The sequence below is a fragment of the Dromiciops gliroides genome, chromosome 5 (assembly GCF_019393635.1).
Source record: "Dromiciops gliroides isolate mDroGli1 chromosome 5, mDroGli1.pri, whole genome shotgun sequence".
Lineage (NCBI taxonomy): Eukaryota > Metazoa > Chordata > Mammalia > Microbiotheria > Microbiotheriidae > Dromiciops > Dromiciops gliroides.
This window is the reverse complement of record NC_057865.1, coordinates 124,581,487-124,653,575: the sequence shown is the minus strand read 5'-3', so window position 1 is coordinate 124,653,575 and position 72,089 is coordinate 124,581,487.

The following is a 72,089-nucleotide window of genomic DNA, read 5'->3' as shown; positions in this document are numbered from 1 at the left end:
CCCCTAGTTTCCATAGTCAATCCAGCTGGAGATGCTAAACAGCACAGTTTGAAATGTATCACTGAGCATCAACCCCCTGAAAGTCCCAGAGTCTCCTTGAAGGAGCAAAGAAGACAACACTGTCTCCTTCAGACTATGTTTCTTTTTTTTTGTATCATACAAATATTTTATTATTTTCTAGTTACATATAAAGATAGTTTTCAACATTTGTTTTCACTGGATTTTTAGTTGCAAATTTTTCTCCCTCCCTCCTTTCCCTCCTCCCTCCCCAAAACAGAAAGCAATCTGATAAAGCTTATATATGTACAATCACATTAAACATATTTCTGTATTAGTCATGTTGTGAAAAAAGAATCAGCACACAAGGGGGAAATCTCAAAAAAGAAAAAACCAACCACCAAAGAGTAGAAACAGTATAGTTTAATCTGCATTCAGAATCCACAGTTCTTTTTTTTCTGGATGTGGAGAACATTTTCCATCATGAGTTCTTTGGAATTGTCAGACTACATTTCTAAGGAACCCCTTCAGTCTCCAAACATTTCTCTCTCCCTGAAGAGGTCTACCTCAAGACCCACTATAGGGGTACTGTGACCCTCAAATGAGAAAAGGGGTGTAAAAAACTTAAATCACTATATAAATCCCAATCAAAACAATAATGATAATATATTATGTCATATTAATATAATAATTTTCATCATCATCGTTTTTTATTAGCCTCCTGTTACCAGATCTCCAATCTGGTAATAATTTCATGCCCTGAACCTTCTACTATACGTCTGCTGAGTTAAGGCAAGGTTTCTAGAGAAATACAAGGGTGTGCTGGTAAATGTTTAACCAAAAGGCTCTCCAGAAAAAAAAGTATGGACACAAACTTTTGAAGTTCAATTTACCTTATTAATATTATCTTAAGTGTAAACAATCAACAAAACAACAAATTAAGCTCTGATTTATGATGGTTGCTGCTATCTGAAGTGCAAATGTTCACACTGAAATTTTAACAATTGAATCTGCAAGGTTAAAGCTAGCACACCCTTGAGTCTGATCCTTTTGTATAGGACAGTGTGATTCAATAGGATAATCTCATACAGAATGCTCCCCTGTACAGTTTCTAGTCGTCTTCTCTTGGATAACTTCCTAGGGAATTAGAGGTGGGATTTCTCCTCAAAATACCCTGGCCCTTGGATCACCAAAGCTTTCTGTTCTCTAGTAATACCATTCTTCTACAATGTCCAATAATGATCCCAAAGAATCAGCATGGCTACATATCGTCATATTGTTCTTGTGGATAAGGTGATGAGAGGTGATGAGGTACAGTTATTAGGATTCGGAGTCTGGTTGAATGGCCAGACCCAAAGGTTAACAGTTAATAGTACAATGTCAAATTGTGAGGAATATTCTAATCACCTTTTCTTTCTAGACACTTCTCTAGTACTTCATAACACTGTTCTCTCCTGCTTCTCCAATGTGTCTGATCAATTTTTCTCAACCTGCTTTGCTGGATCTTCTTCCAGATCATTCCCTACACTAATCATGAGTGTCTCCCAAGTCCTGAGCTGCCTTTTCTCAGTGATTATATCAGTTTTCTTGATTTCAACGATCCTCTCTACGCAGATAATTCTCAGGTCTCTATATGCATTCTTATTTTCTATGCTAAGCTCTAGTCCCAAATCAACAAATGCCTTTTGGATATCTCTGAATAAATGTCTCATAGATATCACAAAATCATTATTTTCAAGCAGAGTTTACTGTAATTTCCCTAAATTCTGTCCATCTTCAAACTTTTCTATTACTGTTTTCTATTACTGAAGTGCTTTTCCAAAAGTCTAAGTAAAAACATGTTATTCCCCCTAATTAATAAAATCTGTTAGGTTCAGGATCAAATATAAACTCCTTTGTATGGCATTTAAAGCCCTTCACAACCTGACCCTTTATCCCCTTTTCAGTCTTCATAAATTTTACTCTTAAATTTAAATTTACTACTTAATTTTTACTCCATGTATTCTATAATCCAAGTACCCTGGCCAACTTGATGTTCTTCACACATAAAGCTCTATTGCCTGATTGCACTTTCATTGCCCATCTATACTATGCCTACAAAGTTCCCCCTCCCCATCTCTGCCTCTTGTCTTCCTCTAATATTCAGTTCAGATATACATCTGGGGGTATAGCCAAGATGGTGAAGTAGAGAAAGCACTGAGCTAAGCTCTCCCAAACAAAATTTAAAATAATACCTCAAATTTAATTCTAGAATGGCAGAGCCAACAAAAGTTCAGAGTGAGACATTAGTCCAATAAAAAAAAATACTTAGGAAGCTGGAAAGAGATATCTATTGACATAGGGTTGGAGGCTGGTATAGAGCCCATGTAAATTAAATGGCAGTGGTAGGAAGAGGTGGGAGCCACAGAAGCAATAGCAGCAGCTTTAGGAGCTTTCAAGCTGGAGATAGTAAAGGGATGTGATGTTTAAAATCTAAATGTGAGTCCTGACCTGGCCCCCAGTCTTTTGGGGGAAGTTGGCTAAAATCACTTATAAATTCAGCAAGAGTTTAGGCTTTTAAGGATTTATTAAAGTGTATTAGAATTTAGTGAAGAGAGAGTCAGTATAGCCAGAGAGAAACCCTTGCTTTTCCTAGCAGTCCATGTGAAGTCCCTCACCACGCCAAAATCCTGGACCCTCCTGTTCTCCATCTCCCACCACCAAGCAAGTTCCAGACAAAAAGAGAAAGCTCTAGTGAGCCAGCCTTAGCTTCCTACTTCCTCTCTCCCTTCCCAAAAGGGGAGGTCCTTCAAGCTGATTGGTTGAGGGTGGTCTCCTGTTGAAGTAGTAGTCCACAGCCTCTGAGAACAACACCCTACTCAGGGCCAGCCAGGCATGGCCTAGATTTAATCATTCTTAAGTAGATATTCAGAAAGTTTCTCAGCCTCTCCCAATTCAAACAATTCTAATCAATCTTCAAGTGGGGCCCCTGGGCGTTTGCCAAATCCCATCATTTTATCACAGGGTTCAGGCAACTGGTCATAGATTGCAGAATCCTTGTGCCAGCACTGGACACAGGACAAGACTTTAGCAATTCCATTCCCTAAACCTATTTCTGGGTCATAGTTCAAGGGCAGAGAGGAACATTTTCTGTCAAGAGGGAACTGAGGGGCAGTGAAGCTTTTGTTCACAAGGGATCAAGATCCTAAGGAAAAGTATTGCTTCTAGTCCAAGAGAACAGGGGCCCTGAGCAACATTATCAATTGCAATCCCAAGGGGTCTTCCTGGGTAAGAATCAGAATGCAAACTAGAAAGGAAATGAGCTCTGTCCAGAACACACCACCTTCAAGCATCAAATGTTTCCAAACCCACAGAACTAACTCTGAAATAGTTATGTGAAAAAGCCTGAAGCCTGAGACAGTGTCCCCAACCCCATCCCCAAACCAGGAACAGAGCCCAACTTTAACATAAAGTTCAAAATCAAGAAACAGGGTGGAAGAATGACTATAAAAAGCTACTATAGTACTAGGGAAGATCAAGACACAAACTCAGGTGAAAACAATGAAGTCAAAACAGTTATGAGCAAAAGCTCAAAGAAGAATGTGAATTGGATACAAGTCCAAAAATAATTTCTGAAAGAGCTAAACCATTTCTCTCCAAGATTAATAAAAATGGTAGAGGAAAAATAAGGTAAAGAAATGAGATCAAAGGAAGAAAATTATGAAAGACAAATAACAGCTTAGTAAAAGAGGTACAGGGGCAGCTAGATGGCGCAGTGGATAGAGCACTGGCCTTGGAGTCAGGAGTACCTGAGTTCAAATCCGGCCTCAGACACTTAACACTTACTAGCTGTGTAACCCTGGGCAAGTCACTTAACCCCAACTGCCTCACTAAAAAAAAAAAAAAAAGAGGTACAAAAATACTGAAGAAAATAGGTTAAAAAAGAATTGACAAAATGTTAAAAGAGGTACAACAATATACTGATGAAAATAACTCCTTAAAAAGAATTGGCCAAATGGAAAAAGAGATACAATTAAAAAATTGGAATTAGGCAAATGGAAGCTAATGACTCTGAGACATCAAGAAACAATAAAACAAAGTCAGAAGAATGTTAAAGGAACAGAAGGCTTAGAATATTGTATTCCAGAAGGCAAAAGAACTGAGTTTACAACTACTCAGGAAAAGTGAGCATCAAGGGGAAAATGGATATTTAATGAAATGGAGAACTTTCAAGCATTCCTAATGAAAAGATCAGAGTGGAATAGAAAAACTGACTTTTAAATACAATACTCAAGATAAACATAAAAAGGTAAACAGGAAAGAGAAATCATAAGCCTCAATATGGTTAAACTGTTTACCTTTCTGTATTAGATTATACATGTGGCATCTAAGAATTTTATCATTATTGGGGCAGTTGGAAGGATTCTACAGAGAGAGAAGAGAGAGAGAGAGAGAGAGAGAGAGAGAGAGAGAGAGAATGAATTAGTTGAGATTATGTAAACTAGGATAGGTGAGAAAGAGAGATGCCCTGGGAGAAGGGGCAAAGGAGATGAAGAATAGGGGAAATTATCTCACATAAGAAGAGAATGAATGAAATGGGAAAGAATTTCAAGATCTTGCCATATATGGATTATTTGAAGAAAGTGGTGGTGTTTAGCACAGGAAATAGAAAATATAGAGTAGATAATGAAAATGAAAACTGTCATGTATTTGAAAGGATACCATATAGAAGAATGATTAGACTTGTTTTGCTTATCTATTGATATATATGAGAGATGTTGTGAAGGTAGATGAGATATGTGGGATGAGTGTAAGTGAGTATTCAAAGGTTACATGAAGATTGTAATCCTATATGACCATGGTGCCCTCAAATAGCAGTGGGGAAGAACTAGGGTACGAGAAGACCAGTGATATTTTTTGAGGTAGCTTCCCTGATTTCCTTGAGAATTCTTCTCCCCATGCAACCAGATTGCTCCCAGCTTCCCTGATGCAGTTTTCTTGTCTGAGGGCATAAAAGGTGGAAACCACACATAATCACACCTCTCAAACTTAAAGGGTGCCTGAGGCCATATGAGTTGCCATATCTTAATGATTGATTAACCAGACACATTTCCAGATGGAGATGGGGTGGGGGAAAGGGGTCTCATCCAGAGAAGCTAATACTACAGTATCCTTGTTGATTATCCTTCCTATGTAAGAACAAAGTAAGCCTTCTTTTTTGTTAAATGCTCAGAGAATTGATAAGGCCTCATTTCCTCCCAACAAAGAACCGGAATTAAGTAGGTGTTGGCTTTAGAGTTAACAGTTGAAGGGAATTAGGGAGCTGACTCCAGACAATGATAATGAGTTGGGTCTTTTCTAAGAGAGTGCTGAATTACTTTCTATTTCCATACTTTCTATAGGATACCTAAGAAAAAAGTAAATAGCCTCATGGTAAAAGTAAAGACAAATAGTAATATAAGATCACCAAAATAAGGATGGGAAGAGAAGGTGATGATAAGGAATTCCAGAGTTTTGGAAAGGGCAACAGTGCAATTATTGACTATGATATCTTACATGGGGAGAGAACAGAACCATGACAATCCTACAGCATTGGAGGCCACTGTACCATTTGTGATTTTCTAGAACCCAATTGGATATTCTTACCCTTTATTCCCCATTATTTTCATTTTTGTTTCCTTCTGCATTTGACCCTAGATGGCAGTCTACTATAGCAAAGAAAGAATAATAGATTGAATGAATTAGAAGGTATTGCATTAGTGGAGATGCCAATGAAGATATCTTCATTGGATACAAGGTTTTGTGGGTATGGAAATTGAGGCAGGACTGGGATAGATGGTGTGGAGAATTTTCCACTCATAAATATTGTCTAGCTCAGGTCATTGTTGTTCCCAGTCAATTTGAAAAATGTTCTATTTTAGTGTATAACAACAGAAAGGGAAAGGAAGAACATCCTGTTCAGATCTCGTTTTTGAGAATATTCATTGCATTAAAGAGAAAGAGTAGCATATTGTTTATTATCATATTTCATAATCACAAAATTGTGATACTCAGCACTGATGGTTTTCTCAAGTGCTCCTTTTTCCTCATAACTTTCTTACATCTCTGATACTATTTGCTCAGTTGCCCTTGTCTTATGCATAGCTTTCATGAATGAATTAGTTATGATGGATTTGAAAGGGGAGAAGCTAGAAAGGATAACCTGATCTTTTTATCCAAAGAAATGCATGGAGAAATCATCTTTCCATGGAAAACATTCAAAAGAATATATGGTATGTACAAAATAAAACTGATTCATGAGGAGATCATAATGCAATATACTACTACTATTGCTACTACTAATAATAAAGTTGTGCACAAAGATAATAATACTGTCTTCACATCAGGAGGCCATAAATTTTCTATTTTATTTCTATTAATTAGCTATTTTCTTTTTTTTTCCAAGTAGAAATAGATTTGCATGGAGCCACCCACACTCTCTCATCAGGTCCTCCTCATGACCTAGGATACATATTTGCAGTAGCAGTACAATAAGAGAGAGCCTTTGGAACAATGCCAAAAAAAGTGGATTTTCCATAGTCTGAATCTATAACCTTTAGCTCATCAGCATGGTACTTTAAATTGTTAAACTAGGTAGACTTAAATATATGTAATTAGTGACTTCACAAGACATAAAATGAGTCAATGCCTGACGATCACAGATCGAATTTCCAGTCAATTTATTCTTTACCATTAGAGTTAGATGGTGCCATGAATAGAGCATTGCATCTGGGGTCAAGAAGATTTGAGTTCAAATACAAGCTGTATATATTCCTGGACAATTCATTACCTCTGTTTGCCTCAATGTCTTCAATTGTAAAATGGAGGTAATACTAGCACCTACCTCACAGGTTGCTGTGAGTCTAAAATGAGATAATAATTGTAAAGTGTTTAGAACATTGTATAGCATATAGTAAATAGGTGTTTAATAAATGCTTTCTTTCCTCCTTCTTCTTCTCCCTCTTTCCTTCCCTTCTCTCTTCCTTCCTTCCTCTCTCTCTTTCTCTTCCTCTCCTTTCTTTCCTTTTCTCTCTTCTCCCTTCTTCCCTTTCTCCCTTTTCCCCTTCCCTCCCTCCTTCCTTTCTTCCTGCCTGCCTTTTTCCCTTCCTCTCCTCCCTCCCTTCCCCCCTCATCTTTTTCCTGCCTTCCTGTCTTCTTTCCTCCCTTCCTCCTTTCTTTTTTCTTTCTTCCTTTCTTCCTTCCTTCCTTCCTTTCTTTCTTTCTTTCTTTCTTTCTTTCTTTCTTTCTTTCTTTCTTTCTTTCTTTCTTTCTTCCTTCCTTTTCTTTCTTTCCTTCCTTCCTTCCTTCCTTCCTTCCTTCCTTCCTTCCTTCCTTCCTTCCTTCCTTCCTTCCTTCCTTCCTTCCTTCCTTCCTTCCTTCCTTCCTTCCTTCCTTCCTTCCCGGCCTTCCTTCCTACTTTATTCCTGCCTTCCAACATTTTTCCTTCTTTGCAGCTATATTTACCTGTTGGGAAGATCCTAAAAATTGTATAGTGTGAGAAAGAATAAAAACCTTTACTATTTCCTAGAATAATCATTTCCCTGTGTCCTTATGTATAGGTTTTAAAATTTTTACCTGTGACTTCATTGATATATGGGGCTTCCACAGAAGAACCCTCTCTACAAATGCAGATGCATACCTTCTCTGTAACATCATTTAAGAGAATTACCTGGGGCATTGAGAGGTCACCAGTATATGTCAGAAGTGAGATTTGAACCCACATTCTCCTGATTCCCTTTATTTATTATGCCACACTAGCCAGGATAGATAGATAAAATACAGATAGACACTGTGCTACACACTAGGGAAATGAATACAAGTAAATAAGATATTTACAATCCTCATAGATATTATGTTTGAATGAGGAAAGACAACTCATAAATGGGAGCTAGAAAACAGGGGAGGGAAAGCTGAATAGAGCCAGAAATTAAGAAAGCACAGCCTCATCACTCATTAAATGTATAAGTGCAACCATAATTATTCCTGACAGAATGGTGGTTCAATCCTGAAATTTTCCCTTAGAACCAATTGACTGCTTTATGACTCAAACAATGTTAGACTTCTTATTTCTCAGCACCCACAATAAAATCATTGCTGGTAGCCCCCTGAACCAAAGGAGAAACTTGAGCTGATTAATCATACCAGAGATAACAGCTTGCAACTTGAAAAAGAAGAGAGGAAGATAAAAACTGACATGGTAATATTTCTCATTACCATTGTGTGGATATATAGTATATTCTGATACATGGAAAGATCTGGAATTTCTGTGTATGCGTGTGCGTGTGCATGTGTGTATGTGTGTGTGTATGTGTGCATATGTGTGTGCTCCCTTTGCCAGTCTAAACTGTTGTTTCTTCTTGGCTTCTCATCTTGGGCTATTCTTGTCCATATTTTCTTATAAACCTTCTCTTTAGGAAGAGTATCTTTTCAGCATGCTGGAGGGCTTCTTTTTTCTTTTAATAATTCAAAGATAATAACATACAACTTGAATTGTCTAGTTTTTTGAGTTCTCATTCTCACTATATGACTAAGCTAAATCATTTTCTGTTCACATCTTCAAATGAGAAAAAGTATGTAAAGCACTTTGCAAATGTCAGCCATTACCATCATCTTCGTTATTACTATTACACATCCCTAATAATATATTTTACACCACATACCCCAATGGTCACTTGAAACACATTGTGATGTGGTTATGTTCACCATGTTTCTTTCTGTTTTTTAAAATTATTTGTCACTTTAATTCTTCTTTGGATTGTCATTTTAATTCATCTGAAATTATGATGTTTAATGATTTACAGTCAGATAGCAGCACTTAGAGAATATTGTTGTTAAAAAATACATTAACTTTTACTGAGGCAACAGTTTCGAATTATTGAAGGTACTGTGCAATTTCTCCAATGTGATACAGTTCTATCTCTTCCTGTTACTCAGTTCCATTCTGAGTCCATTCATTATGCATCTAAGAAACTTAAATACACAGACACAAACATACATGTATATACATGCATTCATTCATTCATACATATAGAGATATCAGCAGATTGTAGGGAGAAGACCACTGAACTGGAAATCAAAAGCCCTGGATTCTAGCCCTTACTCAGGTCCTGTTCCTAATTGTCTTGGTGACAATGGGTTACTCACTTAACATCTCTATGCTTCAGGTTACATATCCATAAAATGAGAAGCCCTGGGCTCAGATGACCATTAAAGTGCCACCCAGATCTGACATGTTCTCAGAATATTGTTTAGATTCATTTGACTAATTGTGATTTTTTTTTTGCTGGGCAATGAGGGTTAAGTGACTTGCCCAGGGTCACACAGCTATTAAGTGTCAAGTATCTGAGGCCAGATTTAAATTCAGGTCCTCCTGAATCCAAGACCAGTGCTTTATCCACTGTGCCACCTAGCTGCCCCTGTGATATTTTTCCAGATGATGATTTAAGTAAGTACTAAGAGACCAAGAGGCAAAAGATGAAAATAGAAAAAAAATAAGAGAAATGACAATTTATGCTGCATACAGATTGCTAGCCAAAATATGTTATTGCTTTGACATAATCTCCATCAGACTAAAACATGTTTGAATTCTTTCATTTTATCTTTAGTGATCCAAACATTTGCAAGCAAACCAAATATTAGCAACTCAAAATTCAAGAATGTTATCTTCAAAGTATTATTTAAACCTTGACTCCTCTGTTAACTCATGAAAGAAAATTCAATTACTACTTGTCATGCAAATATTTTAATAGGCCCTAGTAGTCCTGTGGAAAGCTGAACCCTTCCTAGGGCTTGGGAAAAACAATGATTAACAGTTAGTGCTTTTTCTTGCTGCTGAATATGAATTTTTTGGTAAATGTTATTTTTAAAAATTCATTTATAAAATACTTTATTATACCAAGGCTGTTTCTATAGCTTTGGCAATTTAACAATCCAGATGACTATTAGATCGTACTTTGAATCAAACCAATGAGCATATCATATCCATACAGTAAAATGAGTAGAATGGTAAATATCCCCAAATCCCTGTTGATTATAAAGCAATGTGAAACATAATGAGTAGAAAGCTAGCCTCTCACATACTGGACTGCATGATACTAGAGAGATCATTTAATCTCTTAGTTCTTTAGGCAAATCTGAGATTATAAATTGTAGAACAGGTAACCTTCTATTTTGGTACAGGCAGTTTCCTGACAGGAAGTTACTTATGCCAATAAAATCACGGGTCCAATCCTAAATAAACAAAAGGTATTTTGACCCTTGATTGGTCAGTTTCACCAAAAGTGGGTCATAATGATTCCTTATATGTTCATTAACATTTTTAATAATACTTTGGTTTCCCAATTATGTATAAAAACAATTTTTAACATTAAAAAAACATTTTGAGTTTTAAATGTTTTCCTTTCCCTCTCCCTACCTTGATACAGCAAGCAATTTTAAAGGTTATACATGTGGGGCAGCTAGGTGGCACAGTAGATAGAGCACCGGCCCTGGAGTCAGGAGTACCTGAGTTCAAATCCAGCCTCAGATACTTAACACTTACTAGCTGTGTCACCCTGGGCAAGTCACTTAACCCCAACTGCCTCACTAAAAAAAAAAAAAAAGGTTATACATGTGCAAAATATATTTCCATATTAATTATGTTGTGAAAGAAAACACAGACAAAACACACATACACACACAAAGAAAATGAAAAAATAGTGTTTTGATTGGTATTCAGACTCCATCAGTTCTTTCTCTGAAGGTGGATAGATAGCATTTTTCATCAAGTCATTTGGAATTATCTTGGATCGTTGTATTGCTGAGAATAGCTAAGCCATTCACAGTTGATCGTTTTTACAATATTGTTACTATGTACAATGTGCTTTGGGTTCTGCTTACTTCACTTTGCAATATTTCGTATACATCTTTCCAGATTTTGCTGAAAGCATCCTGCTCTTTGTTTCTTATAGAACAATAGTATTCCATCAGAATCATATACCACAACTTGTTCAGCCATTCTCTAATTGATGGCCATCCCCTCAATTTCCAATTCTTTAACACCACCAAAAAAACAAAACAAACAAAAAAACTACTACAAATCTTTTTGTACGTGTAGGTACTTTTCATTTAAAAAATTGGGATATAAACCTAGAAGTGGTATTGCTGGGTCAAAGGGTATGCAAAGACTTATAGCCCTTTGGGCATAGTTCCATATTACTCTCCAGAATCACTTCACAATTTCACCAATAATGCATTAGTGTCCCAATTTTCCCACATCCTCTCTAACATTTATCATCTTCATTTTCTATCATATTAGTCAATCTAATAGGTGTGAGGTACTATCTCAGAGTTGTTTTAATTTGCATCTTTATATTGATAATGATTTAGGGCATTTTTCATACAACTACAGATAGCTTTAATTTTTTCATCTGAATATTGCCTAGTCATATCCTTTGACCATTTATCAATTGGGAAATAATTTATTTTTCCTTATAAAATGGACTCAATTCTCTATATATTTGAGAAATGAGGCCTTAACCAGAGAAACTTGCTGCAAAAAAATTCCCATCTTTACGTTTCCTTCTAATCTTGTTTGCATTGCTTTTGTTTGTTCAAAACCTTTTTAATTTAATACCATCAAAATTATCCATTTTACATCTCAGAATTCTTCCTATCTCTTGTTTGATAATAAATTCTTTCCTTATCCATAGATCTGACAGATAAACTATTCCATGTCCCCCCAGTTTGCTTATGGTATCACCCTTTATTTCTAAATAATGTATTCATTTTGACCTTACCTTGGTAAACTGTGTTGGTCTATACCTAGTTTCTCCCAAACTGCATTTGAATTTTCTTAACAGTTTTTGTCAAATAGTGAATTCCTGCCCCAAAACTAGGATTATCAAACATGAGATTACTATGGTCATCCACTACTATGTCTTGTGTACTTAATCTATTTTACTTCTCTAATACTCTATTTCTTAGCCAGTACCAGATTGTTTTGATGATTGCTACTTTATAATGGAGTTTAAGATCTGGTATGGCTGTTTGATTGGTTTCGCCCAGAACAAATAGATTAATTTAGGCAGATTTGACATTTTTATTATATTAGCTCAGTCTATCCATGAGCAATTGATATTTTTACAGTCAAATCTGACTTTATTTGTATGAAAGGTATTTTGTAATTGTGTTCCTATAGTTCCTGGGTTTTCATTGGCAGGTAGACTCCTTAGTATTTTATATTATCTAAAATTATTTTTAATGGAATTTCTATTTCTATGTCTTGCTGTTGGACTTTAGTGTATATGAATGCTGATGATTTATTATGTGAATTTATTTTATATTCTGCAACTTTGCTAAAGTTGTTGTTTCATGTAGTTTTTTAATTGATTCTCTAGGATTCTTTAAGTATACCATCATATCATCTGCAAAGAGTGATAGTTTTGTTTCCTCATTGCCTATTCTAATTCCCACAATTTCTTTTTTCTTTTATTGATATAGTTAGCATGTCTAGTACAATATTGAAGAATGGTGATAATAATGGGAATCCTTGATTCACCTCTGATTTTATTGTGAAGACTTCATTAAATATAATGTTTGCTCTTGGTTTTAGATGGATAGTAATTATAATATTAAGGACAGTTCCATTTATTCCTATGCATTCTACTGTTTTCAATAGGAATGGGTCTTGTATTTTGTCCAAAGCTTTTTCTGCATCTATTGAGATAATCATATTATTTCTGTTGATTTTGTTATTGATATAGTCAATTATACCGATAGTTTTCCTAATATTGAACTAGCCCTGCATTCCTGGTATAAATCCCACCTGTTCATGTGTAATCTTTGTGATATATTGCTGTAAACTCCTTGCAATTATTTTTAAAAAGATTTTGCATTAATATTCATTAGGGAAATAAGTTTCTAGTTTTCTTTCTCTGTTTTTGCTGCTCCTGATTTAGGTATAAAAGCCATATTTTGTTATAAAAGGAATTTAGAAGGATTCCTTTTTTGCCTATTTTTCCCAAATAGTTCAAAAAGTATAAGAATTAATTGCTACTTAAATACTTGGTAGAATTCACTTGTGAATCCATCTGGTACTGGGGCTTTTTTTCTTAGGGAGCTCCTTGATGGCTTCTTCAATTTCTTTTTCTAAGATAGGGTATCTTAAGTAGCCTACTTCCTCTTCCGTTAATATGGGCAGTTTATTTTTTATAAATGTTTATCCATTTTACTTATATTGTCAGTTTTACTTGCATATAATTAGGCAAAACAACTCCTAATAATTATTTTAATTTAATATTCATTGGTGGTTTTTCCACCCTTTTCATTTTTGATACTAGTAATTTGGTTTTTTTTTCTTTTAAAATCAAGTTAACCAGTGGAATATCTATTATATTTTTTTCATAAAACCAGCTCCTAGTTTTATTTATTAGTTCAAAACTTTTCTTCCTTTCAATTTTATTAATCTATACTTTGATTTTCAGGATTTCCAACTTGGTGGTTAATTAGGGATGTTTAATTTGTTCTTTTTCTAGGTTTTTTCTTAGTTACCTGCCCATTTCAGTGATCTCCTCTTTCTCTGTTTTATTCATGTAGGCATTTAAAGATATAAAATTTCCCCCTCAGAACTGCTTTGTCTATATCCCACACATTTTGCTATATTTTCTCATTGATGCCATTCTATTAATTAAATTATTGATTATTAATTTTTAATCTTTTTCTATAGACCTTCATTAAATATACATTTAATTTCATTATGATGTGAAAAGGATGCATTTATTATTTCTGCTTTTCTGAATTTGGTATTAAGGTTTTTTGCCCTGATTGATCATGTGATCAATTTTTATGTAGATGCCATGTACTTCTGAGAAAAAGTTATATTCCTTTCTATTCCCACTTAGTTTTCTCAAGAAGTTTATAATAGGGGCAGCTAGGTGGCGGAGTGGATAGAGCACCAGCCCTGGAGTCAGGAGGACCTGAGTTCAAATTCGCTGTAAGACACATAACACTTACTAGCTGTGTGACCCTGGGCAAGTCACTTAACCCCAATTCCCTCAAAAAAAAGAAGTTTATAATATCTAACCTTTTAAAAATTTCTATTTACCTCTTTAATCTAGTTCTGCAAGTGGCAAATTGAGGTTCTTACTAGTATGTTTTTACTGTCTATTTCCTCCTGTAATTCATTTAAATTTTTCTTTAAGAATTTGAATACTATGCCATTTGTGTGTACACACACACAAACACTTATGTTTAATATTGATATTACTTCATTGTATATGGTACCTTTTAGCAAGATGTTTCCCTACTTATCTCTTTTAATTAGATCAATTTTTCCTTTTGCTTTGTCTAAGATTGCTACCTGTGCCTTTTTTTTTTACTTCCATTGAAGCATGATAGTTTTTCCTATAGTACTTTACCATTATTCTGTGTGTATCTCTCTGCTTCAAGTATGTTTCTTGTAAACAATATATTGTAGGATTCTGGGTTTTAATTCACTTTACTATCTGCTTCCATTTTATGGGTGAATTCATCCCATTCATATTCACAGTTATGATTGCTAATTTTATTTCCTTCTAACCTGCTTTTCCCCACTGTCTATCATTCTCATTCTCTCACTTTTCACTATGTCCCTCCTTAAAGGTGCTTTGCTTTTTTTTTTTTTTTTTTTGGTGAGGCAATTGGGGTTAAGTGACTTGCCAGGAGTCACACAGCTAGTAAGTGTTAAGTGTCTGAGGCCAGCTTTGAACTCAGGTCCTCCTGAATCCAGGGCCAGTGCTCTATCCACTGCGCCACCCAGCTGCCCCAAAGGTGCTTTGCTTTTGACCAGCACTTCCCCCAATCTGCCCTCCCTGCTATCAGTACCCTTGTATTCTCTTATACCTCTATCTGCTTACTTGCCTGTAGGGTAATATAGCATTCTATAATCAACTTATGTGTATGTTATTCTTTATTTGAGCTAATTCTTATGATTGTTAGGTTCAAGTGTTGCCTGCCACCACCACCCATTTTCCCCTCCATTATAAAATCTCTCTTTCACCTTTTCCATGTGAGGTAATTTCCCTCATTTTGCCTCTCCTTTACCCCTTCTTTCAGTGCATCCCATTTTTTCAATCCTTATTTTAATTTTTTATATTATCCTATCATAGTCAACTTTTGCCCATGCCCTCTGTCTATGTATACTCTAACTGCCCTAATAAAGACAAAGTTCTTAGGTGTCACAAGTATTATCTTCCCATTATGTAAATAGCTTAACCTCATTGAATCTCTTTTGATTTATCTTTCCTATTTAACTTTTATGTTTCTCTTGATTATTGTGTTTGGACACCACATTTTCTATTCAGCTCTAGTCTTTCCATCAGGAATGCTTGGAATTACTCATTTTCATTAAATGTGCATTCTTTCCCTGAAGTATTATGCTCAGTTTTGCAGTACCAGTTCTGTTCCTTTTTAGAGGTTTAAAAATGCTATGTACATAGACTCAAATTTCTGTGTTTTGAAGATAATATGGTGATGTCTACTATTAGGAACACAATGGCCACACCAGAGTTGCTACTAAGGAAAGGGAAGATACCATCAGGGAAATATTTTTCACACAAAATTGAAAATCTCTGAAGCCCCACATTTCTGAATGTCTATTAAGAAAAGCTTAATTTAAGGAAAGCATTTCTTGAAGAGGTCACAAGTGTATAGAGGCTTGAACCAAGGCAAACTCAAAAACTGTTTTAAGCACTTGAGCATGATTTCTTATTTAATAAGAGGTCTCATTTAGCTGAACATAGGAGATCCCTCCAAAATTTAGAAACTCTTAGTTACTCACCTTTATTCCACTCTATGCTGACTGAGATGCAGACACAATAAACATAATCATTAAAGGTAAGGTCAATGTTATTAACACTTGAATCACAGCTCATTCAATAAATATTAAAATGTATATCTCAGAATATTAAACTTATGCAAATCATAACTGGAGGGTCAATTTCAGTAAATGGAAGTTAAAATTAAAAATCTAGAGAGAAAAAGTAGAAATCCTAAAAATACATCAAAGTAGTATCAAAGGTTTTATTTAAATGCAGAGTACATCATGTGAAATGCCAGTCTGCACAAATCAAAAGCTGGAATCAAGGTTACTGGAAGAAACATGAGCAATGTTAGCTATTCATATATCACTCTGATGGCAGAAAGTGAAGAAGAATTAAGAAGCCTCTTGATGAAGGTGAAAGAGTAGAGTAAAAAAGCTTGAAGCTTAACATTAAAAAAACCCAAACAAACACCTAAGATCATGGCATCTGATCCCATTGCTTCCTAGCAAATAGAAGGAGAAAAAATGGAAGCGGTGTAAGATTTTATATTCTTGCACTCAAAGATCACTGCAGACAATGACTGCAGCTAAACTTGCTCCTTAGAAGGGAAGCTATGGAAAATCTGGAAAGCATACTAAAAAACAGAGACACTACCTTGCCAACAAGGTCCTTATAGTCAAAGCTATGTTGTTTCAGTCATAATATATGGCTGTGAGAGTTGGACTATAAGGAAAGCTGAGTGCCACAGAATCAGTGCCTTTAAATTGAAGTACTATAGAAGACATTTAAGAATTTCTTGAACAGGAAGGAAATCAAATCAATCAATACTTAAAGAAATTAACTCTGACTATTCATAGAAGGTCATATACTAAAGCTTAAATACTTCAGCCACATAATACAAAAAAGACCCTGTTGTTGCAAAAGATTAAAGGCAAAAGGAAAAGGGGACAGCAGAAGATGAGATGGATAGATAGTGTCAAGGAAACAATGAACATGAGTTTGGGCAGACATTGAGAGATAGGGGAGGTTAGAGGGACCTGGCACCCATGAAGTCACAAAATGTCAGATACAGATGAATGAATGAGCAATAATAAAGTATCAATGTTGTAACTGAAAAAAATCTATTCAAATAGATTTTCAGAATCAACATTCTTTTGGAAAATAAAACAGAGCTAAAGTAACCTTATTCATTGAGAAAGACATATCAACAAATCAATCCAATTTCAGAAGCTTCTCCTACATAAGCTATGGAAACTGTTATATTTCTTTAAGAGTTAGTAGTAATGGTTTTCACTGTCATTCTAAGGGGTGCTTTTCCCAGTAGAATCAATAGAGAGTGTAAGTCTAAATTTGATTTATGAAGATCTATGAGGTGTTTGTGAGGAAATGGAGAGTTTGAATTGCTATGTATAAAGAGATTTGGTTTTAATTATTTGTAAAGTGATGAAGAGTTATCTGTCAGGTGTGAAGGAAAATGGAAATTTTCCTTATATCCAGAGAGAATCTGAGAGAAGACAGAGAGAACTATAGAGAGGCCTCCTATATTAATAAAACTATTTTAACCTTTATCTTGTAAAAAGAATGGATTGGATTATTTAGAAGAGACTTTCTGTTAGAGAAATAAATGGTGCAACTATTGTTTCCAGAAGAGATCATGTGCATTTGAAGTGATAGTTAGAGGTGGCCCTGGATAGGTATTTTTATTTGACTAATGAAATATTATAAATCATTATTTGTCTTTGATTTATTGTTGATTTAATTTTAATAAATGTCATGTTTACTAACTTTAACATTTTTAATTTTAAGAGATCAAGGTATTTAGTAGTTCTAAGTAACTACTATGGAAAATTACTACACATATTTTACTGATATGAATAACTTCTACTTTTTCAATTTGAGTAGGGACAAAGACCTTAAATGACCAATTGAAAGGTAAACTGAAATTTTATTAATGAGGAAATATATAATATCCCCCTGGATTGCACTATAATTTAGGATGATAAAATATGGGAAGAAGTAAAGTAACATAAGCTAAGGAATGACCAAAAAGTGAGTAAAGGACACAACCCTATTGTATGTACTCTACCTAAGGCCTATTGTAGTTCAGTAATTTTACAGTCATGTCCAATTCTATGTAACCCCCATTTGTTTTGAGTTTTTTTTTTTTTAACAAAGATATTGGAGTCTCAGTTTGCCATTTCCTCCTCTAGCTCATTTTATAGATGAGGAAACTGAGACAAACAGGGTTAAGTGACTTGCCCTAAACATAACTTGTAGGTATCTGAGGTCGTATTTGAACTCAGGAAAATGAATCTTCCTGACTCTAGGCCAGACACTTTATCCACTGACCTACCTAGCTACCCACTCTTAAGGCCTAAAGGCCAATTAAGTTGGCCACTCCATTGGTGTTTAACTAATATCAACAACTTAGGGAAAAACATTCAGACAAATGGGGCATGATTGTAATTTATATACTATTATTGCTTCCTTTCCAAAACAAAAACAAAAAAACAAAAGACACCCAAATAGGCTTTTAAAATATTCATTTTACTATGTTTTGTTTGTTCATTTATTTGTTTTTTTCTTTGCTTGTTGGTGAGATGGAGACAAAGCTTGAAGCCTGCTTTATTGTTGCCTTTTATCTTTACATCATAGTCATTTCTAGTGGTGTGAGAGTTCCTTTTTCAATTCCCAGTTTAAAACCTCTTTTTTTAAACAATAAAAACAAGTGAACAAATACATTGATTCACTGATCATATGAGATATGGTAACCTAGTAAATGTCTCCCAGGAAGAGAATTGTCTTTCATTATATTTGTTGTCATTTTTTTTGAGACCTTTACTAATTTTTGAATTATTCAGACTTTAACGTCTCTTTACTGATGTCTTCATTTACATTGGCATCATGTATGATTTTTTCGTTTGACTGATGTCATCATACATCAGTTCGCACATCTCTTCCCTTATTTCTCTGAACTCTTCATATTTATAATTTATGATTTAATATATTAGTTTTTTTCGGCCCTCATCCTAGTTGATTGGGGAAAGTAGGTGGTACAGGCGATAGATGTCAGGGTCTGTAGTCAGAACGTCTCCTCTTGCTGAGTTCAAATCTGCCCTCATACACTCATTAGTTATGTGACTCTGGATAATTCACTGAGCCCTCTTTGCCTCAGTTTCCTCCTTTATAAAATGAGCTGCAGAAGGCAAACCACTCCAGTATCTTTGCCAAGAAAACTCCAAATTGGCTCCCAAAGAGTTGGACGTGACTGAAAACTGACCAAACACCTAATCAATGATTATTCATTTTATTTCAAGTTATTTGCTACTATAAGAAGTGCTGCTTGGATTATTTTAGTATCGATTGGACCTTTGTTTTTGTCTTTTACTCTCTTGAGATATTTTTCCTGTGGTGGAATTAGTAGTTAAAAAACTTTGGGGGCAGCTAGGTGGCGCAGTGGATAAAGCACCGGCCCTGGAGTCAGGAGTACCGGAGTTCAAATCCGGCCTCAGACACTTAACACTAGCTGTGTGACCCTGGGCAAGTCACTTAACCCCAATTGCCTCACTAAAAAAAAAAAAAAAAACTAAAAAAAAACTTTGGACAACTTAGTCATCTTTCTTGTATAATTCCAAGTGAATATCTGGAACAGGTGAACCAATTCACGGTTCTACTAACGATGTATTAATGCACCTGTCTTCCCATAATTCTTCCCAACATAATTTCACTTAAAAAAAACCAAATCATCACTTCTTAGGGGGCAGCTAGGTGGTGCAATGGATAGAGCACTGGCCCTGGATTCAGGAGGTCCTGAGTTCAAATCTGGTCTCAGACACTTGACACTTACTAGCTCTGTGACCCTGGGCAAGTCACTTAACCCTCACTGCCCCGAAATTAGGCATAGACCAACATCTTACACCTTAAATAAGGTCAAAATGGATACACGATTTAGACATAAGAGGTGATACCATAGGTAAATTAGGAGAGAAAGGAATAGTCTACCTATCAGATCTTTGGAAAGGAAAACAATTTTTGACCAAACAAGAGATAGAGTATATTATAAAATGCAAAATGGATTATTTTGATAATAATAAATTAAAAAACTTTTGTACAAACAGAAGCAATGCATCTAAAATTAAAAGGGAGGCAGAAAGCTGGGAAACATTTTTTGAGGCCAGTATTTCTGATAAAGGCCTCATCTCTAAAATATATAGGGAACTAAATCAAATTTATAAGAATCCAAGTCATTCCCCAATTAAGAAATGGTCAAAGGATATGAACAGGCAGTTTTCTGATGAAGAAACCAAAGCTATCTATTCCCATATGAAAAAATGCTCTAAATCTCTAATGATTAGAGAGATGCAAATTAAAACAACTCTGAGGTACCACCTGACACCTATCAGATTGGCTAAAATGACAAAAAAGGAAGATAATAAATGTTGGAGAAGCTGTGGGAAAATTGGAACACTAATTCATTGTTGGTGGAGCTGCGAGCTGATCCAACCATTCTGGAGAGCAATTTGGAATTATGCCCAAAGGGCAATAAAGCTGTGCATACCCTTTGACCCAGCAATTCCACTTTTAGGTCTTTTGCCCAAAGAAATCATGGAAAGGGGAAAGGGACCTACATGTTACAAAAATATTTATAGCTGCTCTTTACATGGTAGCAAGGAATTGGAAGTTGAGGGGGTGCCCATCCATTGGGGAATGGCTGGACAAGTTGTGGTATATGAATACAATGGAATACTATTGTGCTGTAAGAAATGATGAGCAGGAGGAGTTCAGAGAAACCTGGAGGGTCTTACGTGAGCTGATGATGAGTGAGATGAGCAGAACCAGAAGAACATTGTACACAGTATCATCAACATTGAGTGTTGACCTACTGTGATGGACTATATTCTTCTCACCAATGCAATGGCACAGAAGAGTTCCAGTGAACTCGTGATAGAAGAGGATCTCCAAATCCAAGAAAAAAAAAAAGAACTGTGGAGTATAGATGCTGATTGAACCATACTATTTCCTTTGTTTTGGGTGCTGTTGTGTTTTTTTTTTTCTATTTTGAGGTTTTGCATTACTGCTCTGATTTTTTCTCTTATAACAGGATTAATGCAGAAATAGGATTAATGTTATTATGTGTATATATATGTGTGTGTGTGTATATATATATGTGTATATGTATATAGATATATAGATATAACCTATATCAGATTACCTGCTGTCTAGGGGAGGAGGGAGGGAGAGGAGGGAGGGAGAAAAATCTGAAATTGTAAAGCTTGTATAAACAAAAATTGAGAACTATCTTTACATGTAACGGAAAAAAAAATACCTTATATGTTAAAAAAAAAAACAACACCTCACTGCCCCACAAAACAAAAACAAAAACAAAAACAAAAACAAAAACAAAAAATCCCCATCACTGCTTAGTTGTAGAATATGATGTAAAAGCTCAATTATTTTAATTTGCATTTCTATAAGTGATTTGGAGTATGATTTTATATGATCATTTATAATTTGTAATTCTTTTGAGAAAAGTACATTTTCTTTCACTACTTAACTATTGCTGAATGGTGCTGTATATTTGTGATATTTTCTTCTGTATCTCGATTTTAGATGACTGAATTGAGATTTGGACACATGATTTCTTTGATATGGTGAATACTTGGATGAGAAAACTCTCTCTAATTATTTCAGTCAGTACCTCATATAGTCTTATAGAGTTGCCAAGAGCATAGAGTTAAGTGACTTGGCAAAGGTTACATTGTCAGCAAATGTCAGAGATAAGATGGAAATCCAAGTCTCCCTGGTTCTGAGGCCCCCTTTCTGGTCTCATGGTACATACATCATGCCATGCTGCCTCTCTGCTATGTTTAATATTATACTTTTTGTCAGTGATATTTGGCAAACTCTGTTTTTTTCTTATTCTATTCTCAATGATTTTATTTTTGGAAAAATCTTTTAATGTTATATACTTAAAATTGTTTATAGTATCTTTTCTACTCTCTTCTATTCCTTGTATGGTTAAGAATTCTTTTCCTTTCCATATTTGTGAAAGGATCCTGATGTACAGTTATCCCTTCCACATCACGACTTTCCCCATTGTGGTTTTGATATATCACAGGTTTGTGTAAGGGATTACATGGGAATTTGGGGGGAGAGGGGAAGTTTTACAGAAGCCACAGACAACATTTGAAGGCCATCAAATGACACAGAGCCTATGACCAATTACTTAAACCAGATTTTACAATAAGGTAATATAAAACCCCATAAAGGAAAAAGAAAGAAAAATAACTTCTTTTCTGGTACAAAGGCAGAGCCAAAATGGATTTCTAGATCTCACAGTGGGAACACCACACCCATAACCCACATGACATGAAATGGATAACTAATTATCTTCCATTTTTTATTGTCACCTTTATATTCATATCATGTACCCATTTTGAACTTATTATGGTATATGAATGATTGACTGAAAGAATGAATAGCATCTATTAAGTGCATATAGTATGCTAGACACATGCTAAGTACTGGGGTTAATTACACAAAAAAGCAAGACAAGGAGATTACTTTAAGGAGCTTACATTTTAATAGGGGAAGACAACACATATTGATGGCCATGGGGAAGTCTTTTAGACAGGGAAGTCAAGGGGGCAATTGACTGACATGTCCTTTTCAGGAACTAGTACTGATATAATTATTTTTTTCTCAAAGCTAGAGTTAGAAGTGAGAGGAGAATGTGCTGGGAGGTAAGATGACATGAAGACAGACAGGAAATGGCTTGTTAGGACTCAGTCCAGGCAATCAGAATCTGAGAATCCCATGGTGGAAGCTTGAGTTCCAGTTCAAAAGTTGAAAGTCTGAGCACAAAAAAAAAAAAAGTCTGAGCACAGAATTATGGCAACTTATAGTAGGGGGTTATAAGATGTTAGTCTAAACTTAGTTTATACTAAACGGTTTTCTAGTAGTCTTAGTAATTCTTGTAAAAAAAAAAAAGGACTGGGAAGCTAGGTGGTGGAGTGGATAAAGGACCAGCCCTGGATTCAGGAGGACCTGAGTTCAAATCCTGACTCAGACACTTGGCAGTTACTAGCTGTATGACCCTGGGCAACTCACTTAACCCTCATTGCCCCACCCAAATAGATAAATAAATAAATACATGCTTAATTGGGGGCAGCTAGGTGGCACAGTGGATAAAGCACCAGCCCTGGATTCAGGAGGACCTGAGTTCAAATCCGACCTCAGACACTTGATACTTACTAGCTGTGTGACCCTGGGCAAGTCATTTAACCCTCATTGCCTTGCCAAAAAAAAAAAAAAAGGACTTCTTTCCCACTGAGATTTATAGTATTCATTTATCAAAAACTAAACTAATATTTTCAGAGGTTTCTGTGTTAAATTTTTTTTTTTATTCTATCTCAATGACCTACTTTTCTTTTAAAAAATTTGTTATGGTGGTTAGGGTGCCAAGATGGTGGAGGAAAGGCAGTGACTTCTGGGATCTCTTCCCACAATCCCTCAAAATAGCTTCAAATAATGCCATAAGACAATCCTTGGAGCAGCAGAACTCACAAAAGGACTGGGTGAGATCACTTTCCAGCTAAAGAAAGTTTAGAAGGTCAACAGGCAAGGTCCGTTGTAATAGGCTGAGAGTGGAGCCCAGACCTGGGCCATGCCAGCACAGATCTAGCCCTAGGCAGGCTGCACCAGAGAAACAGGCCTCCAGAGCCACTTAATTGGCTGCAGTGGTGGCTACTTCTGGAGATTAACTCACAGTCCCATGAGTGGGAAAGGAAGTTGGCTGGGAGGAGATTACAGGGGTCTCTGCTGGAGCTATGGCAGAACTCTGTTGTTTTGCCCATGCTCAGAATTAGGAACCAGTCTTGAATGGTGGTGGCCCAGGTCAGGGAGGGGCTTAGTCATGCCTGAGCTTGCAACCATAGTGAAACAGAATTCTATTCCCGGTTTAAAGAATAAGCAGACCTCTGGCTACTTCTAGACCAGAGCATGGGCTAGGGGAGTGTAGAACATGCTTTTCCTTAAACTATACCACCTGGGACCCCCTGAAGCTTGGGACTGTGCACCCTGGAAGCAGTGCCCCACTTTAAGAAGGAGTTAAAAGTCAAGAAATAGGCTAGGAAAATTAGAAGACAGAAAAAAACTGACCCTAGAAAGCTTCTTTGGTGACAAGAAATATCAAAATACACCCTCAGAAGAAGATAACATAGTCAAATTCCTACATCCAAAGCTTCCAAGAAAAATATGAATTGGCTGCAGTCCATAGAAGCACTCACAAAGGACTTTGAAGATGAGAGGTAGAGTAAAAAAATGGAAAGAGAAATAAGAGACATGCAGGAAAGTCATGAAAAAAGAATCAACAGCTTGAAAAGCCAAAGGATATACAAAAACTCTATGAAGAAAATAATTGCTTAAAAACTAGGATTGAGCAAATGGAAACTAATGACTTCATGAGAAATCAAGACACAATAAAGAAAAACCAAAAGAATGAAAAAAAAAGAAGGCAATGTGAAATATCTCCTTGGAAAAAACTGACCTAGAAAATATATTCAGGAGAGATAATTTGAAAATAATTGAACTACATGAAAGCCATGATTTAAAAAAAATGCCTTTAGATATTATCTTCCAAGAACTTGTCAGGGAAAATTGTCCTGATATTCTAGAAAAAGAAGGTAAAATAGAAATTGAAAGAATCCACCAATCACCTCCTGAAAGAGATCCCAAAATGAAAACCTCCAGAAATATTATAGCCAAATTCCAGAGCTCCTAGGTCAAGGAGAAAGTATTGCAAGCAGCCAGAAAGGAACAACTCAAGTTCTGTCAGAATACAATACAATCAGGATAACACAAGATCTAGCAGCTTTTACATTAAAGGATCAGAGGGCATGGAATATGATATTCTGCACAGCAAAGGAACTGAGATTACAACCAAAAATCACCTACCCAGCACAACTGAGTATAATCTTTCAGGGGAAAATGAAAAAGAAGACTTTCAGGTATTCGTGATGAAAAGACCTGAACTAAATAGAAAATTTGACTTTCAAATACAAGACCCTAGATAAGTATAAAAAGGTAAACAGTAAAAAGAAATCATGGGGCAGCTAGATGGGACAGTGGTTAAAGCACTGGCCCAGAATTCAGGAGGACCTGAGTTCAAATCCAGCCTCAGACACTAGACACCTACTAGCTGTGTGACTCTGGGCAAGTCACTTAACCCCCATTGCTCCTCAAAAAAAAATTAAATTAAATTAAATTTAAAAAATTAAATTAAATTTTAAAAAATTTAAAAAAGAAATCATGAGGGATATTAAAAGATTAAACTGTTTACATTACTACAAGGGATGATGATACTTGTAACTCATAAGAACTTTCTCATTATTAGTGGAAGTGAATGGAGTATACTTAGAGAGAGGGAACAGGTGTGAGTTGAATATGAAGGAATGATATCTTTAAAGCATAATTTTTTTTTTATTTGTGTCTGTGTGTATAGGCTGGGGCAGGGTACAGTGGCTTGCCTAGGTCACATAGCTGGTGAGTGTTGGGTATCTGAGGTTGGATTTTGGCTGGGGTCCTCCTGGGTCTAGGGCTGGTGCTTTGTCTACTGTGCCACCTAACTGCCCTATGTTGAAATATTTAAAAAAATAAAATTAATGGAGGAGAGGAATGCACTGGGAGAACGGGAAAGGGAGAGGTGGAATGGGGCAAAGTATCTCATAATAGAAGCAAGAAAAAGCATATGAAGTGGAGAGGAAGTTGGGGGAGGTACGGGGGAGTGAGTAAGCCTTACTCATCAGAATTGGCTCAAAAAGGGAATAACATAAACACTCAATTGGGCATAGTAATATATCTTGTCCTGTGGGAAAGTGGGAGGGGAAGGGCATAAGGGGAGAGGGGGTGAAGGAAGGGAGGGCAAATTGGGGAAGGGATCAGTCAGAAGCAAAACACTTTTGAAGAGGGATAGGGTGAAAGAAGATATAAAATAAATATCGGGGGAGGGAATAGGATGGAAGGCAATACAGTAAGTAATAATAACTGTGAAAAAATTGAGGCAAGTTGGTCTGATACACCTCAATTCTCAAACACATAGAGAACTGAGTCAAATTTGTTAAAATGAGAGCCATTTCCCAGTGGAAAAATGATCAAAAGACTTGAAGTTTTCAGATAAAATAATCGAAGCCACCTATAGCCATATGAAAAAAAAATGTTCTAACTCACTATTGATTGGAGAGATTCAGGTTAAAACAATTCTGGGATACTATCTCATACCTATTGGAGTGGATAATAGGACAGCAGAGGAAAATGACAAATGTTGTGGGGGATATGGGAAAAATGAGACATTAATACATTCTTGGTAAAGTTTTAAACTGATTCAAACATTCTATAGAAAAATTTGGAACTATGACCAAGGGGCTATAAAACCATGCATACTCTTTGACTTAGAAAGTCAAACAGATTTTTTAAAAACTTGAATTCGAAATTTGGGTGATGCTCATCAATTGGGGAAAGGCTGAACAAATTGCGGGATTAGATTAAGATGGAACACTATTGTGCTGTAAGAGTGGTGACCAGGATGCTATCAGAAGAACTTATGAAAAATGCAGTCCATCTACAAAGAAAGAACTGATGATATCTGAATACAGATTGAAGTGTATTTTTTTGTTTGTTCCTCTTTCTATAGTTTTATTTTTCTGTTTTTTTTTTTCACAACCTGACTAATGTGGAAATGTTTTGCATGACTGGACATGGAGAACATATTGGATTGCTTGAGTTCTTAAGGGGGGATGGGGAAGGAAGGACAGAGGAAGATAATTTGGGACACAAAGTTTTAAAAATTGATAATTTTCTTTATACATGTAATTTGGGATATGTATATGTGTGTATGTATATACATATATGTATATATATAATTTTTAATTCAAAAATGTTCTTAATTATGTTAAGGGTTTATAATGTTAGATATCTTTGCACCTCTCTTATGAATCCAATTTGTTCATAGTGATTTTTTTTTTTTGTGAGGCAATTGGGGTTAAGTGACTTGCCCAGGATCACACAGCTAGTAAGTGTCTGAGGCCAGATTTGAACCCAGGTACTCCTGACTCCAGGGCTGGTGCTCTATCCACTCTGCCACCTAGCTGCCCCGTGATTTTTTTATAGCTTGTATTTCTGATATCAGTCTACTTAAAAGAATTTTATTTAAGATTTTGCATCAATTTTCATTAGTGAAATAGGCCTCCAGTCCTTTCTCTGCATTGTCTTTCCCAGGTTTGGAAATAAGAAACATTTTTGTCTCAACAAGTGAGTTTGGTACATGGACTTCTCTCCCAATTTTGGAGAAAAATGTTTGTAGTATAGATGTGAATTGCTCTTTAAATGTTTGATAGAGTTCACTTGTAAATCCATTTTATCTAGTGCTTCTGCTTCCCAATCTCTCTCATACCCATTTTGACAATTCAATTATGACTTGTTTGATGGCCTTTTTTGATATTATTTATTAAACAACTTTCTTGTTTTGTAGATTATTTTATGTATTCATAAATATTTGTCAATTTTCTTTGAATTTTCCACTGGTTGCCATATAATTAGCATATCATAAGTTTTTAAATAATTATCTTCATTTCCTCTATTGTGGATTCACCATTTTTGGTATTATAATTTCCCTTTTTTCTTGAGAAACAGATTGGCAGGGGTCTTACGGAGCTTAGCTCAAAGTAAGGAAAATTTAAGTTCCAGAACTTCTTCTGTAACATACTTGCTGTTTGACCATGGGCAGTCACTTAAACGGTTCGGCACGCTAAGCAATCCAATAAGAAAGTTGCGGAGAAGGTGCTGACCTAAATAAGTAGGAGTCCCTTCACCCAGGATGTCTCTATACCAATGAAAATACAGAAATACAGGTTCATTCCTTAGCCCTCTATTTTTTTTGGTAATGTGATTTTCTTCTCTTTTTCCTTTATCACGTCAGCTAAGAGTTTTCTGATTTTATAAGACTCTAAAAACAACTATTACAAATGTCAATTTCATAGTTTTTTTCAAAATTCTTTATTTCCTTGAATTTTAAAGATTTATTTTTTTGTACTTCTTTTAGAGTTGCTCATTTATATTTTTAATATTTAATCACATGTTCCATTAATTGAGCCTCTCTTTTTCCATCTTAATATGTTTCAATAATATTTCAAAATATATAATATTTCATATAATAACAACATAATGTTTCAGATTTTCCTCTGAAGAGTGTTTTAGCTGCATCCTATAAGTTTTGGTATATTTGTCCTATTATCATTAACTTTACCAAAATTATTTTTATTATTTATATTTGTTCTTCACCACATTCATTTCAACACTTCATCACTTAGGCATCATTTAGGGTTATATCTTTTGCTCATATTTCTTTTATTCATTAAAATTACATTATGTTATAATCTACAGAGGATGAATTTGAATTTTAAACTTTTACTACCTTTACATTTGCATATATGTATATGAGATGGTAGGAACATTGTATTCCACTCAGAAGTACATTAGTCAGAATTCATTCTTCCAATAAGTTATTCCTCTCTGTATTTTCATTCTTATCTTTTTTATTGAATTTATTCAGCTTTGAGAGTTATATTAAAGCCCCTTGTTTCTATTGTTACTACTAGCATCTTTCCTGAAATCTCTCCAGTTTTTCTTTTAAGAACTTAGCAGTTATGGAATTTGACATGTATACATATAATATTATCAATTATGTTTCCGGTAACTTTAAGCATAATAATGTTTCCTTGCTTGCCTCTAAGCTTGCCTTTATCTGAGCTCACCCATGCAGCTCTTGTTTTTTGTTTTTTTTTTTCCCAGAGTGGCTGAAATATAATAGATTTTCATCTGTCTTCTCAGTTTTATTCTATATGTCTTTAAATTTTGAAATCTCTTTTTTGCATGTAGCAAGTGTTGTTTCTATTAACATTTATTCCTCCATTCTCTTTTTTATGAGGGAGGGTTAATTCATTCACATTTAGAGTTACAATTGTTATAATTATATTTTCTTCCATTAAACACTAATTTTCTCTTGTTTTAAGTCATTGCTTTGTCCCTGCAATTTTTTTTTTTTGTTCATAATGGGCCTAGTCTCCTTTCTCAGCTACCCCAACCTCCAATAACACTCTCCTATCCCAAGTTCTTTTATTCTGTGTTGTTACTCTTTGGCTCTGTCTAGTCTCCTGTTTGCCAGTTTGGATTATACCCTTGTACTTAATTTATTTCATGTATTCTTCTATTTCAATTACTTTAATTTGTAAAGACCCTTTCCAAGAAGTGTTCCACCCCTTCCTTACTCCTTTCATCTTTTTAAGATACTCTAGCATCAGTTCCTAGAAAACTTAAGTCCCAGTAGAGTCATCTGGGTACAGGGTGAACAGTTCTGTAAGCTTCATCCGTTGGACTCTGTTTCATTCTTTGTCATTTCCTATATCAGTTATCCCTTTGGACATCATAGCATCTTGGCTTTAAGCCTCTGACTTCCTCTTCAAGCCCCTCTTTCCTTTATCTTTCTGTATTCCCAACCATTTGCTTTGCCCTGTGGGATCCAATGCCTAGAAACATGACTCAGTCTTTTAAAAGTTGATCTCCTGAAGTGTCCAATACCACTTCACTCCTCTGCCACCATCAGACTTCAATGCATGACCCTTGTCTCACCATCCACCCCACACTCTGGACTTCTTCAGGGTTGTTTCTTGTTGCTGCCCAATTGTTACCTTTGTGTTGGTTGTACATGATTCTCCTTTCTCTCTATGTGATCCCCATCAATATTATAGTCTTACCATCCCAAAATACCCAAAGTCAGAGGAAAACATTAAGATCATAGTTCTAGAGCTATAAGGGGTTATCTAGTCACACACCTTCATTTTATAGGAGTATAAACTGAGGCCCAGAAATGATAAGTGACTCATAAGAGTCACACAGATATCCCCTTAACCAATCTATTTTTGATATGACTAGTTTTTATCTGATTTTTTTTGGTCTCACCCTTTCCTCTCTCCATTTGAAAGAAGTTTACTTTCTACTAGCCTACCACCTATAGCACTGATTTGCTAATTAAGGGATGAGATTTCCCCCTTGAAATATGAATTCATTTCTTCTACCTACTCTTTGATTTATCATGTCATAACTATTGGTCATTTGATTCTTTATTAATTACATCTTTACCTGCTCAACGTCCCTCCAACAATGAGAAATGATTTTCTTAAAAATGAGTAAATTATATATGTAAATAGCCTTGAAAAATTAAAACTATATAAATGTTAGCCATTTAAAATTTTTATTCATATCAAACAAAATAATGTTTCACTTTATATTTATGGCCTAGTATGTTCCTACCCATAAGAAATACATTTATTTGCATAATATTTAATTGCAATATCTAAATTATTTAACTTTCTTTTCTTTGGTCAGTTTGTCATTTGGAGATCCACTCACCTCTGGGTTCTTTTGAAGGAATGATCCATTTTTTCTAAAGGTCCAGTTATTATTGTTGTTGTTATTATTGTTAAGATTTTTTTATTCTTATGCTCAGCTTTGTAGGATAGTATTCTGGGGTACAAACTAATCTTTGTTCTTCAGAATATATTACAATTTTTCATTTGATTTCCTATAAGCATGGAGTTGTTCTGTGCTAGTATGATTAATTCTCCTTTTAATGTCAAGCATTATTTAATTTGTGCCTATAAAGTGTACTCTCCAATGATATAATTATGAACTTTGAATTTTCTTGGTGGGTTAAACTTGAAGTTTCCTTTTGTTCACATTCTATGGATTCTCTTGAACTGTCGTTTCTGATTTCAATATTTCTTTTGTATGATATCCTGAATTCTTATATTTTCATGACGTTTTGGGGAAAACCTAGCTCTTCATATCCTATCTTCAAGTTTTGTAGAATTCATGTGAAGTCTTCCAGTTTTGTTGGAAGGGATCTTGGAAGCCACTTGATCTATGGAATACCTGAACATCATTAACAAGAGCTCACCTTTCCTCAGCTTGAAAACTCCAGGAAGGGAGAACTCACTACCTCCCAAGACATTTCATTCTACTTCAGGACTGCTCTAATTATTAAGACGTTTTTTTCCTGTCCACAAGCTGAAACTTTTCTCTTTCTATTTCTCCCATTATTTCTAATTCTGTCCTCTAAGATTAAGCAGAGAAGAAAAATAATCCCCTTTCCACATGATACCTCTTTACATACTCTAAGTCAGCTGTCATGTCCCCCCAATAACAACAACACAATAATAATAAACTTAAATTTATATAATTCTTACTACATGTCAGACACTGCGCTAAACACTTTACAATTTTTATCTCATTTGATCCTCACAACAACCCTGGGAGGTAGGCCTTATTTTTATCCCTGTTTTACAGATGAGGAACCTGAGGCAAACAGAGGTTAAGTGACTTGCCCAGAGTCATAAGTAGTAAATGTCTGAAGTCGGGTTTGAACTCATGTCTTCCCAATTTTAGACCTAGCACTCTATTCTCTATACCACTTCATGTCTAGGGTAAACATTCCTAGTTCCTTCAAACCATCCTTTTATGTCATGATCTCTCACCATTCTGTTTCTGTTCTGAAATGTCCCCTTTTGTCTATGCCCAGAAGAGAATGTATATAATGATGTATAATAAAATGGAACTATAACTCATTCCCATTCTGCAAATTATGCCTTTCATATGTAGCCTATATAGTAACAATTTATTTGGAATCCATGTTTCCTCCAATTGAGTTTATGGTCTCTGAAAGCCCCCAGATTTTTAATACACATTGATGTCTAGCTACACCTATATATCTATCCTATACTTGTGAGATTTATTTTTTTTAATTCATTTCTAAAATTTTATATTTATCTCTGTCAGATTCCTTCTTGTTAGAATCAGCTCACCATTCTAGACTGTGAAGATTCTCTCTCTTCTGTCTTAGGTTTACCAATGGTGCTCAACAATACCAGTAAACATTGTTTACAACCGCTAGGGACATTTAGGGCGAAAAAATTTTTGAAGCAAGTTGTAGGCTTTCTATTAGTGCTTACTTCTATCCAAAGTAGGAGGCAATGCTATACAATGTAAAAAGTGAAGGATGTAGACTCAGACAACACTGATTTAAATCTTGCATTTTCTAGATCTGGGGCAAGTCACTTCATATCTCTTGACTCAATTTCATTGTCTATAAAATGGGAGTATTAGGCTTGATGAACTTTGAGATCTATTTCTACTTGAAAATCCAAGAATTTTTAAGGTGTAGGACCAGACCAGGTGATTTCTCATGGTCTCGTTTAGGTTCAACTTTAAAAATCTGTAATAAAGGGCAGCTAGGCGGCGCAGTGGAGGGAGCACCGGCCCTGGATTCAGGAGGACCTGAGTTCAAATTCGGCCTCAGACACTTAACACTTACTAGCTGTGTGACCCTGGGCAAGTCACAAACCCAATTACCTCACCAAAAAAAAAATCTGTAATAAAATGCATATATATTTTACTTCCATAATATAGAAGGGGGAATTACAGTACCCCAAAAGAGAAATAAAGGATCATCCATAGGGAGACCTCATTTCTGAAATTTTCTTTCTCTTATACCTCAATAGACACTGAGCTTTTTTTCTAAAACTCCTGTTAGTTGGAATTTTGCCTTAAGCATGTGTGTTGGCCTACAATCTATTATTAAATTATAGCCCCAGTATTTTCTATAATTGTAATTTGTCAGATGACAATATACATGCTCTCAGGGTTTACTGTAATGTGTACATTCTATAAATTGGAAACTAAATAAATTAATGCTATGATCTCCTTTTAACACATGAGGTAGGAGTCAGAAAAGAAAATCAGTTGCTTCAGGTTATATAAGTCAATGACAGAATTAAGAATAGATTTGAGAATTGCATTTTAATTTGGTTCCCAGAATACATAGTTTTCATTGCCTTCAGTTATTCATCAAAATATCTAACAATTTGGAGCCCTTGTCACAGAAATAAAAAATTTTGATTGTCATTGAATACTGATGGCATGATGATTACATTGTGTCTGGCTGGTTTTGGGCAGGCAAATTTACTGTCTTTGGCAAAACTAGGGGCTATCAAAAGGTACTTTGAGAAGAATCAGATGCCTAGAAACAGCATGATAGGTCTTCAGAGACAAAGCTTCAACTATTAGAAAAGGGAATGATAAAAGGGGACATAGGTCAAGAGTAGATTTTTTTTTTTGGCAACAGGCAAATAATAACTAAAAGAGGAATTGGGTAGTATACAGAGCTAAAGAACAAAACTACCCTGTCCCAGAATAATACTGACCTTCTGTCCTATGGTGAGAGAGGACATCTGAACCCTAAGCCCAAGATGGTGCACAAAGACATAGAATTTAGAGATGGGATGTCACATACAATGGACAAGCAAGCCATGACTAGAATGTATAGAGCATAAGGATGAATAATTTGAAATCAAACTGGAAAGACAGGTTGGTTCCAGATTATAAGGGGCTCTCAATGTCAAACAAAGGCATTTCTATTCTATTCCTAGTGGCATGAGGGGTGAGAGGGCCATACCAGTGCTTTAGGAGTTTCATGTGACAGTTATGTACAAAATGGAGAGACAATGAAGGAATGGAGACAGATTAGAGCAGGGGATCTTAACTTAGTTACATGAACCCTGGCCCTAAAGGGCATGTGGATAGATTTTATGGGGTCTGAGTATTCTGTTGGGGAAAAATTATATCTTTATTTTTGCTACCCCCTAACTGAAATTAAGCATTTCCTCTATTGATTTAAAACCACTATTCTGAGAAGGGTCCATAGGCTTCACCAGACTGCCAAAGAGGTTCATGAAACACTTAAAAAGGCTAGGAACCTCTTAATTAAAGGTTACTAAATTAGTAAAAGTGAAAGGTAATGAGACTTGAATGATGTGTCTTTACATTCAGAAATGTTTATACTAACTCTTTTCATTGTGGTAAAGAATTGGAAATTATGGGGATGATCATCAACTGGGGAATGGCTGAACAAGTGGTGGTATATGACAATGATGGAATACTGCTGTGCTATAAGAAATGATGAGCAGGATGGTCTCAGAAAAGCTTGGGAATGCTAAAATGAACTGATGCAGAATGAAATTAGTAGAACCAGCAGAATATTATAAACATTAACAGCAATACTGTAAGAATGATCCACTATGATTTACTCTAATCAATACAATAATCCAAGACAATTGCAAATTATTTCAATAAAAAATGCTGCACATATCCAGAGAAAGAATTGATGAACTCTGAGTGCAGATTGAGGCATACTTTTTTTCACTTCCTTTATTTTCTTGCTTTCTGTTTTTGCAATATGGCTAATATTGAAATATGTTTTCATGACTTGCACACCATCTCATTGTTTATTTCTTCTTTTTTTGAAACATGGTTTTTATGGATATCTTTGGTTTTATATCACTTAGATTTTCCCATTTTCCTCCCCATCTTGCTCCCAAAGTGCCAACCCTTATAGCAAAGATTTAAAAAAAGAAGAAAAAAGAAAAAGAATATGAAGAGAAGAAAAAAATCAGCAAAACTGATCAAGACATTAACAGAAATGCCTGATGTTACATACAGTGTTCTCTACTGAGGTAGATAGATACCCTTTTCACCTGCAAAGCAGTGGATAGAAGGTGTTTTCTCATATTTTTTTCTTTGCAACTATGCTTGTTCTTGAGAATTCCCATTCATTTATTTACTGTTTTGTTATTATTCTTTCCATTGACATAATAGTAATAGCCAGCATTTATATTGTACATTAAGGTTTGCAAAGTGCTATACATGATGTAAATTTGATCCTCATAGCAATACTCTGAGATAGTTGCTATTATTGTCTCCATTTTACAGATAAGGACAATGAGGTTAAGAAGGATTAAATGATTCCCCAGGATCATACAACTTAAGTATATGAGACTAGATTTGAACTTAATTTTTTCTGATTCTTTGTCCAACATCACTGTGCCATCTAGCTGCCTTGTATTGTGGTGATCATTATGTTGATTGTTGGCTTGACACTGATTACTTCACTTTTGCCATTTCAAATAAATATTTCCATGATTCCTTGTAGTCTTTGTTTTTTTCACCTTCTTATAGTACAATGATACTCCAATAAATTCCTGTACCACTATTTGTTTAGCTGTTTCTCAATTAAGGAGCACATAATTTGGTTTCCAATTCTCTGGTACCACAAAAAAGGCTGCCTCAAATATTTTGGCTTATTTTTCTTTCTAATTCAAACTTGATTTTTATCCTTGCTTTAAGAAGTCAATGATCTGTCTTAGTGTACATACTGTAGACAGTTGATTTGGTAATGGTTCTCACTTCAGTAACCAATAATTTCCTGTCTAGTGAAATTTAATCAATTTTTGTACTGTTATTTGGTCCTTGCCATGCCTGGCCCATACTGGCTTTTTACTTGTACTATTCATGATGTTGATACATGTGTCTTTCTGTATAGTTTGAAAGACTTTATCCTCTCTACTGAATCAGACTTTTCAACATTTATTTTTGCTGTCTTCCTGTACCTTTATATCAAACCTTTAGGGCTAGAATATATAATCATTTAATTTGGGAGATCTTATCAAATCCCTCATAGAGTTTCTCTTCACATACTTTCTTTCTTACCACAACTTTAGTCTTGTTACTATCAATAATAATATTTTTTCCGTAAAATCCTTCTGCTTTTAACTCTAAGGTTGTGGTCTCTAAAGTAGACAAAGATGGGTTACATCCTACCTTTCCAGTCTCCCTGTGCTTTAAGTGAACCATACCTACCCTTTATCCATTATAGAGCCCAATTCTTCCTCATTCCAACCTTCTTATTCCCCACCCCAAACTTCCTACCTTTCTTCTTCTGAAGGGCAGTTATAAACTAATCCTCACTCCAGGGGCAACCATAGAAATAGCTACACAAGTGTGATTGGGGGAAAACCCTTCCCTTCTTAACCCCTAAGATAACCACCAGAAAACAATTACAGTGGGTTATATGATTAAAAACATTTCTAGACCACTGTTCTGAGGAGTTTACAAATTACTATTACACATATATATGATTATATGAAGTTAGATCCATTCAATATTGCTTGAGAAATGGATCAGTGAATAGATTTTAGAAATAATTGTGTTTATGAGGGAATTTGGGAGATGTATTTGTTATAAAATTTTATCAGATATTGGGTTTCAGTTTGCAATGAGACAGGACAGACCAGGAATGACTAGAACTCATTGAACTAATAAAGCTATTGGTGCAGGGATTATGAGAGAGCAATGTTCTAACAGCAGGCAACAGGTGGTTCAGCAGCAGCAAACGGGTTGTTGTCTTGACTAGCGGACAGAACATAGCAGCGGAATATTCACAGAGGTCTGGTAGCACACAGCAGAATCCTAGTCATAAAGGCTGCAATTCAAGGACATAGCTCAGAACCAGTCCAGAGAAGGACTGGGCAGAACAAAGCAGAAACTCAACTTTAGAGGAACTGAGTCACCAGGTAAGGAAAGCAAGTAAAGGTGTTAAGTATGGAAAAACAAGATTGGTAACCGGTTACTAAGACTGATCAGGTAGATGATGACAAAGAAGAAGTGAAGAGCTCAGTTTTTAGAAACGGCCACTTTGGCACAGACCTACTGAAATTTGGTTTAAGGAGTCTATATGCCAGGCTGGATTGGGGCTAAATGTAAGCCTTTGTTTGTTTGTTTTTCTTTTTCTTTTTGTTTGTTTTTTTTTGCAGGGCAATGGGGGTTAAGTGACTTGCCCAGGGTCACACAGCTAGTAAGTGTCAAGTGTTTGAAGCCGTATTAGAACTCAGGTCCTCCTAAATTCAGGACCGGTGCTTTATCCACTGTGCCACCTAGCTGCCCCTAAATGTAAGCCTTTTGATGAAGGGGATTTGAGAATTGGAAGGGACTTTGTTGGTCATCTACACCAATGCATACCCCCAAATAATTATCCCTACAACCTATACAACAAGCGGTCACTTAGCTTCTGTTTAAATATTTCCAAGGAGGAAGAAATCCACCATCTCTTCAGGCAAATTTTTCTAGTGTTGGACAATTCAGTTGTTAAAGAGTTAAAGCCTATGAAGCCTAAATTCACCTCTTTGCGATTTTCATTCCTTGTTCCTAGGTCTGCCATCTGGGGACATAAAAAAGCCACATTCCTCTTCCAAATGACAGCTCTCCATACACTTGAACACAGCTATTATTCTCCCATTCCCAAGCCATCTCTCGTCAAGCTACAAATCCCCAGTTCCTCTAACCAATCTTCATATGATATGGACTTTGTCACCCTCGGTGCCTTTCTCTGTATACTCTCCACTTTATCTAGGTCCTTGTTAAGCTATGGGGAATGAAATGAAAACAATACTACAGTGGAGGTCTGACCAAGGCAGAATACAGCATATCTATCACATTGCTATTCTTGGAAGCTGTTTCTCTTAATCACAGTCGAGGTGATATAAGCTTTTTTGGCTGGCATATCTCATTGCTGATTCAGATTTAGCTTGCCAACTCCTAAAACTTCCAGATCTTTTTATTTCAAACAAGTTCTATCTAATCATGATTCCCCCTATCTTCTACTTGTGACATGGATTTTTTGTACCCAGATGAAGACTTTACATTTATCTCAGTTGAATTTCATTTTATTAGATTCATTTCAATGCTTTAGCCTGTAAATAATGTTGGATTTTGACCATTGTCCAGGAGTAAGGCATCACTACTAGGTTTAGGTCTTCAGCAAATTTGATAAATATATAACCTAGTGTTGTTTTTGTCCAAAGTCACTAATAAACCACTTTAAATAGCACAGGACTAAATGCAAATCCCTGCATTGTGACAGACCTGTGCTACTGACACTGGACCATCAATGACTTACCTGACCATCAAACTAATTCTGAATCCATCTAATCATGTTATTATTTTATATAGTTCTTTTTAATAATTTCCACAAGAAAAGTACACAATAGGAATAGTGACTGGACTTAGCATTTTGTTTTTAGAGGGAACACCCATGACCTGCTAATGCAGGTCAACACTTTCTCTGCAAATTTATTGTGTCAGAGATTTGCCTTTTGGGCAATGAAAAGTTAAATTATTTCCCCAGGGTCACAGAGCCACAATGTAACAGGAGTGAGATTCAAACCTAGGCCTTCCTGGTTTTGAGGCTAGCTCTCTATTCACTACACCACACTGACTCTAAAGCTTTGCTTAAAAATCTAGTTTAGCCATATCTACATCAGTCTTATCATTAACCAATTTAGCAACGGTCAGAAAACTAGAAATAAGGTTGGTGTAGCATGATGTTTTTGATGAAGCAATTACTAGTTCTAATAAGTGATCCCATTGGTAGGGATTGAGGATCTGGGCAGATCACTTACTAGAAATTGGACCTGAAATTGCTTTGTTTAAAGTAGTCATGACTTTTCTGGTCACTTTTTAAATTGTCTTTATACAGTCGATATTCTAGTCTCCATCATTTTAGATACTTGCTAAGATCGTCCAGCTTCTACTTATAAAAGGCAAGATGAGTTGTATGACTAGTTTTTTCATTTCCAGACGTGCTTCTGCTAATTATCAAACATGATAGTATGTGTATAACACTTTGTAGGCCTTATGACATTCTATATAAATGCTAGCTATGATTATTATTCCTATTGCTAGAATTATGTTGATCCTCTATTCATAGGTCCACGTTCACATGTCCATCTGTCACCTCTTGTGTAGGGGAAGCAAGGTGGGATAATGTTTGCAACCTGAGGAATCAAACTTAATTTACAACTCTGCCACTTCATAGAACTATTTGACTTTGGGCAAATGATTAATCTTCTCTAGGCCTCATTCAACTCATCTGAAAAACTGGGTTGGAATTCTGGCATTACCTAATTCACAAGGTTGTTATGAGGATTAAATGAAATTGCATAGTACTTGATAACTATGAGTTAATACATAAACATAAGTTATTATTCCTTTAAGATCCTCTGACCACCTAATGTTTCTTTTAGAAAAGGAGGGTAAAAGGGATTCATCCTTGTAATTTCTCATTGAAAAATGTTTAGAGGCAAACTAATGCCATGTTAATAAAGGTGAAAACAAAAGAAAAAAATTGGTCACTGCAAAAGTATACCTTCAAATGGGAATAAGTATTTTGGAAAGGACTTTATAATTAGGGGATGAAGAATATTCAAAAATATTATTTTGTGTTGTGATGCTTCTCTTATGTATTTTTTTCTTTTTCTTTCTTTTTGTTTTGTTTTTTGTGATGCTTCTATTATAAAGGAAAAAAATATCTTCTTTAGACATGATTGCAGAATGTAAGAGGCCAATATACATGGAATTCAGTAATCAAGATTTGATAAACCTGGATTTTAGAGGCAGGGAAAGTCAGGGGAAGTCGGAGAGACTGGATTCTTAAGAAGAAGAACACAGACTTGTAACCATGGGAACATAATGGGCCAAGGATACTTCAAAACTTCAGATCTGTTTTTGTTTAGTAGTAAATGTTGTTTGGGAAAGAGGGGGAAATAAAGTACTAAAAATATAAAGATGCACATTTTATAAGCATTTTAAAGACCAAACAAGTGGTGAGATATGGAACATTTGCAGTGACTAAGAACAGCTATCTGCCAGCACTTAACTAATCCAATATGAGATCTGGTGTCAAATGAGGAGGAACAAGATAAGCAAACCTTGTGGCTCATGCTAGAAAACTGCACTCCCATGGTTGAGAATGGGAAGGGCAGGAAGTGATTTGGAAGATAGTTTAATTCTGAAACTGATAGTGGAGATATATGATGAAGGGATTCTTAATCTAGGGCCCAAGAAACTTTTCTTTTTTTGGGGGGGGGGCAGGAAGGACAATGAGGGTTAAGTGACTTGCCCAGGTTCACACAGCTAGTAAGTGTCAAGTGTCTGAGGTCTGAATCCAGGGCTGGTTCTTTATCCACTGTAAAACCTAGCTGCCCCTCCCCGCAAGAACTTGTTTTTTAAAAAATATTAACAACTATATTTTAATAGAATTGGTTTCCTTTGTAATCCTATGTGTTTTATGTTGTGAATTTAAAAACATTGTTTTGAGAAAGGGTCCATAGGTTTTACACAGACTGTCAGAGGGATCTACAACACAAGAAAAGTCAAGAACTCCTGCCATAAAGCATAACAGAAATTGAATTGAATTGAATTTTTCAGATGATGACAAAATGAGCACATACAAGCCACTGGGTTAGGTGCTGACAGGAAACTAAAGACAAATAATACATACTTCTTGCTCTCAAGTAGCTTACAATAGAATAAAGGAGGCACAAAGATAAACATAATGTAAGGTATTCTCTGCTAAGTGCTTGAAAGTAGTACAAAGTGCTCTAAGAATCTGGAGGGGAGAGATTATTTGCTGGAAAAGGGATCTGGGAAGGCTTTGTAGAGAAGTCAGCATTTTCGCTAGGCCTTGAATTACAAGTATGTTTTCAAAAGATGGGGTGAGGGCATTCCAGAATTAGCAAATGGCCTGAGAAAAGTTGTAGAATTATATATATATGTATATGTGTATATATATATATATATATATGCATACATACATACATACACATATATGTAATTTAGTATTTGGCAAGAGGGTATGGTAAAGACAGCAAATAAATCTGTTTTGTTTTCTATAGTTAGTATGTGAAGAGCAATTAGTATGCACAAGGTGGTAACAAATAGATTGGATCCATATTATATAAATCCTTGAATGTGAGTTTAAGAATTAAATTCAATTTATTTTCATTCAGTCAGCAATTAGTCACCTAAATAACCAGAACTACCAGGCACTGGAGGGAATACAAAAGAAAACTGTAACTGTTCACCTAATAGGAACCCTGCCATCCAACATACTCATTTGTCCAGAACACAGCAGAAGTAGTTTTGTTTTGTTTTGTTTTTTTAATTATAAAAAATAAATAAATAAACAAATTGTAAACTATCTAAATAGATCTCAAAATTCAGGCACTAAAGCTTTTAAAACTTTATTCTTGGGCAGCTAGTTGGCACAGTGGATAGGGCACTGGCCCTGGATTCAGGAGGACCTGAGTTCAAATCTGACCTCAGACACTTTACACACTGACTAGCTGCGTGACCCTGGGCAAGTCACTTAACCCCAATTGCCTCACCCAAAACAAAACAAAACAAACAACAAAAAAAAACAACTTTATTCTTGGGAATACTCATTAGGCCTGTTCTTGGAGTAACTTGTATTTAATATGCAGTTCTTATAGTCTTAGTTAACTGTTTTCCAAGACTGCCATAGATGAGAAGCAATGTTCTTTGTCAGCAAAGTACACTAGTAGCAGAGAAAAGTGATAACTAACAGAAAAAGAGAAAGATCAAGTAAACACCCCTCAAATTCTAGTCAGATCACAACCTTCATGGAAGTCAATGTATCGTTTTTCCTCTTATAGTTATATAATTCGTTATCACCTCTTGAGCCTGCTCTCTGACTACTTTTTAGTGTCACTTCTCAGATTAATTCTGCATTACTCAGGGCCGTATTCATCCATGATAAAAATAGTAGAGGCAGTAAAGCACAAGCCATGGGTAGAGGGAGATTCTTCTAGCAACCATTCCTTACTCTTTACCTTGAACTCCCACTTTTCCCAGTGTTCTATTGGTCTTTAAGGCTCATGGCACACTTTCAAACATTTGTTTTAGCCCAAATCTTTCAGCATTACCCTGCTTTTCCCAACAGACCATTGGCTCTGCTTGAGTCTTCCACTTTAGGAGGGGGATCAACCTCTGACAAAAGACCCTTGTTCATTAGGTGGGGCAAAGATTGTAATCATTATATAACTAATAAACTCAATATGAATTGACAGGTCAGCAACAGTCAAAAAAGTTTTTTATGATCTTAAGATGCATTCACAGAAGCAGATTTGAAAATTAGGGAAGGCTATAGTTCCACAGTCTCTTTGCCCTGTTGATTCTATAACTGGCATATCAATTTCAGTTATAAATGCCACCTTTTAGGAAGAAGGGCAACCAGGATGGCAAAAAGAAAAAAAAAGTGATATGATAAACCTCAAAAAAGAAGATGTGTCCAGGGCAGGGGTGGGAGCAAAGGGTACAGATGTGATGGCTATCTTTGAAGCACAGTCATGGAGAAGAAGGAATGTGCTTGCTTTGCCTGACACAAGAAGCAACTTTTGGCTCAAAATGAGGAAAAATATCTTAACAGTATGAATTATGCAAAAGTGCCTGAGGAGGTAGTTGAGTTTCTTATCACTAATTCTCTTCTAAGGAGACTGTATGCACAATTCTTAAATATGTTCTGGGGTGGGAAGGTATTCCATACTTCAACTTTGGATTAGACCCAATAACCTCTGAAGTCTCCCAACTGTGAGATTTTATGATTCTATGAAGTTACATGGAGGGTTCAACATAAAGAATCAAATATTATTTTTTTAAGTTAAAAAAATAAAGAATAACTTTCTCTAAGTGTAGGTATCCAACAAGAAGATGGATTGCCTCTTGAAAGAGTGAGGTCCTTAACATTGGAAATACTCAATTAGATGTTTGATGCCTATTTGTCAGATATGTCATAAAAGGAATTCTTGCATTAGTCTCAACTAAAATTACCTCTATGGACTCATACAATTCTAGGGATCTTGGATCCTGAAGTCAGAACCCAACTCTTTAACATATGAAGAAAATTAGCTCCAACATAATGTCAACCAATAATTATAGATTCAATTTGTACTTTTATTTTTCTAATAACTTGATTGGTTCTAACTCCCTCCCCTGTAAAGAATGATTATTCTGATTTCACAGGTAAGGAAACTGAGACCCAGAGAGCCTAGGCGATTTGCAGGTTTTACTCAGTAACTGAACTAAGAAGGCAAGTCCTTCTTCTCAATTCTAAAATAAACAAGTTCTGTTAGTGCCAAGGAGACCCTACCATGAGCTTCTTCACTTCAACTTACTGTGCCCAATATTGGCATTCCAGGTTATTGGTTCCTGATGTGTAATTTGATCAGCAAATAAGTGAAAGTTATAATGGGGCTGAAACCAAGAGATAATTCTTGGGGCAGGGAAGGAGTGAGAGTATTTGTAAATGCAGCTGAATAATTCTGATTTAGCAGAATAACTTACTTGATGAGCAATTGGGGGGGGGAATGAAGAGATCATTTAATTTGACACAGACTTCATCAGCCTTTAAGCTGTCTTTCAATATGCCTCTTAGAAAGGTCATATTTTCAATTTCCCCAGTAGGTGAGGGAAAAATTGCCTTCCATTAACTTCAGGCATTTTTCTCTTTGCTTTTTTGTGAAGGACTGAAAGTTGGAGAATGAATGTGAGAGATGTGCCCTGTCTTTCCTGGCTGTCTGAAATAGGAGAAGGAAATAGAAGGCTGTGAGAACAGATGAACCAAAAAAAAAAAAAAAGATGATGAGAGTTTTGCCAAAGGAAGCAGAAATGAGTTCAGAATAGCTACCTGAGCTGCCAAGGACATTTTCCATTGAATCTACAGTTGTCATTTTACACGGAACACAGAAAACTCCAGGGAACAGTATGGCAGAGGGGCTTAGAATGGAGAAACCTGCAGGCACCAAAGATGGTATAGAAACATAGAATGTTCAGCTGCCTAGTGCCCAATAGACAAAATAAGTGTGAGGAAAAGTTCCAGATTTTGAGTAATCACCCCAATTTTCAGTGGGTTGAGGACTTTGCCTTTCAACAAAGAATGAAATTAGCTGTCACTAAAGAGGTAGAAAAGTAAAATTATTAAAGATTGTGTGTGGGATTGTTTTCATAACATTATCACAGCACTTAAAATTTTCACTCAGATATTAATTTAAAAGATAAATGGAATGGTAATTGGAAAGAAAAAGCACAAGTCATAGAAAGAAAACTGAAGAAAGTGATAGGGGTAGAGTGAGAGCTCCAAATGCCACTCTCACATAATGTTATTGAAGCAGAAAATGTCAGGTGTTGATCTGTTTATGTAATGTGCAGATGCTTAAGCAAGAAATTCCTACAGGAAAATGCAGAAAAGGAAATGCAGCTTAGGGGCAAATTCTGTCAAGAGCCAGTGAATACTCCTGACTGAGTGAATAGCAGACCAGGAGGCTTGAGTTGTAAGGTTAACAAGCTATCACTAAGAGTAGACAAACAGAATTTCATAGCAAGGAAACAGGAATACTTGGTGAGGGGAGTCAAAAATTCAGAGGTGTCAAAAAAAGTATTTTTAAATAGTTGATGTTTTCTAGAAACAAAAGGCTCTGGATCTCCCTCCGTGACAGAGTCCCCCTGACCTTTGTCATGGGCATGCCTATGGGAAAGGAACAGTCTCAGAAATTTTGGCCTAAGCGTGCAACAAAGCTGTGTCTGGAGAATTAGAAAATCAACAAGCTTAATGGCATAAACAAACCAGATGTACCCAAAGGAACACTTGTGAGACATGTCCTACTGGTCTCCCTTCCTGAAGAGGAAGCATCCAAGGAGATAAGAAAGGACCACATACAGTGGGAAAGTGCCGGTGGACCCAAACCACCATGGCCTTGTTTCACTCCAACCTTGATCTAATAAAGACCTCAGGTACCCTGAGGTTTATGAACATTGGCTAAATGTAACCAACTCATAAAAAATAACTATATGCTTTCTTGTGCTGATGTGGCACCTGCCACCTCCCATGCCTCAGGCTTTGACTATACTGATTATTGTAATAACATTCTGGGACCTTTCTATGCCTTACTGCCCCCTTTGACCTCTAATGATGGATTCTGACTAGACCTTATGCCAGGACTCTAGTAAAACTGTGGAAATTTGAGATAATACTAATACTCACAACACCAAATAGTATTGCCATAAGCAGTCAACTAAATGTAACTTTGCCCCCAGGTGGAGTGATGTATGATCCATCTGTGGGCCCTCTGGGCAAAGAGAATATTTTTAAAAAAACAGATTTAGGATTTTGTTGGAGAGCTCCTGAGATCCCAGAGAGCTTCCTTATGAATGGAATTTAATCTCTTTGCTGGTGGCAAGTTTTAACTGTTTTCACTTTCCTGTAGACTGCTTTTGGCTACCTTGTGAATCAAATGTGCCTGGATGGTTCTGAAAATGTTTTTTTTTTTTTTTTACTATCAGAGTTGTTCATCTGAACTCTCAGAATATAAGTGGCCCATTGTGCTCCAATGTGGACCCATAACTGAGATATCTGGTAAATATACAAGAAGAAAAATATGCCAGAGTTGCATTTTGACTGACACACAACTTGTAACAGTAGTAAATCTTAGAGTTGAGTTCCTCATCTTATAGAAATTCTTATGTTGGACTGAAATTAGGCTTTGCAAAGTAAAACAAGTTATTTTCCAAAGAAATGTAGAGTTGCTATTGTACCATTAAATAGAAAAGAATTCTAAAAACAAAAAAAAGTCTAAACTGTAAAGTAGCATATTTGTGAAGGAATAACATAATGCTGAGGATGAGAAGCTACTTAAAGATTGACAGCACAAATCGAAGTTGAGGTTCACTCAAAGGGCAATAGAGAAGTGCATGGCTAGGCTAAACTGGTTGCAAGATAATAGAAATAAAGAGTTACACCAGAACAGCCATAAAAAGAATGTAATAAAAGAGATGAGTGACCATTAAAGAAGATAGATAAAGTGAAGGATAACTGATGGACTGCTTATGCATGCTATTGATGTACTTGCAATGTGAAAAAATTATAAGAAAGACCACCAACATGCTAGATGAACTCTCTGTGATGAATTTATGGGAAAAAATGAGCGAAAGGATGGATAGGCACCAAGGAACTGTAATCTAATAACAGTAACAACAACAACAATAATTAAAAAGTGACTAACTAGGATTTATGTAATGCATTAAGGTTTGCAAAGTTCTTTACATACATTATTTCATTTGTTTCTCACAACAACCTTATGAGCTATTATTACAGCTATTACAAACTAGTTATTATTATCCCCATTTTACAGGTAAGGAAAAAGAGTGAGGGGTCAAATGACATATTCAGGGTCACACAGCTAAATGTCTGATGCAGAATTCGAACTCAATACTTCGTAAACCCAAGTCTAGCACTCTATCTATTGTACTATCTAGCTGTCCATAAGAATATAAATCCATACAAGTGAGCCAAATGGAAATCAGATGGCAGGATTGAAAGGACCTTAACAAATAGCCTCTTTCCACTCTTGGTATCATAGGTCTTATTTGTGCAATACTCACAATGCATTGACTATATAGATAAATGTATATGATCTAATTATCTGAAGGAAAAAGAAATGACTAAAAGAGAGTAGGAAAGGCATTCATAAAAGTGGCCCAAGATCAATGTAAGTATTATGGATTAAATAATTTTCACAAACTAAGCCTGGCATAGTTTGTGGTTATGATTTATGAAGTCTCCTCATTATATAATGGATTAGACTGTCAGTTGTTGAAAGCCATGCCTAAAGTCTGGTACCATGTTGGAAAGACTTTACACCATGTTGGAAAGATTTCAAGTATAGGCCTCACAAAAAAAGTGTGTGTGTGTGTGTGTGTGTGTGTGTGTATGTGTATATGTGTATGATTTAAAGACCAGCCTAACCCTGTGCAGAGAAGTTCATCACAAGAAGGTTGGTCACCAGGGAATTAACTCTTATTTTTTGCAATAGGACCTTATGAAAATGATCTTCTAAGGCATAGCGGGATTGTCAATAACATCCAAATAAGGAGTACCCACATTGACAAAAGCAAGTACCCGGGGAAGAATTATGTCCTTATGCCCAGGGTACCAGCTCATTGTTATACCTCTCCTCTCTTCCTTCTACCCATTCTCATGCTCAGGGAATCTTCTTCTGAAAAAGAAACTTGGAAGACTTTGGAAGCTCACTATTCAGATATGCTGTATTAGATCTTAGCATAGGTCATTCCATACTAGTACAGTGAGTCACAGCCCTTCCCTTGCTCACAATTTTAATTTCATATGGTAACTTCTACTGTTCTTATACCAAGTCCCAAATGTACTTCAACAGAATCTAAACTCTAGAACACACTGACTCTCTTGTTTTCTCATAAATTCCAAATGTACAATCATGTAACTTCTCTCACTGGAAGAATGTTCCTGTTATTCTCAGATTTCATGCAAATGAATATATACTAAAATGACTGACTTTTCGTCTATTGTTCAGCTATGTCTAACTCTTTATTATCCTGTGCACTATATCATGCCCATACTGTCTATGGAGTTTTCTTGGCAAGGATACTGGATTGGTCTCCCATTTCCTTCACTAGCTCATTTTACAGATGAAGAAACTGGGGCAAACAGTTAAGTGACTTGCCCAGGGTGACAGAGCTAAGAATTCTCTGAGGCCAGATTTGAACTCAAGTCTTCCTGACTCCAGGCCCAGCACTCTGTCCACCTAGACACCTAGCTACCTCCTAGGTGGCTCCCCAAACACTAATATACATACACTTTTCCTGAGGTCCGCTCCTTAATCCTCTGGATATATACCCTACCCTCATCACAAAATTTTTGATGCTTGCTTTTACTTTAAGCCACAATGCAAGGTGCAAGAAAGTGGAATGAATCTTTTGTGATGGGATACACCTGTCTACTTTTTTCTTTCTTTGACACGGCAGTATCCCAAGCCCCTGAGAGTATGTACCCTAATTTTCTACTTAGATCCTATTACCTAATGGCATACTTAAGAGTAGAACCAGAATGAAAAACTGCTGGAAGGATTTAGACATTATCTATTACGATACCTTCATTTTATAGAAGAGGAAAATGAGGCTCAGAGAGGAGAAGTAATACGTAAAAGCCACATGACAAGTTAATGGCCCAACCAATACTGGCACCCAGATGTCCTGATTCTCTCTGTTCAGTTCAGTTCTACTATATCATGCTGTTACACATATTAAGCTATTTAGGAGGGAATAGCCTGGCTAAAAACTAGCCCTCTAAGGCTTCATCCTGCTACTCACAATCAAAAGCAGAGTAAGTTGTATATTCTTTTTCTGTTATTTTTATCATTTGCAAAAGGGAAGAAATTGTAGCATTTTACTCTTTAGAAATGTTAACATCTGTATGGTCACACACATAATAATTGTCCATTTGGTAAAAAAAAAATTATTGTTCAGTCTTTCAGTTGTGTCCTACTCTTTGTAACCCACCCCATCTGGGGTTTTCCTGGCAAAGATACTGTAGTGATTTGCCATTTCCTTCTGCAGCTCATTTTACAGCTGAGGAAACTGAGTAAAACAGAGTCACACAAGCTGGTAAGTGCCTGAGGCCAGATTTGAACTCAGGAAGATGAGCCTTCCTGACTCCAAGCCTGGCATTCTATCCACTGCATTATTGATAGAAAACAGGTAAACCTGTAATTATTCCATTTTTTCAATAGCATGCCAACCTAACCATCACGGAATGAAATTGCATTTTTCATGTTTCCTTTAGTGTTAGTGACATGCTGAAGTATCGTTGTTTTTTTTGAAATATTGTTATAGAAATATTTAGGGTTACTAATTGATTGTCTGGCACTTTGGGGAAAATATATAGAGGTACATTAACCAAGAATATAACTTGGATTGTTATCTTTAAACCTGGTAACCAACAGTTGCTGAATTCCATTAATTCCATTCTTCTGGAAATTAAACTTCCTTGATTTATAACACTCGTATGGTCAATCAGTCTAACTAAATTATATGTTTGGAGTAGTTCACAATTGGTTCTACCAACTTCTATATAAAGGGGCCTTAAAATGTATAGCATTGGGGCAGCTAGGTGGCGCAGTGGATAGAGCACCGGCCCTGAAGTCAGGAGTACCTGAGTTCAAATCCGGCCTCAGAACATTGACACTTACTAGCTGTGTGACCCTGGGCAAGTCACTTAACCCCAATTGCCTCACTAAAAAAAAAAAATGTATAGCATTATGCCATTTGGTTCTTGCTAGAGATGTTGTTTCCTTTGTATTTCCTTTGCCATACCCTTTGGTATGCTTGGTTCTAGGGCTTCTGAGGTTAGCCATCCCATAAACAGTTTAATCATACTAATAGGGGGCAGCTAGGTAGCGGAGTGGATAAAGCACTCACCCTGGATTCAGGAGGACCTGAGTTTAAATCCAGCCTCAGACACTTGACACTTATTAGCTGTGTTACCTGGGCAAGTCACTTCAAATCTCTAAATCTGCATTCTCTACCATATATGTTAAAATCATCACTCCTCAAAAAGAGCTCTGGGAAGACAATCGACCTCTTCCCTTCTGAGGCAATAACTTGGAATCTTTTAGGCAATGGGAAATAGGAAAATTGGCTGAACTTCCCTTAAAGAAAAAGAGACAATTTTACCTGAGAGAAAGAGGAAGAAACTTAACAAGGACTAGCACATGGATTTTGGAGATAATTTCTGGCTTAGGATAAACATATAAATACATCAAAAATGACTTATACAAATCAAGAATCTAATTCTCAACATTAATCATAAAGAAATAAGACAGATAAGTGTTTCTTCAAGAAAGATGAAATTAGATTGCCATTTCTGGATCACAATTAGTCAGTCTATCTGGACCTGAGGTCATACAGAGCTGTGGCTCCAAACCAAAAGTATAGAGGGTGGGAGATGGAGAGGAAGAAAAATGGGAAAAATGCTACATACTTTTCTGCCTTCCAAGAAAAGAAGGAAGAACAGTAAGAAGGATTGTTCAACTTTAAGCCCTACCCAGAACTGTTTATAATGACTTTTCTTGCTGGGGTCTCTATGGTTTTCCCCTTAGTACTTATTGAAGCCACATCATACCTTCTGCATTCCAACTCTATCCAAGATATAAGGGACAATTGAAGTGCCTCCATTTTCAAGGAATCAGCCATTAACACTAGAAAACTTTCTTCAATCCCATCACATAACTTGATGCATACATTTCCAAGATCAATGAATTATTCTGATTAGAGCTGAACTGGGGAGGAGGAACCTGGCTAGAAACTGAGAAATTATGAAGAGTCAGTTGATAGTTACATCATTGAGGAAGACTAAGTAAGAAGCACTGTAAGATTATTTTTTTTTAAAATTAAAATCAATACATTTCTTGTAATGATTAAACATTGAATCTCGGGGTGGCTAGGTGGCACAGTGGATAAAGCACCAGCCCTGGATTCAGGAGTACCTGAGTTCAAATCCGGCCTCAGATACTTGACACTTACTAGCTGTGTGACCCTGGGCAAGTCACTTACCCCCATTGCTCCGCAAAAAAACCCCCAAAAACAAAAAACATTGAATCTCTAGGCAGACTGTGCAGAGAATCTTTGGAAAAAATTTAAGTCCCATGATGATTTAACTGTGATCCATTTTAGACCTGGGATTTGTGTGTTGAAATAGAATGCACCAATAGAATAGAGATATTTTGTATAATATCTTAATTCCTATAGAATTTGTTATCTGTTCCACTTGGTTTGCTATTAAAAAATATAGTATCTTGTGAGTTCTTTTGAATGTGTTTGTTTTGTCTACCAAATTCTACTGTAAACATTCTCATAATATCACTTGTGTCTTCTGTGTGTATATATAGCACCTGACAGAGTGTCTTATACAGAAGGGCTTCAACAAATATTTGTTGATTACAGTAAAAAGAAGTAGGTGATAGGGTTAAGCTTCTTGTTGGTATTCCCCAGTTCTCTTTAGGATTATAATCACATTTGGGGATTAATTAATAACTGAATTGGATAGTAATTTATTTGGAGGTCTTCAAATAAAAACTCAGCATGTGCCATCTTATTCCTTAGCAGTTAAGTGATCTTGGAGAGAGAATTATTAACTATTACCTGGATTTATTGAGTGAACTCTTCACTGAGAACTCTAGATATGATCATAAACCTGTAAAATAAAGATGGAATTCCTGCTGTTATGCCTTCTAATGAAAGTAATCTAAAGTTAAAACATAAAACTAGGTATTGGGTGTAATCTCTCACACACATACACACACATACATGCACACACGCATATACATCTTCTATTGGTCTAGTTTGGAAAGAAATATAAATGTTTTCCCTGCCATAGTGTGAATATAAGCTTCTATTTAGAATGCATACTCTAGGAGAAGAGTAGATGTTTCATTCTTTTCCAGTGTCTAGACCAGTTTCTAGCACACAGTAGATATTTAATAAATGCTTGTTGATTAATTGACTAATTTTCCCCCTCAGGAACCCTTCATCATATATAGATGTTTTCTCAACTTGGAGATATAGTAGGTGTTTAAAACAGGGCCATTGACAGAAATTTGGTATTAATGGAGCCATAGGAATACTTAGGAGACACATCGAAGAAAAAAAAGTAACCAGAAGGTGGGGGAAAACATTTCCAGTCGGGCTCTGAGCAACCCCAAAGGAGGTAATTACACCAAATGCCCCAGTGTGGTTATGTCTATCTTGCTAAATAAGTGGTTGTGCATGAGATTATGTTATGTATACACATAAACTGGCTTAACTGGATTTAGAAAAGTAACAGACATGAGCTGAATTCAATAAAACCACCAAATCTCTATGTGTATTTATGTGATTTTTTAATAAGTGCTTTAACTGAATTTCCAACCAGCTTTTTTGGCACCATGCATACATAACCATATTGTAGTTCCATCAGGTGTTCAAGTACACAATGGGAAACTTCATGTCAGTACCTGGATTGCAGGTTACACAGAGAGCTTTCCTAGTGAGAATGTTTGTGTGCTCAACATGCCTAATTTAGGACTTGGAGAATTGGAGAGTTCTTTCTTGGATCTCCCATTAAGTCATCCTGGAGCCTCCATTTCCTCATCGATGCAATGAGAATATAGCATTCATGAGGCACATTGCATTTGTGAGAAAGTAATTTCTTCCTAAATAATGCCAGATTTTTCTTATTTAACTATCAGAAAATTCATGTTTATTTAAGCCATAAAAAATTGCTTTGAGACAGCAACCAACTGACATTTCTTTGAATAAAAAAAACCCCTTGAATTGACAGACATCCAACAGTAGGAGGGAAGGCTTGAGATGACAGTGGTTTCCTGGCATAGGCTTTTAATTAAGGAGTCAGCATGCAGGCTTCAGAAGTCTATAGGAGCTGGTAGCTAAAATTGATTGGGATAGTGTCCGTTGCTAGAAAGGTAACAAAAAGAAGGTATTTCAGTAGGCAAATTTGTACATCTGTCTAGAGTAGTAAAACCTAACTGCCTGCAACGTATTACATGAAATTACATTTATCTGGCATTTTCTGGGAAAGAGCAGTTCCAAATAAATGTTTTTTTTTAAATAAATGAAACCTCTCCCCCTTTAATTACAGAAATTTTAAAGAAAAAGTTTTAATCATTTTAACGGAAATAATTCCAAAACTGTTCACATATTTCCCTGCTTTCTTAAACAAACCATGTGGGGAAAATGTAATTATTGATTAAAGTTTATAATTATAAAGATCAAAAATCATAACTCTAGTAACTATAGTAATAGTATATCCTCCTTTTGCCTTCTTGTCATATGTCACGTTTTTGGTCTATCATTCTAATACAATATCTTTTGTAATTTAGAAATAATAAAAGTTGCAGAAAAACACATAAACAAGCCTGTTAAATCACCAGGCTTAATTTTTTACAATAGCATTATTTCAATAGGCTCTATGTTTTACCTATGAACTCTGATGTATGGTCCTTATCCATTTTCCTTTGATTACTTCTAAGCTTTTAGCTGTGTTCCAAATAGTTCAAATTGCCAAAAGTCTGAAAACTAAGTGTAGAAAGATTAAGTGCTCACCCCCCCAAAAAAAAAGAAAAAGAAAAAAAGGGGGCAGCTAGGTGGCTCAGTGGATAGAGCACTGGCCCTAGAGTCAGGAGGACCTGAGTTCAAATCTGGCCTCTGACACTTAACACTTACTAGCTGTGTGACCCTGGGCAAGTCACTTAACCCCAATTGCCTCACCAAAAAATAAAAATAAAAATAAAAAAAGAGAAAGATTAAGCTCTTACTCGTATAGATGTATTTTTTTCTAGTTTTTCTCTAGACCAGTAGGCACAGGAGCGGCATCAGATCACAGGTTTAATTCATAAGCCTATGGAGGAAGCTGAGATGAACTCTGCCTCCTAGCAAACTGACCACCTCTGAACATAAGTCCATATTCTTGATACACAGAAATCATCACAAATCTGCAAAGGACCTCAGTTCCCTCAAAGATGCAACACTAGACCCATCTCCCTAAACCAGAACCCAAAGCTGTTGCTCAGAAAAAGACATGCTTCTGCTTTCAGATGATTAGGGCACCCTGTGATGAAGATGCAGATATAGAGTTTGGCTCCTGCATAAAAGTAAGGAGGTCTACTCTCAAGCTGGCATCTGGGCATCCTTAGCTATGCCAAGATCTACCATAGCTATGGCAAATAGAAATTTCTTTCAGTACCCCCCCCCAAAGCTCCCAGTGCCACTGTGGCCTGGAGGATACTTCTTCCTGATAGATAATATTATTGGAAGTTCTAGCACTAAGTCCTTCCCTAACTTAACATGGTATAGAATTTTTAAATAATGTTTTTTCTTTTGGTCACAAACATGTCAATAGAACCAGATAGAAATAGGATTGAGAGAGAGTAGACTTGTGATTTTATTGTTATAGGGAGCTCTCAGGTGAGAACACTACCTCCACCAATGCATGTCACCACCTTCTTTGCAAAGTATAATCTCAGTTGCTGAGAATGCTAAGAGTGTAAGTACTTTGCCCATATTTGTCACACAGCCAAGATTTCTCAGAAGTGGGATGTGAACTCAAGTCTTCCTGACTTTGAGGCTGGCACTATATTGGCTAAACCATTCTTTGGGCAAGAGAAGACCTTCCTAAATGGAATCTTTAGAGCCAGAAGTAGGATGTTATTTGAGCTAAGTTTTAGGAAGGTATATAGTAGAGTGCAAAGAGTAAAAAGTCCAGGGTTCATATTTGCTAGCTAAACAACCCTGGGAAAGTCATTTAGCTTCTTTATGTCTCACCTTCTTCATCTATAAAACAAAGGGGTTAGATTAGATCATAGATTTTGATCTATGATCCCATCATTCATTTAAGAACCCTTTCCCATTCCTAGACAAAAGTCCTCACTTATTGATTGCACAAAATCAGTCCTTTTCTACCATGCTCCTAGCAGGCACGTCTGTGAGCTTTGTCTTTAAAGAGAAAAGACAGTAGGTGAGTTTTAGAGAAAACAAATTAAAGTAAATCTATGAACAAAATCTGTCAAAGGAAAGAGTGAGGTGTTTTGTTGTTGTTGTTGCTGGTTTTTTGTTTTTGTTTGTTTTACTTTCTTGGCACTGTAGTTCTTTCTTTCTGTTGGATTGATATATTTTGTGGAGAAAATACACATTGCTTTTGCAAAATGCCATGCTGTGCATCAACCCACCAGTCATTTCAACCAGTCCTTCTGGTTGTGAATTCAAAGATTCAGTTTACCTAAATTGTTATAAATACATGTTTATAATTTTATTACAGTCTTTTGAATCACAAAAAGTTTTTTAAATGTCCTTTAATGTTGCTTATAAATAGGCTAATCAATAGGATACAAAAAAGGATGAGTCATGTTTTAAACTTTTAATAATAGTTATAATTATTGACTATGCAGTGAGCTTTAAATTTTATTATTCAAAAATACCCATTTAAAGATAATTTGTTGACTATATATGTATATGTATAAATTTAACCATATTTATGTATGAATGAATGTACGTATGTATATGCATGTATTTTCCTTTTGAACCTTCTATAATACAGATGTAATGGGCAGAGAAAAAACAACTTATACATCTTTTGCCTTACATATTAACTGTAGGGTCTTACTTAAAAATAACTTTGGATAGGAAAGACATTGTGCAAAGCACCAAAATATAAGTTCTGGAGATAAAAATGGGTTAGAAAGTTTCCAACTTGAAGAAAAAACCAAAAACATCTTTAAGAAAAGAGTTAAGGCAAAAAGAAAAAAAACAACCTTAAGAAATAAAGAAGTAACATCCTGACTAATGTGAAAACTTTTCCAATGAAACCGTCACAATTCTCTAAAGATTGCCATTCTTTAGGTTGCTCCAAAATTCCTCAAAGAATTAAACTTTAGTACTCATGGCAAGGTACAAAAATGACTTTCTAGATTCTGTAAGAAACACTTTACTGTCTATCCCTTTTCAAATCAAAATCATACCATCAAGCACTAAAGCTGTTTTGAACAAAAATAATTTCATTTCTGGTCAAATTTCATAGAATGTGGTGTTGAATTCATTAGAATAAGAAACAAAGTGAATAAGAAAGTGACCCAGATTTCTTAATGTGTATAAAGACAGCTTTCAGACCCTAAAAAGGAATAGAATGATCAGATACAATGTCAATGGCTTAGTGATAATTTCTAGTGATGATTACTATAGTTTTTCTACATTTGTAAAAAGAAATGCTGGTTTAATTCATTTTAATTAATTATTTAAAGAAACACTTTATTCCATAAATTAAAAATAAAATTTAATTTAAAAAAATAGACAATACATCTTTAATAAATTGGATCCAATTTCTCCCAACCAAGGTAAGAAAAAGAGGCCAACTTAGTGATTATATTCTAACTCAAAATATACAAACCAGAAGTTTAGGATTGTATACTGCACACACACACACACACACACACACACACACACACATCCCTACACAACCAAGTCAATAACTGTGGAGACATTAAACATGTATTCAAAATGCCTTATTTGAGAAACATGAACAAAAATATCATTGACTTTATATTGCAGATAGAAATAATACCCATGAAAAATAAAATATTATCTTACCATTTCTTCCTTTCATATCCTGTTGGAAGAAAAAAATACCATATTATTGCCTTCTTTCTGCAAAGAATCAAGAGTTCCTTTGGGGAACAATCTGTTTGAACTGCAAATTCTTGCTATTTTGATCCCTTGTTCATAATACCAGTGAATACTGATGCATAGGTATGACACTTTTTGCCCCTAATGTTCAACTGGGGTTTAGAGCAGAGGTATACAACAAGCTGTCCACAACACACCTGATGGTGGCCCAAACTAGATTAAAATATAATTTAAAATTTTTAACAAAATAAAATACAATAAAGCATAGATAATGTTTATGTGTGGTTTTCCAAGTGAATACACAGACCACAGGGATCCTCATGTACTATTTGGTGGCCTTTGTTTCTGTTTCAGTTTTTTAAAGTTAATTGATTTATAACATTTTCTTTTTAAATTTTGAGTTCCAAATTCCCTTAAACCCTTCCTCCAACCCCTGAGAAGGCAAAAAATAGAATATCAATTATATACGTGAAATCATGCAAAACATATTAGCCATATTGCAAAAAAGTGAAAAAATTATATTTCAATTTGTACTCAGAGTTCATCAGTTCTCTTTCTGGAAGTGGATAGTATTCTTTCATCATGAATCTTTTGGAATTGTTTTGAATCACTTGTATTGATCAGAACCCCCATGCTTGCCACAGTTAATTATCATTATAAAATTACTGTTACTTCATCTTACATCAGTCCATACAGGTCCTGCCACATTTCTTCTGAAACCACCCTCCTCATCATTTCTTACAGTACAACAGCACTCCATCACAAACATATACTGCACCATGTCCAGCCATTCCCCAATTGATGAGCATCCCTTCAATTTCCAACTCCCTGCCACCACAAAAGGGCTGCTACAAATATTTCTGTGCACATAGATCCCTTTTCACTTACTTTGATCTTCTTAAAGTACAGACTCAGCAGTGGCACTGCTGCATCAGAGAGCATGCCCAGCAACATATCTTATCCCCTTCTCCGCTTATGTCTCTAGTAGGTAAAATAGATTTCCATACCAAACTCTGTGTGTGTGTGTGTGTGTGTGTGTGTGTGTGTGTGTGTAGATAGATAAACAGAGAGACAGAGACATTTTTTCTTCTTTGAACCAATTCTGATGAAAATGGGATTAAACATTGCCTGTCCCACATATCTGCCTCCACCATAAAAGTTCTTCCTTGCATGCTTCTTTTACATGAGAAAATTTTCCCCATTCTGACTCTCCTTTTTTCCTTCTCCAAATGCATCCCTCTTTCATAACCCTACATTCTTTCTCTTTGGATACCATCCCAACATAATCAGCTCACACAACTGACATTTGTCTATTAAGATTCATTCTAACTGTCCTAATAATAATACAGTTCTTAGGGATTACATGTATAATCTTTTTTTTTTTTTTTTGGTGAGGCAGTTGGGGTTAAGTGACTTGCCAAGGGTCACACAGCTATTATGTATCAAGTGTCTGAGGTCGGATTTGGACTCAGGTCCTTCTGAATCCAGGACTGATACTCTATCCACTGCACCACCTAGCTGCCCCATATCATCTTCTAATATAGGAATATAAATATCATTGAATCCCTTATGATTACTCCTTTTTTTGTTGGTTTTTTTTATGTTTCTCTTAAGTTTTGTGTTTGAATGTTAAATTTTCTCTTCAGCTCTGCTTTTTTTCATCAGGAATGCTTGTAAATCATCTATTTCATTAAATATCTATTTTTCTCCCTGAAGGATTATACTCAGTTTTATTGGCTAGGTGATTCTTGGTTGCAATCCTAGATCCTTTGCCCTCTGGAATATCATATTTCAAGCCCTCTGCTCCTTTAACATGGAAACTACTAAATCATGTGTGATCCTGACTCTGGTTCCATGATATTTGAATGGTTTCTTTATGGCTGCTTGCAATATTTTTTCTTTGACCTGGGAACTATGGAATTTGGCTATAATATTCCTGGGAGTTTTTATTCTGGGATATCTTTCAGCAGGTAATCAATGGATACTTTCAATTTTATTGTACCCTCTGGATCTAAGATATCAGGGCAGTTTTCGTTTTATAATTTCTTGAAATATGATGTATAGGTGGTTTTTTATTTGATCATGGCTTTCAGATAGTCTAATAATTATTCAATTATCTCTCTATCTATTTTCCAGATTGAATTATTTTTCTAATGAGATATTTTACACTTTCTTCTATTTCTTTTTTTTTTACTTTGTTTTATTGTTCTTCAATGTTTCATGGAGCCATTAGCTTTCACTTAACCAATTCTAATTTTTAAGAAATTATTTTGTCCTGTGAGCTTTTGTACTTTTCCCACTTGACCAATTTTGTTTGTAAGGTGTTCTTTAGTATTTTTGTGGCCCCCCCTTTTTGCCAACATATTAATTCTCCTATTACAATTTTCTTGCATCACTCTCATTTCTTTTTCCAATTTTACCTCTACCATTTTCATGTCTTTCTTTTACTCTTCCAGGAATTCTTATTGTATTTGTACCCAATTTGCATTTTTCTTTTGAGACTTTGCTTTTAACTGTTTTCACATTGTTGTATTTTTCTGAGTTTGTGTCTTGGTCTTCCTTGTCATCATAGTAGATTTTTCTGGTCAAATTATTATTTTTTTTGTCATTTGCTTATTTTCTCAGCCTTTTTCTTGACTTTGAATTTTATGTTAAAGTTGGGTTCTGCTCACCTAGGGGTAGCAAATTAGTCTACAAAACTTCAATCTTTTTCATGCTGCTATTTTCAGAGCTGGTCAAGGGGGCTGCATATTTTTGGTACTTCTAAGGTGGTGTGGTCCAGAGAAAAGTGTGCTCACTGCTGTCCTGTTCTGCACTCTGATCTTTACCCAGGAAGGGTTTTCAGTCCCTTGCAACTGCAAGTGCTAGTGCTCCCCTTGGCCCTATAACTGGGACCAGGTCCCCTGTTCCCCTGTATCTTCAAGATCTAGTGCTTCTTTTTCAATCCTGGGAATTGTGACCATTGCCCCTGTTCCCTTGTGACCAATCAGATCTCTCTTCTCTTCCCTAGTTCCATGGCCCAGAAATGTGTATGACTAATAAAGCTGCCAAACATAGCCTAGTCCTATACCCAGTGTCAGCTTGGATCCCCTTGTAATCTCCTTCTGACCTGTTGTCCAATCCCCTTGCTGTCTCTGGGATGAGAGGCCCTGAAGCTGCAGCTGTTGCTGCTACAGTTACCTCCAAGGCCCACTATTGATGTTGCCGCCATGTATCTCTGGGCTATATCCTACCTCTGTGCCTTAAACCTCTCCAGACAACCTGCTAAGGTGTCTTGGTCTTGAAAAATGTCTCACCTCAACCTTTTGTTGGCTATGCCATTCCATAATTTGTTTTAACACATTATTATAAAGAGTTTTGGAGGAGAATGTTGGGAAAGTTCAGCTGCATTGTTGCCTCTACCATTATAACTCCATTTCCCAAATCTTTCATTTTTACAGATAATGGAATTGAGGCCCAGAAACATTAGTTGACTTGCTCAATATTATACTGATAGCAAGTGGTAAAGCAAGGTATAGTAGAACTCAGATCGTTTTACAAAGTCAGTGTTCTTTTTTCACTTACCAATGTTACCTTTCCATTAAACCCTATGTCTCGGTCAACTAAGATGGTTTCAAATCAAGCTAAATCAGTAGATATCAGAATTAATTAACTCTGTGGCTCTAATTTATGAGATAGATAGATAGATAGATAGATAGATAGATAGATAGATAGATAGATAGATAGACAGAAAGACAGACAGACAGACAGACAGATACTAATATACAAAGCACTGGACCAGGAAGTAAAACAATCTGTGTTCAAAAATTCATAGAATACTTAGAATAAGTGAAAAAGAACCCCAGAGATCCTCTAGTACTATGGTAACAATTCAAATAGGAATGATGACCACTAAATCACATAAAAGGATTTCTGTGGCTTACAAATTGCCTTAGTCTCAAAGTGTAATGTTATCTGTATTTTGTTTTATTTTTATTTATTTTGTTAAATATTTCCCAATTACATGAGATTTATTTATTTTAAGTTTTTAGTTTCAAATTCTATCCCTCTCTCATTCCCTCCCTCTTTCCCCTCCCCCATCCCCAAGGTTACAAGCAATCAATATAGGTTATACATGTGCAATTATGTAAAACATTACCAAATTAGTCATTTTACATAAAAACTCAAGTAAAAAAAGAGAAAGCACAAAATAGTATGTTTCAGTGTGTGTTCAATCAATATCAGTTCTTTCTCTGGAGTTGGATAGTATGCTTCATCATTAATCCTTAAGGATTGCTCTTTGTTCATTAGAATTGATCATTGTTTTGCTGAGAGTAGTTAAGTCATTCACAATTGCTCATAGAACAATAATGTTGTCACTGTGCACAATGTTCTCCTGGCTCTGCTCACATCAGTTCATATCAGTCGTTTCAGGTTTTTCTGAAATCATCCTGATTGTCATTTCTTATGGCACAATAATATTCCATTAAAATCATATACCACAGCTTGTTCAGTCATTCCCCAATTGATGGACATTTCCTTTGATTTCCAATTCTTAGCCACCACAAAGAGATGCTACAGTTTTTGTAATTTTTTTTCCCTTTTCTCTTTTTCACAGTTACTATTATTAACTGTTTCCCTCTATCCTATTCCCTTCCCCATGATATTTACTTTATTATCTATCTTCTTTCACACTATCCCTCTTCAAAAGGGATTTGCTTCTGACTGTCCTCTCCCCCAATCTGCCCTACCTTCTTTCAACCCTCCCTCCTTATTCCCTTCCCCTCCTTTATTCCTGTAGAGTTTGACAGATTACTTCACCCAATTGGGTGTATATATTAATCCCTCCTTGAGCCAACTCAGATGAGATTAAGGTCTTTGAGTTTATTCTGATGAGTATAAGCTTCATTTACTGCCCTGCTCCTCCCCTATCTCTCCCCCCAAACCATAAGCCCTTTCCTGCTTCTTTCATGTGACATTTCACCCCATTCTACCTCTCCACTTCCCCCTCCCCCAGTGCATTCCTCTTACCCCTCAATTTTACCCTAAAAATATCATCATGGGGCAGCTAGGTGACACAGTGGACAAAGCACCCACCCTGGACCCAGGAGGACCCCAGACACAAGATACTCACCCACTGTACAACCCCAGACATGTTACCCAACTCCAACCACCCCACAAAGAAAAATAGACAAAAAATAAATATTTTACAGATGTTATCCCTTCATAATCAATTCCCATCTGTGCCCTCTATCTAAATTTATTTCTATCATCTGCCCTAATCCTGAGAAATTTCTTATGAGTTAGACATATCATCTTCCCATATAGGAATGTAAGCAGTTTGACCTTTTAACATGCCTCTTAATTTCTTTTTCCTGTTTACCTTTTTTTTTTGTTTATTTTTGTTTGTGTTGGTGAGGCAATTGGGGTTAAGTGACTTGCCCAGAGTCACACAGCTAGTAAGTGTCAGGTGTCTGTGGCAGGATTTGAACTCAGTTCCTCCTGAATCCAGGGCCAGTGCTTTATCTACTGCGCCACCTCCTGTTTACCTTTTTATGCTCCTCTAGGACTTTGTATTTGAAAGTCAAATTTTCCATTTAGTTCAGGTCTTTTCATCATGAATACCTGAAAGTCCTCTTTTTATTGAAGTCCCATTTTTTCCTCTGAAAGATTATACAGTGTTTTGCTGGATTTCTGATTCTTGGTTGTAATCCCAATTCCTTTGCCCTCTGGAATATCATATTCCATGCCCTCCAGTCCTTTAATGTAGAAGCTGCTAGATCCTGTGCTATCCTGACTGTGGCTCCACAGTACTTGAATTGTTTCTTTTTGGCAGCTTGAAACATTTTCTCCTTTACCTGGAAGCTCTGGAATCTGGCTATAATATTCCTGGCAGTTTTCCTTTGGGAATTTCTTTCAGGAGGTGGTTTGTGGATTCTTTCAATTTCTATTTTATCTTCTACTTCTAGAATATCAGGGCAATTTGCCCTGATAATTTCCTGGAAGATGATGTCTATACTCTTTCCTTAATCATGGTTTTCAGGTATTCCAATAATTTTCAAATTATTTCTCCTGGATTGATTTTCCAGGTCAGCTGTTTTTCCAAGGAGAATTTCACATTGCGCTCTATTTTTTTTTTATTATTCATTTGGATTTGTTTTATTGTGTCTTGATTTATCATAAAGTCATCAGCTTCTATTTGCTCAATCCAAATTTTTAAGCAATGATTTTCTTCAGAGAGCTTTTGTACCTCCTTTTCCATTTGGCCGATTTGGCTTTTCAAGCTGTCGACTTCTTTTGTTTTTTTTCATGACCCTCCTCCATCAATCTCATTTCTCTTTCCATTTTGTCCTCTACCTCTCTTTCTTTATCTTCAAAGTCCTTTTTCAGGGCCTCTATGGCCTGAGACCAATTTATATTTTTCTTGTAAGCTTTAGATATAGGAGCCCTAACATTGCTATCCTCTTCTGAGGCTGCACCACGATCTTCCTTGTCACTAAAGAAACTTTCCATGGTCCTCACCTTTCTCTGTCAGCTCATCTTGTCTGTCTTTTCCTTGACTTTTGTTTGTGTGTGTGTGTGTGTGTGTGTGTGTTTGGTGAGGCAGTTGGGGTTAAGTGACTTGCCCAGGGTCACACAGCTAGTAAGTGTCAAGGGTCTATAGCTGGTTTTGAACTCAGGTCCTCCTGAATCCAGGGCCAGTGCTCTATCCACTGTGCCACCTAGCTGTCCCTTTCCTTTACTTTTAACTCTTTAAAGTGGGGCATTGTTTCCAGGCTGCACTGGCCCAAGCTTCAGGGTGTCCCAGGTGGTATGATTTAAGGAGGGGCAGGCAGGTTCTTCACACACCTCACCTGTTCCCTGGTCCATAGATAACCCCAGAAAACTTGCTAATTAACCAAACAGCAAAACTCTGTGGGCTGTGGTTGTTAACTCTGATGAGCCTGTACCCCTTCCCTACCTGTGCCTCTGCTACTCAAGCCTACTTCCTGGTTCCCAGCAGGAGGGAAAAACACAAGTTCTACCTCAGCACCAGCAGAGACCCCTGTAATCTCCCCCCTGCCAACCACCAGACTGTGAGCTTAGTTCCAGACAACACTGCTGCTACAGCTGATTCAGAGGCTCTAGGGGTCTCTTTCCATGGCTCAGCCTGCCTGGGACTGGATCTGTTTCAGTGTGACCCTGGGGTTAGGCTCCACTCCTGCCTTGGCAAAACAGCCCACTCCTGCTGACCTTCTAAGCTGTCGTTGGCTGGAAAACGATCTCAGCACATTCTTTTGTGGGTTTTGCTGCTCCAGGAATTGTCCTATGGAGGGTTCTTGGAGAGATTGTGACATGAGTTCTGAAAGATTACTGCCTTTTCCTCTCCCATCTTGGCTCTGCCCTCCCAATTACATGTAATATGGTTGGAGTCACATATTAAAATCAACCAACACTTGGAAATGTTATATGTCATGTATGTGTTTGTCATATCTGCTTTGGTCCAACCCCTGGTTTTTACAAATACAAATACAAAATTGATGGCCATAGATATAAATCAACATTTTTCAAGATCACCTAGTTATTATCAGAGTCTAAATCCCAGCCTAGTGTTCTTCTCTGATACCATATTCTGTGCTTTATGCCTCAGTTCCATAAATTTTAAGACACTCTTTTGTTCTGTTTATGAAATGTTAGTTGTGAGGATTGAATAAAATAGATTTTTTAAATGCCTTTAGAAAAGACCTACATGTGTAAATAAATATATAAGTGTATATATATATATATATATATATATATATATATATATATATATATATATATATATATGCTCCTTTTTGGTTGCAAATTATTGGAAATTGTAGGGATGATCATCCAGGAATGGCTGGAGAAACTGTGGTATATGATTGTAATAGAATATCATTGTGCAATAAGAAATGATAAACAGACAGATTTCAGAAAAACCTGGAAGAACTTATACAAATTGATACAAGGTGAAATGAGTGGAATCAGGACAACATTGTACACAGTATCAGCAGCATTGTGTGATGATCAACTATCAATGACTCAGCTCTTCTCAGAAACACAATTATCTAAGACAAGTACAAAGGAGTCAGGAAGGATATTGCTATACAAATCCAGATAAAGAAGTGATGGACTCTGAATACAGATCTAAACATACTTTTTTCACTTATTTTATCCCTTTTTCATGTTTTTTTTTTATTTTGATCTGTTTCTTCTTTCACAGTTGTGAAATATGTTAAGATATCAAGTGCATGAAAAGTGAAGTAAACAGAAGCAGGAAAATAAGACACACAAAGACTACAACAATGAACATCGAAAGAATAACGTGCAAACAATTGAAACCAAATGCTGTGAAACTATAACTACCAAGTGTGATCCCAATAAGAAATGTGAAAAGGGAATACCCTATTCGGTAAGTAAGGTGGGATGTGGGTGTGGAGGAGTGCATTTAATGTTAGACCTTTTTGATTTATTGGAATACTTTGCTGAACTAAGTTTTTTCTCCCTTCTTTTAAAAATTCCTTGTTATAACTACCTGTTGGGAAATGTAGGAGATTTAAAACCAACAATTAGGTTTTTAAAAAAAATTTATTCATATGGAGGATGGAAAGCCTGGACCTATAATTTCACCAAAGTAGGAAATTCCTTGGTGTAAAAATTCCCTATCCAGATAAAGATTGCCAACCCATCTCAAACATATTCTTGGAACAATGAAAAATTAACTGACTCGTCCAAGGTCACATAGCTAGAATGTGTCATAGGCAGGGAAGGAGTGAGGAGAAGAGAACAGGCATTAAACTAGGTGCCAGGTCCTATGCTAATTGTTTTATGTAAGTCTTCCTGACCATGTCAACATTATTATTCAATATAAAGTACCATTTACAGCAAAAACAAACAAAAAACAAAAACAAAAATTGGGCCATCCCCAGTCATCCTGATGTATACCTTGCCAATGGACCTGGATGGCTCTGGAGGAGAGTGTGAGGCTGGTGATTTTGCATAGCCTTCCTCACTTAGATCCAATTCACTGCAATTCATGATATCACCCAATGCCATGGTCCTCTTCAAGAACGAAGGACAGACAACAACAACCACAACCATTTAAAGCTCTGTGTTTTAGGGTAAAAACTCAGCTGAGGTTCTAGAGATCTTGGCTGAAATATTGACTGTCACTAACTTACTGTATAACTTGGGTCAAGTAATTTCACTTCTCAGCACTTCAGTTTCCTTATATTTAAAACTGGTGGAGGTGGACTACATGTTTTCTAAGTTACCTTCAAAAATTTCAAATCTTGGGGCAGCTAGGTGACTCAGTAGATAAAGCACCAGCCCTGAATTCAGGAGACCTAAATTCAAATCTGGCCTCAGACACTTGACACTTACTGGTTGTGTGACCCTGGGCAAGTCACTTAATCCCAATTGCCTCACCAAAAAAAAATAATAGTAATAAAATAAAGATGCTTTGTAATTTTCAATATTAATTGCATGTAAGTATTGACTATGTAACATTACAAAACAAAAAAGACTTTCAAATCTCTCATTCAGATCATTTGTAAATAAGCTTTCAAAATATAGGATAGACATTTTCATACCTGTAGCAGTAATATAACCACTGGTCCAATAAATAACTTTTTATGACTGTAGGGCTGTAAGTGTCTAGTGTAGAATAAGAAAAAGTTAATGTTTGATAGTTCTCTTTGAAAAACATTATTTGGAATATCTCAAATGTTCAAGGTCTGACCTCTACTTTGTGAATCTGAGGCTTAAAAGCAACAACAAAAACAAATCTATCCCATCAACAATACTAAATTAGCATATTGTATATTTCTCTTTTACATGGGTTATAAAGAGCATTCTCCCTCCTGAGATGAAGTTGAGGAGATTAAAAAGTTTGTCAGGTGGCCAAGGGGCAGGGGGCCTGAGAAATTGGAGTGGATTCTATGGCATAGGGGAGTGTGCTCTCTGAAATCCATTTGAAATGATTCAAAGGTGTGCTAGTGGGGAAGTCTAAGGGTTTGTGCCGCTGGGTGATAATAAGAGATGCCCAGAGTTAGCTGTTGGCTCAACTGCGAGATGCTCAGATCACCATACAGCAGGTCCTGCTGTCCTTGGCAAGATGACAAGGTCATGCGTTCACATCGATAATCTCTGCCTGAATAATTTCCCTGGGAGTTCTCTTTCTAAACAGGCTTTCGGTTTCCATTTCCACAGCATGTCTCTCCCACCGACAGCTTCTGCCTCCAGCAACTCATGGATTCACAAAGGTAATTCTATGTCTGGAGAGGGATGATTATTTAGAACTACGAGAAATATTCTAACCAGGTGCATCAGTGAGAGGAAAAATAAATTCTACTAACAACACCTGAATGTGGATAGAACATTTTTCACTCTAGGAATTAAAAGGATATTTGTGTTTGTCAATAGATTTGTAGAGTGTTCAGGTTTTTTTGTATGTTTCCTCAAAGGATACAAAGACAGCTATAATTTCTGACTTTTCTCCATGGTGGCCAACCCCTCCCCCCAAAAAAAAACCAACCCAAAAACCAAAAAATAACAAAAAACAAAATCCAACAACCCTCATTTGAAAAGCAAACAATTTTTACAATAACAACAACAGTGAAAAGACAAACAACTGTGAAACTGTAAGAACTTTGATCAACACAATGACACTCTGTGATTGGAAAAGACTGATGATGAAGCATTCTGTCCACCTCCTGACAGAGAGGTGATAGATTCAGGGGACATAATGTGACATTTTTAAACAAGGCCATGAAGGAATTAATTTTGCTTGACTAAGTGTATTTGTTATAAGACTTGTTTTTCTTCCCCCCCCCCACAATGAGGAGTGGGAGAAAAAGAAAATAGATTTCAGTTCATTTAAAAAAAAAAAACTTAATTTTTTTAAAGTAAAACTCTTTTTTGACAGTTTGTATTTTTTTCTAAATTCAACATTAATAACAACCACCGCCATGAAATTATATTCAGTTGTTTGGCTTAAATTCTAATTATATATGTGCCATATCACCCCAACTACATTGTAAAATCTTATTGATCCACCCTTATCGCTCTATTGCATACTACAATAATCTTATTTTTAACAATAACAATAATTTGATTTTAACATTTTTATTTTTAATAATCTTTAATTATTCAAAAAAATGTATATTGCACTTTAAATTTTACAAAGCACTTTACATATGTTATCTCATTCAATTCCCACGGCAATCCTGTGAAACAGATGCTGTCATTATTCCCATTCTACAGTTGAGGAAACAGACGTTCAGGGCAGTTAAGTGACTTGTTTAGGCCCAGACAGTCAGTAAATGTATGAGGCAAAATTTGAACTCACCCTCCTGACTCCAAGCCCAGTATTGTGTCTACTATAAAACCTGGCTGCTACTTCAATATTCTCCTGGTTCATCACCTTGATTTCAGTTTTCCCATTCTCCAAACCACCCTATATCCAGCTGCTAAAATCATTAGAAAATAATAACAAAACATAACCAGTGTCACTCCCCTACTCAAGAAATCTTTGTACTTGTGTTCTTGCTCAGTCTTCAAAGTAAATCTCTCTTTGTAAATGCTCCATAGATCTCCTACTCATTTCTACAGGAGCTGAGAGCCTCTTCTACTACTTACTCTCAAATTGGACTGACAACAGTGCTAGCTACTCAGCCTTTTAATGGCCTAGGAGGCACTGGGACAATTTTCTTCTCCTTCAATAACCAGGCTACCTTTAATTCCATCTGATAAAGGTACTCACACTTCAAAATGTAATCACCCAATCTTTTCCCAGTTAGTTTAACATCTTGTTGTCAGCTGGCCACAGACACGTTCTAGCTGTGTGACCCTAGGCAAATCATTTAACCTTGTTTGCTTCAGTTTCCTCATCTATAAAATGAGCTGGAGAAGAAAACGGAAAACCACTCCAATATCTTTGTCAAGAAAGCCCCAAATGGGGTCATGAAGAGTTGGGCGCAATGGAACAACAATTCAAAAACTACTGCTTTCCTTTAGAATCTTTAGTTTTCCTCAAGGCTCTGCTACATCTCCTCTAGATTTTTCTTGGACCACCTCCAAGAAGAAATCTTTCTCTTCCTCCTCCAAATTACCCTGCACATGCTTATTGTACATATTATAGCTCCAGTAGAATGTAAGTTCCTTGAGGGCAGTAGCTAGTTTATATATTTTTGTCCCTTGTTCCTTGGGTCTTCACATGCTGACTTGGACCAATTTTTGTCTGTTTTGCTCTGTTTTATAAAATCTCTTATTGTGAAATCTAGATTTAAAATCTCACTAATGTGTCAGGAATACTTGGGAAAGAAATTCTATCATTTCAGGTACCATTTTCTCTAAAATTTATTGTGTTAGAAAGCTCTCTGAAGCACTGAGAGATTAAATGATTTAGCTAGGGTCACACAGTATGTGTCAGGTGTCAGGATTTTAATGCAGTTCTTCTTAACTCAAAAGCCTGCTTACTACCAAGCCAACATGCTGCCTGTTCTTGCACAGAGGAGGTTTTTAATAAATAAATGCTTGATTTTATCCATCACTTGTCCCTTATTTGGTATAGTTCTCTCCACAAAGTGATTCCCAAATATGTGTCTGGATTTTGAAAATGTAAAAACTCTAAAGTATATGGTACTATGACTTGCCAGAGGAGACAGGGAAAGAAGGAAGATTTGGTCATGTAACCATCTTAAAATGATCATTTTTAGCTAAAATAACAAGTACTTCACCAGTAAATTCCTAAAATACATTTCCCCTTATGTCTTTTTATCTCCTCTCCATAGCCTTTTCATTTCCATTTAACTTTTTTTTTTTTTTTGCGGGGCAATGGGGGTTAAGTGACTTGCCCGGGGTCACACAGCTAGTAAGTGTCAAGTGTCTGAGGCCGGATTTGAACTCAGGTATTCCTGAATCCAGGGCCGGTGCTTTATCCACTGCGCCACCTAGCCGCCCCCCATTTAACTTTTTTAAAAGCTTTACAACATCTGATACAAACAAGGCCAAATTAACCAAACTGCATCTACATCGTGCCAAAACATTTGAATTTTCAGGAGACAGTGTTATTCCTGGTCATTAGCAAGATAAACTACAGTAAAAGAGTTACAGAAACAGCAAGAGGGTTACTCCAAGACTTTGATTAATCTTTAATTTCATCGTTATGGCCCCTTAGAATTCCTAGCTTTCTTCAGAATTTGTATTTGTTGGATAATGGAACCACAAGCATAGCCCTTATTTGGGGAGATTCCTTTCCTAAGTAGGATAAACATTTCTATTAAGTATGGAATTGTAACCCTTTCTTCTTGTATCTCTAGAGTTGAGTTTTCATTGAAGTACAGGTGACCAGCTAGATGATGTAATGGATGGAGTATTGGACTTGGGGGCAGGAAGACCTAGGGCATTTTGTGAGCTTTGATACTCTGGGCAAGTCACATAAACTTTCTTTCTTTCTTTCTTTCTTTCTTTCTTTCTTTCTTTCTTTCTTTCTTTCTTTCTTTCTTTCTTTCTTTCTTTCTTTCTTTCTTTCTTTCTTTCTTTCTTTCTTTCTTTCTTTCTTTCTTTCTTCCTTCCTTCCTTCCTTCCTTCCTTCCTTCCTTCCTTCCTTCCTTTCTCTCTTTCTTTCTTTCTCTCTTTCTTCCCAGGGTCACACAGCTAATAAGTGTTAAGTGTCTGAGGTCGGATTTGAACTTGGGTCCTCCTGACTCCAGGCCTGGTGCTCTATCCACTGCGCCACCTAGCTGCCCACACATAAACTTTCTATGCCTGTTTCCTCTTTTTAAAAAAATAGTGCTTACCTTTTTGTTATTTAGTTGTTTCAGCTGTGTCCAACTCTTCATGAACCCATTTGGGGTTTTCTTGGCAAAGATACTGGAGTGGTTTGCCATTTCCTTCTCCAGAAACTTACCTGACAAGTTTGTTTTGAGAATCAGGTTATGATGGTGATAATAATCAGATAAAGTATAATTTACATATGTAAAGCACTTTAAATACCAGTTATCATTTTTAATATCATTACTATTATTACCCAACTGCTTATAACCTCCTAACTTTCCTATTAAGTTAAATTTCAACAGATTTGGGTGTGTGGTGTGTATGTATGTGTTTTTCTTTTGTAACTTTTGTGCAAAGCCTTAGTATACAAGGTTTTCACTTCACACTTCTCTCTCTCTCTCTCTCTCTCTCTCTCTCTCAACAATAGTTTCTTCAAGAACATTCTCAGGATAATTATTTTAACCTGTACTAGGCAGGCCAGTTGCCTGAGAAAACAGCTACCTCCAAAGGTTGCTGAATGCCAAGGCAGAATTTCACAAAAGAACAACTATGAGTTTATAATGAAAGCCCATATTCTCAGTCACCTATACTCTTATTCAGTCAGTGCTCCCTAGTCTTTCAAGGCCAGATAAAAAGAGAGCCTTTAAGGAAGAATTAAAAGTCTTCCTTCTGAATGGTTTATGTGAGTAAGAACAATCTAACCTCCAATCTCGATGCTTAAGAATATTTATTGCTGCTTTCCCTCTAAAGAGGCAGATTACCATGAAGATGCATCACAGGTCTAGCAGGAACACCAAAGACAGCTGCATTCCAGCACCCTTGTCCTTTAACTCAGGACCAGGATGACTGTGCTATATCCTTGAATAAAGCTCACCTGAATAAATAATTCAGATCCTGGGCTTTTCCTTTTTGATGGCACAGCAGTCATACTTACTAGACAGACAACTCTCTATTTAGAGAAGATTTGCTAAAAAAATATTGAGGAATGATGACAGATTGATCTTTGGTTTCTGAAATTAGTTCTCTGAACCAAGGACAATCAGTTTGGTGCCACTGTAACTCAACCTGAATGGGTCCAAGAAAACACTAGCTGTGTGACCCTGGGCAAGTCACTTAACCCCAATTGCCTCACCCCCCCCCCAAAAAAAAAGACACCTTGTATTGAATTCCAGAGTAGTACAAAGGATAGGGTGAGATCTTTTTTCTGGCCCAAGACAACTCAGGATGTAGGAAGGGGAGGTCTGTAACATTAGGTGGGGGCTGGCCTGGAGAACACATGGAGCCCTGGATCTCCAGCTGAGGGCCTTGGATGGAGGTGGCTGTGACAGAAGCTGCCATGGATTGGACAACTAGTCAGAAGAGTACAGGTGTTCACTGTGCAAGCAATCAGTGCAGGATGAGGTACTTTTTGGCAATTCCATTTTCCATTACCCACTGCCAAGGTGTATTTCTAGCTGGAGGGAAGCACTAGCAATTGTGGTTGCTAAAAAAAGAAGGAACCTTGAGGAATAATAGCACTTAAAGCTAGAGGAGAGCAGGGCACCTTTCTTGGGTAAAGACCAGCGTGAATACTAGGAGAGCAGTGACCATAAACTCTGTAGACCATCCCGTATTGGAAGTATAGGAAATTTATAAACTGAAGAACTAGCACTGAAAACAGCAACAAGAAAAAGCCTAAATCTGGGAATAGACCTACCCTAAGGTGAACAGAGCCCAACTTTAATATAAAGTTCAAAGGAAAAAAAGCAAAAAAGAATCTGACCATAAAAAACTACTATGGTGACTAGAAAGTTCAAGACACAAGTTCAGAATATAGCTGGAAATATGCTATAAGCAAAACATTCAAAGAAAAATGCAGACTGAAAATGTTACAAAAGGATTCCTAGAAAAGTTTAAAAAACAAGAAGAGTGATAGGTGAAAAACTAGGAAAAGAAATGAGAGCTATGCAAGAAAAATATGAAAAAATAATCAATAGTTTGGAAAAAGATGCACAAAAATACTGAAGAAAACACCTTAAAAACAGAATTGGCCAAATGGTAAAAGAAGTACAAAAGTTCAGTGAAGTAAAGAACTCCTTGATTAAAAAGGGAAAATTTTTCACTGATGAAAATAATTTCTTAAAAAGCAGAATGGCTTAAATGAAAAAAAAGATATACAAAAACTCAATGAAGAAAATAATTGCTTAAAAATTAGAATTAAGTTAATGACTTCATGAGCCATTAAGAAATAATAAAACAAAGAAAAATGAATGAAAACTAGAAGAAAATGTGAAATATCTCATTGGAAAAAAAACTGACCTTGAAAATAGATAGGTTAAAAATTATTGGACTACCCCCAAAGTCATGATCAAATAAAGAGTGTATACATCATATTTCAAGAAATTATTAAGGAAAATTTGCCCAATTTCTCAGATCCAGAAGATAACAATAAAATTTGAAAGAATTTGTTGATCTGAAATTGTTAGGATCCGAAAAGAAAAACTCCCTAGAATACTTTAGCCAAATTCCAGATATGTAAGATCAAATAGAGAATACTGAAAGCAACCAGAAAGAAATGATTAAAATATTATGAAGCTACTGTCAGGATCACACAAGATTTAGCAGCTACAATGTTAAAGAAGCAGAGGACTTGCAATATGATGTTTCAGAAGGCAAAGGAGCTAATATTATGATCAAGAATAAACTACCTAGCAAAAT